Source organism: Lissotriton helveticus, chromosome 2_1, assembly GCF_964261635.1.
Source record: "Lissotriton helveticus chromosome 2_1, aLisHel1.1, whole genome shotgun sequence".
Lineage (NCBI taxonomy): Eukaryota > Metazoa > Chordata > Amphibia > Caudata > Salamandridae > Lissotriton > Lissotriton helveticus.
This window is the reverse complement of record NC_136059.1, coordinates 488,946,835-489,018,923: the sequence shown is the minus strand read 5'-3', so window position 1 is coordinate 489,018,923 and position 72,089 is coordinate 488,946,835.

Genomic DNA, 72,089 nt, shown 5'->3' with positions numbered 1-72,089 from the left:
ACATAGGTGGAAAACATGAATATATATCACATCCTTTTCACCCTTGGCTCCCCTATGTCTGAGCTTGCCACACAGTCTATTTCTCCCTTGGATTCCGAACTCCTCATGCTAGAATTACCATCCCCTTCCAGAAGATTGAGAATGGCTGTACTGTTCTTTTCCCTAGGCAGTAGCTTGGGCCAGGACACACCACGAAGACTACCTCTGACGAAATAAGCCTCTCTTTCCATGTCCTTATCCATGCCTGGACTAGGCCTTCTTCTGCCCTCATTTCCTTGGCCATCACCAGTATTACAACCTTTATAGCATTTTGTTTCCAACAGCCCCCGATCTTTGGCATGAGCCTCATCAGCCATAAGTATGTCCTCCTGTTCCCTCTTGGGCTTGCCATAAAAGAACTTAGCTGTGTTTTCTGGACCATTACACTTCGGCTTCCTCCAGTGATCATTGAATGGACCCATCTTCCCTTCCATGCCTTTTAATGGAGATCCTTTTAGGTTTCTCTGCGTTTTCTTACTCTCACTCTCCATCATACCATAATCGAACCCTTGTATGTATAAATCTTTGTTCTCTCCTTTTGACTCAATGTAACTTGCACCCTTACTCTCACTCTCCATCATACCATAATCGAACCCTTGTATGTATAAATCTTTGTTCTCTCCTTTTGACTCAATGTAACTTGCACCCCTCTCTCTCTCCAGATCAAAGTTGTCTACATACTCCTCTGACATCTTGGTCCTGGACCCAGCCAACTTACTTCTTTGCCGCATCTCATTGCCATTGGTCTGGTTACTCTTATACATCTGCCATCCTGGTCCTTTGGCTGTGGTATTTAAACACTCCATCTCCCTTTCAAATTTTCCATCTGTCTCAATTTTTTGTTTCCTACTGTCCTTTCTCCCTAGTTTCTTACGTATTTCTCTTTCCTCCACCTGACTTTGATAAGTGTTTTGTTTCTTGTTATGTTCGTCCCTAATAGCTTCTTTTCCCCACTCTTTTTTACTTGCAGCTCTTTCAAATACTGTATAACTCTTAGATGGCTGCATGCGAACATTAACAGTTTCACCTCTAGTATCTTGTATGCTTTGAATCCGTGCCTGCTCATTCCTGTGTCCTTTTATTTTTTCCTCCAATGAAATCCTCAACTTCTGTTGATCTCTCCACCCTAGCATGTTGATACCACCTTCCGTTATGTATATAGTACTCCTCGTACTGTTTTCTTTATACACTACGTCCATGACTTTGTAGCCAATAGCCTGTATATCCTTCCCTGCATACGTTTTCAGGACTATGTTGGCCTCTTTCAATTCATTACCATATTTATTTGCAAATTTTCTGTCCCAATCACTCTTGCTTACTACACTATATCTTGAACCAGAGTCTGTGATCATTTCTGTCTCAATTTCACCTATAATAACGGTACATCTCTGAAATATCTTACTGGCATTAACTTCCTCTTTGCCATCCTATCTTTCCTTGAACTCTTCCTCCCTTTGTGCCTTTCCACATGTGGCTTGTATATAATATTCATCCCACTCATTCAAAATGTTCTCATAAATATTTCTATCAGTTCCTTTCATGAATACCTTCTCCATATTGTGATACATTTTCCTTCCTCCCGTACCCAAGCTGTGAAGTAAAATTTCCGCCTTTACTTCCGGTGAAAGAGATGCTACCTCTTCCTCCACGACGGTCAAATAGTTTTCAAAATACACTTTCCACTCCCTCCAATCTGCAATGTTATTATTAACCTCCTCCATGAACGGCACAGGTGGAGAGAGATTATGCATTCGGCCCCACTCCATGTTTAGTGTGCTGCACTACACCAGAATTACACAGGAAGATGCCAACCCCCAGAAATACAGCGCCACGGTACCCAAACTGGACACAGCGGAGCACCGAGCTAAAAAAAAAAAATTAACCACGTTGCCCACAGGTACCACTTAGGGATATTAAGCACTTGCGTTTGATAGATATGAGGATTCCGACAAGGCTTCTAGAAAGACTGCTAGGATATCCCTTCAGAAAAATGACATGAAGAAGTAAACCCTGGCTGGTTTGCTGGTGTGAGATGGTCTGGTTAGTGACAACGGAGGACAGAGGGGTGAAAGGTGCTATGGCGTACCCTTTACAAGAATACCGGCTCTCAGCCCCACCGCTTCCTCAGAGAGGTATGGTATTTACTGTGCTGTTCATACTGAGTAAGTATTGACCTAGGCTCGTGAAATGTGAGGAGACGTGACTGAAATGCGCGCTGCCTCGCGCTGAGGTACTCGCAGAGTGTAGAATTCCACTCACACTCACGCGCTGCAAGCTCCAAGTTCGTTAGCTGAATCCAGTAGTCAAACAGTGCGCAGCATGTGTCCCGATCTTTCACCAATTCAGCCGCCTGCCCTTAAAGCGATCGCCTTCCAAACGTCGTCCTCGCCTTCGCGCTCTTCACCTCTGCGCCACCTGTGCCCAGTCAGACACACAAACTAGGTCTGAAGCGCGCTGATCCTTAGAGTCGGACCGCAACTCCCTTCAAAGCTTAAAGGCTGGTCGGAAGCGAGGTGCCCGACACGACACCCGAATTTGATTTCCAACCTCCTTGACAGTTTTCCCTATGCCAATACTCGAGGATAGAGACAGGGTCGCTGCGTCAGAATACTCTACTATAGGCGCTTAGTTTTCCGCTTTCACAAATGATAGGTGGTCGCTTCTTCTGTCACCTACAACCACTGTCCCTGGCACAGTTTTCCTTTACTCCCTTCCTCAATAATCTCAGATAATTATGTCACTCAAGGTACTGCCACGGTTAAACTTCAGTCACTGGAACAAAAGCTCGATAAACTTTCTGTCCCTCAAATATTTTCTCATACAGCTACAATGCACTGCCACCGTACAGTTTCATAAGTCTTCAACACAATAAGTTCCGTTCAGCGCTCCTCTTAGTGTTTCGAAGGCTCAACGCAATTATGCAGTACAGCTTGGTCCCCTACGGTTAATCTTCCTCCCAAATCAATGTAAGAATAATTCCAGATTCTCTGAGACTTTTAATTGCTCGCCTCCATTAATTCTGGGAGTTAGGGGTTAGTGACTTCCCAAAGCTGTCACTCACTCATGCCTCGAACACTTGGCGCTCACCTCAAAACAGTTTCTTTCACGTTGTTATAAGAGTGACCTCATTCCTTGCTCCGCTTCCTTCTCCTCACGTAGCTTCAAGGGCTCACCTCATATACTTGTGCGACTCCCTCGGGAACCACAAGGATTACTTCCACCTTTGTTTCTTTTCTCCAAAATTCACACAGGAAGTAGTTTAGGCTACGAGGTCCTCCTTCTAATGCATGTTTACAGGACCGGAACTTCCCGTCGACAACTCTGCGTTTACTCGGAACAAGACCTGCTCCGTCTTCTCCTCACGAGAGTTCCCTGCTTTTCGCAGACAGCATGACAGTCCTCACAAACCACGGAGGGGACTAAGCATGTTACCAAGGGATGCCCCCTCAAAACCAGAAACGGAACACTGCTGCCATGAGTCGTCCGCGTCACATCGACTTCGACAGTTTCACTCCTTGTCTCACGCTCATTACCGGCAACTCGTCAGGCCGAATTATCATTCATAAACTGGGTGAGTCTTCCTTGTTAACTTTTCTCCGCTCAAGCATCAAATCTATCCAGGGGGGAGGCACCACACTGACCCTGGCTCAGCTCCACGTCCTCGTCGCCATAAATGTAGTAATAAATCACTACTCGATGAGGGTTCCAAGATACGATTTATTAGCAATAGATAAAACAGGTACTCCCAGCTTGGCGGCTTAATCGCTCTCCCGAACATTCTAACCCGCACTCCAAGGTGGAGCGCGGATCATACCAAGTGGGTAGAGAAAGGAAGGGGGAAACGGGGGGAAGGAAAAGAGTAAGGTTACAACAACATGTTTACGTTATAATCCATGGGTGGATGCATGGGAACACTCATACTCCACCAATGGCGTTGCATTGTGTTACTTTCTTTTTAAAAAGCCACACGAGGTGAACCAAATTTCCACTTGTGGGGCTTTGTAAATCTGGACTAGCATTTTTCATTGTGGATGCATCAAATAAGTGGCACAACCACAATGCAAAATCTTAGTAAATCTGTCTCTTAGTTTGAAGAAATAAATCCTGACTAGAAAAGGTGCTAAAAATTATAATTTTCCAGCTCCGAGCTTTTTCATCCAAAACCAGCAGCATCATTGGGACCTTAACCAACATCTATCCAACTTCAAGAGGACTTGGCTGGATGCAGCCTGCAATCTTGCCTCACTAGAGTGTTTCAACTTACATGTCAGAGACTAAGTCATTCGGTTAAATCTTTGAATGAGATACCCTCTGCTTCTTCGTGATTGACCTGAAATTGGTCTAAATGATAAATCCTGGTCAACTGTTAAGAGTGAATTCTGATTGAGGCTTTACTTTTCCTTTATGTTTTTTCTTTTTTCCCTAGAAATTCATATGTCCAGTTCCATTTATTGGGGTTCACTCATTTTGGTGTTATTTTCCTAAATGTTCTCTATTTTTAGAAATTGATTATGGCATATGTATTGTGCTCCATTTAGGCTTTTTTTCAATTGTGTTGGTACGGCTAAATCCTTTACACCTATTTCCTAAAGTTAAGCCTGCCTGCTCTGTGCCAAATATATCAAGGGTTATACTCGCATGTATTTACTGAACTGGGGCTGCATTACAAACAAGCTGCATTTTCACTGTTTGTACCAAGGTGCGCCCCGCAAAATCAATGGAAATGCACCCTATTGTGATGAATGCCCTGCTCCCAGGGCAGCGGTGAACTTGCGCTGCCCTGGGTAAAGTGGGCACTTTCTGTAATACAGCTGGTGTGTTAAGCCTGAAATCATTTTGGGCTTATTACTCAGGAAGGACTCTCACACTCCCCAAATATTAACTCCTTTTCTTTCATTTTTTTTTGTCAAATCTGTTTATTGGCATTTATATATTTCAACATTACAATAGGTGTGTCATTGCAAATAGTACAGCTCTTCAACTGTGCCTGGTTGACAAAGCACAAGCAATGTGGCATGGCCATGAGGCGCTATAGCATTACACATAAATAGCAAGTAGGTTAACCTTGGGCGCCTGGGCATGCCCGTAGCATAAAAGAGTCAATGCGCCCTAGGCTGTGTGGAGAGACTAGACTTATATGTGTATAACAACTGCAAAAAGTAATTTGCAACAAAACAGGAACAACAAACTGCGGCACTGTCACAGAGATACATTACAATTCGACCCCGCTCCCATCCCCAAGCCCACCCCCCTCCCTTTCCTACTCTCTCCCCCCAATCGCGCATGTCTCTATTTCTACATCTTTCTTGCCGCATTTTATGTGTGTTGTGCACCAGTCTATGTGTCAGACGTGCTGTCCGCTACGTACTACACCCATCACCTGCTGCGTCTGCCTAGTCCCCTGTCGCCCCCCCGCGCCCGCGGCCTTGTCTGCTGCCTGTAGAGCGTTGAGCATGCATTCCCAGTGCTCCACCATAGGTTCCCAGCGAAGACCCACTATTTCCTCCCTCCGTATGGCAGTCCATACTGCCCGGGCCCACGTCTTAAGGGACAGAATCCATGCCTGTACGCTAGGTGAGTCACTCACCTTCCATCTCCTAGTGAGGAGGCGTGGTGCTGCTACCATCCCCAAATCCAGGAAGCGGGACGATGCCTTGTCCCTAGGTCACCGCTTGAAATGATGTAAGAGATACTCAGGCCAGTCACAAGGGATGTTGTGGCCAGTGCACTGCTTAAGCAGTACACTAATGTCCCTCCAGTAAGTACCTAGCCCTGGGCAGTGCCACAAGAGATAAAGAAGATCTCCATTCACCTCACCACATCTAGGGCAAGACGCGTCAGCCCTGTGAAAGTATTTATTTATTAAATCGGGAGTGAGATAGGCCGTTTGAACTATATATACTTGGATTTGGCGGAAGCGCATATTTCTGGGGATGCGCACCGGGTTTTTAAGAATCCTCTCCCATTCTTTGTCTGCCAGCGCTCGCCCCATATCCAGCTCCCACTTTCCGCGGAGTGGGGCCAGATCTAGTTCTTTGTGCGTCCTCAGGGATGCAGCAAACCACTTAATCAGATGCCTGCCCCTACCCATGACATGCAGATATTGCACGGTCAAGTGCTGCGCTGGCTCCTCGCAATATCGCCCCACCTAGCCGCCATGCGAGCCGTGAGGGAGCGGTGTATTAGGAACCCCCCAGGGGGAAGCCCAATGTCCGTGACCAGCGTCTCGTAGGGTATCAGTGCTCCATCTTGATACGAGCCACCTAGGGTCTGGAAGTCTACTTCCTGCCATTGCTCCAGCATGGAGTGCATGAGGACCCCCTCCCCCCCCGCCGAGCCTTCCAGCAGCACCGCAGATGCATATGGGAGCATCATTCTCGTAAGTTGCAGTGCCCTGCGGAAGCATTTGAATGCCCCCGCCAGCAACAGTGGGGTGGGGCGCGCCGGCGCCACTAGCGGATGAAATAGCGCAGTGATCTGCTCCAGGGTAAAGGGCGGCTCATTCATGGCAGTGTCTTCTCTCCCCCTGTCCGCTAGCCAGCGGGCGATCCACTGTAGCTGCGCCGCCAGATAATAATGCTCAAAGCAGGGAGCGGCTAATCCACTTCTGTCTGTGGGTAGGAACAGTTTCCCGAGACTCGCCCCAAATGAAATCATGCAGGACCTTGTTAAGTTTGGAGAAAAAGGAAGCGGGGATGAACAAGGGCAGATTTGCGAAATAGTACAAAAGACGAGGGAGCATCACCATTTTGGCAAGGGCCACTCTGCCTGTGGGCGTCAGGTGGAGCGTGGACCTGGAGCCAATCTGAGTTTTTTCCCAGATTTCCGTCTAGCAGGTATGCAGGCTGGCGGTAGATCTGGATCCCCAGATACTTAAACGTGTCTGCCTTCCATTGGACTCGTGTGCCATGAAGGCTATACTCCGGATCGGCTACCTCACTGCTAAATGCATAGAGGCATGACTTGCCTGCGTTTACTCGGAGCCCCGATAGACCGGCGAAGTGACTCAACAGTTGGGTCAGCGGCTCCGGTATACGGCCTACGTCCCGGACGAAGACCAATAGGTCGTCAGCGTATAAAGACACCTGGTGAACACCGTTGCCCAGTCGAATACCATCAGCCAGGGTATGTCTCATGGCCGCAGCTAAGGGCTCCATGGCCAGCACAAAGAGCAGTGGCCACAGAGGACACCCCTGACGAGTGCCCCTGCCCACCACCACTGCCTCTGAAATATATGGCCCCAGTCAGACGCGGACCACAGGGTTCCTGTACAAGAGTCCCACCATCTGTAGGAAGTTTGCTTCCAGCTCGTACTTCTCCAGCACTGCCGACAAGTAGCCCCACTCAAGGCAATCAAAGGCCTTTTCTAAGTCCAGCACAAGTCACCCCGCTCTGGGCCAGGCCTTCGTCGCTTCCACCGCTACCCTGAAATACCTCCTGAGGTTCAGGGACGTGGACCTCGCCGGGACGAACCCGTTTTGATCCGAGTGGACAAAGTGCGAGACCGCTGGCGCCAGACGCTCTGCAAGAATTTTGCCGAATACCTTGTAGTCGGTGTTAAGCATTGCCAGGGGGCGATAAGAGCCTAAGGACATGAGGTCTCTGTCGGGCTTAGGCAGGGAAATTAAAAACGTTTCCCGCATAGATGGTGGGAGGTGGCCCTCGTCAACCGATGCCCTGTACACCTGAAGGAGCTGGGGCGCTAGAATGTCCCCATTTGCTTTATAGTATTCGGCTGGCAGGCCGTCGGGCCCCGGTGTTTTCCTGGTCGCCAGTGCTTGGATCGCATCTCCCACTTCTTCTAGTGTGAGCGGGGCACCGAGCTCTGCTTTCTGGCTCTCTGTAACTGTAGGAAGCGCAACCGACTCCAGGAAGTCAGCCAACACATGTGCATGGCCTGTGCCTCGGGCTCTGTAGAGGTCCCAGTAGTGGTCAGTGGGCACCCTGTAGATCTTGCGCTGCGTATATACCACTGTCCCTTCCATTGTGCGAATGGCACCAATCGGGGTATTGCATTCTGTTGTTTGCACTAGCCAAGCCAATAGGCGGGCAGCTCTATCTGCCTTGGCATGCGTCTTGGCAGTATGCGCTGCATAATTGTGACATCTCAGACGTTCGATAAGGACCGCGTGCTCTCCACGAAGTTCTCCAAGTGTGTTCACATGCCTACCAGTCCCCTCCCCTTCCCTCTCATATCTTAGGAGCTTGGACTCCATGCGGGCCAGGGAAGTGGACACCTGTGCGCGGATGTTCCATGTGGCACCTATGCAATGCCCACGGATAGTCACCTTGTGGGCATCCCATTCCACCATGGGATCACTAGCCGATTCCTCGTTCTCTTCAAAATAGGTTAGAATGGCCGTGCCCAGCGAAGATCTGAACTCGGCGTCCTCCAACGCGGCTGGCTGTAGCCGCCACGTGGGTACCGGGGGTCGATCCACCTCCCAGCTAAGCTGGAACCATAGGGGGTTGTGATCGGAGTGCGTTCTACCTAGGTATTCCGACTTAGTCAGGAGCGGGAGCAGGGACTAGGAGCCTACTATTCGGTCCAGGTAGACATGTAAGTCGTGTACTGACGAGTAGTATGAGTATGTTTTGTCCGTAGGGTACTGTGCGCACCAAAGATCATGTATGCCCCAGTGCAACAACCTGTCCCTAAGAGCCTGCGCTGTCGATGTCGCTGTCACCGCACGGAGGGGTGGGAAGGAATGGTCTAATTGCGTGTCAAGCACCATTTTGAAGTCTCCGCCCAGTAGCCAAGGGAGGTCCATGTACCGCTGAAGGATATGGTTTAAAGACGCCAGGAAGGCGGGTTGATCCGTATTCGGGGCATAAATGGAACCCAACAGTACCTCCTGTCCATTGAGTGTCCCCCTTGCAAAGGAGTACCTCCCTTCTGGGTCTACCTGAGTGTCAGCGCATGTAAATGGGACGCCTGCCCTTAGGCAAATCAAGGTGCCGCGCGCTTGCGCTGAGTAAGTCGTACCATGAATCTGCCCTCTCCAGAGTCTACGGAGTCGATCCAATTCCACTCGGGACATGTGGGTCTCCTGTAAAAGCGCGATCCCCACTTTGTGGCGCTGCATATAGGCGAATACAGAATACCTGCGCGACGGGGTGTGCATGCTGCGGATGTTCCAGGTCATGATGTTGGTGCACGCCATATTCTGAGTCGTAAAGCAGCCACCCGGGGGGCCAGGGGGGGTGCCATGTTGGGCCAAGGGACAGACTCTCGGATGGAAGGCTCTAAGTGCAACTTCTGAAACATGTAAACCAGAACTAACAGTGTAACATTATGGGCGAGTTCCCAACGGGGCATGCGTCCAAACTAGGCAATGGGGCTTCCTCTTAATGTGACGTGTCCGCAATGCAAGTGTATGCGGTGAAGCGCGCAGCCAGCAGTTACATCAGGGTGCTCCCTTACCTAGGGCCATTAGAGCTTCTGAGAGGTGTTTGTTAAAACTGATCAGTGAAACGCACCGAGCTGGCATGGGCCACCTGCGGAGGCCACCCCGTGCGTCAGACGCAAAACCTCCCCAAGCTAAGGTGCGGTGGTGCATCTGTGGTGCGCTAGCAATTCTCAATGCCAGGCCTGCGCGAGCCACTAGAGCCGGCAACTAATCATAACAGCGTGCTGCAGCGGGCACATAAAGGATACAGTTAAAATTTTTCTAAACACAGGAACTATATCAGTCCAACTCAAGTCTGCCACCAGTCACATTATGAAGTCAGCTGTCTGGGCCGTCACCACAGGTAGAGTAGTTTCATCCGACATCACAGTGGATGGTGAGGACGATCCACTTGCGTATATTTCCCTGTGTTGCCTGTAGTCCGGGCCACCATTAGCGTTTGCTACTCCCAGTTTCGCAACCGCATTGAGTGCCTCCTGTCGTTCCTGACGCATCTTCTCTGGACTGGGCGCGGCCTGTCCCAGGCCTGCGCCTCGCCGGGTCCCCCTCTTCCTCCTCCGCCTCCTGGAGCGCTATTCTTGCCATCCGCCCTCTTCCAGGCCCACTGGCCTCGTTCCCGACCACTGCCCTGCCTCCAGCCAGTCCCAGACTTCCGATGGATCCTCGAAGAAGCAAGTGCCCTCCCTGGTAACCACCCGCAGACGGGAGGGGAACAACAACGAATAGGGCAGTTCCAGATCCCGCAGCTGTTTCTTCACTGCTAGGAATGAGCCTCGTCTCTTCTGCACTGTTGCTGTGTAGTCCAGAAAAAACATCACATGGCTGTTACCCACTTTGAGGTCACTCATCTTCCGAGTTTCGCGGCGTACCGTATCTCGGTCCCGATAGTTGAGGAGCTTGAAGAGAAACGGGCGAGGCCGAGCTCCAGGTCTCAGAGCCTGCGCCGGGACCCTGTGCGCCCTCTCCACCACAAAGTGTGGGGACATTGTTCCAGCCGGCAGGAGTGTCCGCAGCCAAGTCTCTGTATATTGTTCAGGGTCCTTCCCTTCTTCTCCCTCCAGCAGGCCGACCATCCAGACTTTATTGCGTCAAGGGAGCCCTTCCGCATCCTCAGCTTGGTCCTCCAGTGTGTGGACTCTGTCAATCAGGTCTTGTAGAGCTGAGGCATGGCTGTGCACCACAGGCTGCAGTTCCTGGACCGTTTGGCGCTGCGCGGCGACTGCCTCCGACAATTTACAGTGGTCCGCATGTAGTAGCGTGAAGTCAGATGTGACTTTATCTATCCGTGCTTCCAGAGAGGTCTTGTTTTGCCCTAAGGTAGTTCCAACGCGTTCCACCGCCGCCAGAACAGTGTCCATTTTGGCCGCCAGGGTGGCTGTGGGCTCCATGGCTGCTCGCCTCTGTTCCTGCGTGGGGACAGGGCCGCTCGCTTCCTGCTGCTTTGCCTGAGATTTGTCCCGAAGCCTGCCCATTGCAAGCTGCTGCGCCGTGGGCATCAACGCGTTTGGCTGTATGTCCAGTAATGACTGGGGGGGGGACCTTCCGCTCAGATAGACAATGTTGTGCGCTGGCTAAGGGGAAATCAGCTGGGTTAGGCCTCCACCGCCAGGTGCCACTGCCAAAAAGTTCAGGGGCAGTCCGTCATCCAGATCGACTCTCAGTCTCCTGTGCATGTATCTTCCCACTCGGATGTGTGGGTACGGACAGCGACCCTCTCCCAGATGCACCCCAGCTCCAGCTGCACAGGGCCCCCCCGACTTCCTGCTTCTAGCGTGGCCCCAGCGCCAGTAGTGTCAGCGAAAGGGGAGTGACTAATACGGCCCAGGGGTGGAGGCTGCTCGGCGCAGGAATGACCAAATTGGCGCCCGGGATAAAATGGCGCCCATGTATTGAATGCCTTGGCTGTCACACCCTGCTTGCCTCACAGTCCACGGCCTCCACTGCCCTCCTGCGCCTCTCTGTCCCAGTTCCAATGTCCGGTGCCGCTGCAGTCGTGAAGCGGCTTAGTGAATGGTGGGCATGCAGTGTCCCCCTTCTAGGTGACCCACCAGATGGCGGCAAGCAACACCAGTGGTGCCGCACGGCGGCTTTCCGTGCCAGCTAACAGGCACACACCAGGGCCAAGGCTCGCCCTTGTAGCTCGGTGCTGGACCATTGCAGTGCTCCGCGGGGGTTCTGCTAGGCCGCCGCTTCATTCCAGATCTCGCCGTGTGCCCCCAGGCCTTACTGACGCCAAGATGGGTGCACTGCGGGTTGCGTCGCAACTTCCCTCCGCACTGCCGTCTGGGTTGGGGCCGGCCAGTAGCTGGATCCCCACCTCCGTCACCCTCTCTGTCCGTGGAGCATTCCTGAAGGTGCGCTGAATGGGGGCCCCCTCGCCTTACCACAGCGTAGATCTGTCTCGGCTCACCTCCGCTTGTTTCAGGCACCTTGGGGTCCGCCGCCGTGATACCAGCCGCGCCGGGTTCTTTTCCGGGCCCCCTCTCGGCCTCCCCGGGCATCACCTGTCAACTTCCCACTCACTCTGGGGCCGCCGCTGCTTGTCCCAGCACGTCGCAAAAGTCCGAGGCTCTGGTCGGGGCTCGGCTCCCTCAGTCTTCTCCTCCTCCGTTCCGACACCGAGATTCCTCCTCTGTACCAAGGCCCCGGGCGAGTTTTGCACCTTCCGGCTTCTCCACGCCGCCTCAGCCCGATGGCCACTCCTGCACCACCGCCGCCTCGTTTCTCGCCGTATTTCGCACCGGCAGTCTCCCCAGCCGTTCCCACATCAGTTCCGCCCGGTATGGGGAAAAGTAAAACACTCTCTTAGGATAAATGCAGGGGAATTCAGGGCCCTAACGGATGGAGCTTTAGAAAGTCGCGTCCGCCATGTTGCCTGGCTGGCCACGCCTTCTCAACTCCTTTTCTTTCATATAGTAATATCCACAGATGGTTAATTGTTCTGTATCGAACATCTTGCAGTAGGTGTAGCACTATTTGTAGATCATGCAGGCCCTAATGGGCAGCATTGCAGTTCCATTTGGGTTGTTGTGGCATGGTTATATTCCTTTAGTCTCTGATTTGACAGGCAAGACAATGTAAACACACTTTGAAGGAGCTAGACTAGAGTTGGAGATGCTGCTCAGTGGAGTATTGCAATCAGCCATATGAGAGTGCAGCAGTGATAGGCTGGTCATTCTATAGTAGAACCTGAAAGATAAGATGTTAGATCTGTAGAAGATAATCTGTACAATTCTTTTGTGGTATAGAATTACAGAAGAGGATAAAAATGAATACAAACGAGTTCTATTTGTACATTGTATATGCTTATTTATCCTTATGTGTATGATTCTTTTGTAGAGTACTTGGACCACACAAGTGTTTTTATCTCTGAGAAAGGGAACAAATGGGTGGTCACAATATTTACAACTTACAGGTCAAATAATTTAGCCCTTCCACAATCAATCAATCAATCAATCAATCAATCAGAGTACGTGTAAAGCGCGCTACTTACCCGTGAGGCGCTGGGGGGCCGCTACTGCTCAAAGAGCCAGGTCTTGAGGAGTCTTCTGAAGGCGAGTACGTCTTGGGTCTGCCCTAGGTGGGTAGGGAGGGTGTTCCAGGTCTTGGCGGTGAGGTAGGAGAAGGATCTGCCCCCGGAGGTTGTTCGTTGGATTCGGGGGACAGCGGCAAGGGCGAGGCTGGTAGAGCGGAGCTGGCGGTTGGGGGTGTAGAAGCTGAATCTGCTGCTCAGGTAGGCTGGTCCGGCGTTGTGGAGTGCTTTGTGTGCGTGGGTGAGGAGCTTGATGGTGATCCTCTTGTCAACGGGAGCCAGTGTAGGACTCTCAATTGGGTGGTGATGTGGCTGCGACAGGGACGTTGACGATCAGTCGGGTGGAGTCGGATCAGTCGGGTGGATGCATTGTAGTTGTTGTAGGTGTTTGGCTGGGATTCCTGCATAGAGTGCGCTGCCATAGTCCAGTCTGCTGCTGACGAGGGCCTGTGTAACCGTTCTTCTTGTTTCAGTCGTGATCCACTTGTAGATCCTGCGGAGCATGCGGAGGGTGTTGTAGCAGGAGGAGGAGATGGCTATGACCTGTTTAGACATGGAGAGGAAGGAGTCGAGGATGAATCCTAGGTTGCGTGCATGGTCGGTGGGTGTTGGTGCTGTTCCCACTGTGTTCGGCCACCAGGAGTCGTCCCAGGCTGAGGAAGTGGGTTCGAGGATGAGGACCTCCGTCTTGTCCGAGTTTAGTTTCAGACGGCTGCTCCTCATCCAGTCGGCAACGGACTTGATTCCCTCGTGGAGATTGGTTTTGGCGGTGTGTGGGTCCTTGGTGAGGGAGAGGATGAGCTGGGTGTCGTCGGCGTAGGAGATGATGTTGAGGTCGTGATGGTGGGCCACTTGTGTGAGGGGGGCCATGTAGACGTTGACCATGGTCGGGCTGAGGGATGAGCCCTGTGGGACGCCGCAGATGACGTGGGTGGCTTTGGATCGGAAGGGCAGGAGGCAGATGCTCTGGGTTCTGCCGGAGAGGAAGGACGTGGTCCAGTCAAGAGCCTTCTCTTGGATTCCGGCTTCTAGGAGGCGTGTCTTTAGAGTGCGATGGTAGACTGTGTCGAAGGCGGCTGACAGGTCCAGGACGAAGAGGTCTGATGTTTCGCCGTTGTCTAGTTGGCACCTGATGTCGTCTGTGGCGGCGATGAGGGCTGTCTCGGTGCTGTGGTGTCGTCTGAACCCGGACTGGGACGGGTCCAAGATGTTGTTGTCTTCCAGGTGGCAGGCCAGTTGCATGTTGGCGATTTTCTCGATGACCTTCGCCGGGAACGGGAGCAGGGAGATGAGCCGGAAGTTTTTGAGGTCCTTGGGGTCCGCCTTGGGCTTCTTGATGAGGGAGTTGATTTCGGCGTGCTTCCAGCTTTCCGGAAATGTTGCTGTTTCGAAGGAGATGTTGATGACCTTCCGTAGTTGGGGTGCGATGGCTGTGTCTGCTTTGTTGAATACGTGGTGTGGGCACATGTCTGACGGAGATCCTGAGTGGATGGAGTTCATGACCTTGCATGTCTCGTAGTCATTGACGGTGGACCAGGAGGTCAGGCGGTTGGCGCTGGTAGTGTTCACAGGGGAGGTGGAGTCTGGCGAGGTTGGCGCTGTCATGGTGTTGAAGCTGTCATGGATGTCAGCGATCTTGTGGAAGAAGATGGCTAGTGAGTCGCACAGTTCTTGTGAGGGCAGTATGTCGTTTGCGCTGGGGTTGGAGAGTTCATTTACAATGCTGAAGAGCTCCTTGCTGTCGTGTGCGTTGTTATCCAGGCAGTCTTTGAAGGAGGATCTCTTGGCTAATCTGATGAGTCGGGAATATCTGCAGGTGGCGTCCTTGTGGGCTGCGTGGTTGTCCGGTGTGCGTTGGTGGAGCCATGTCTTCTCCAGTTTCCGGCATGCACGTTTGGAGTTCTGAAGCTCGTCGGTGAACCAGGTGGCTCTCTTGCTGGCGTGGCTGTTGGAGGGTTTCTTGAGCGGGGCGAGGGTGTTGGCGCAGTCGTCGATCCACTGTCTGAGGTTGCGGGCTGCAGTGTCTGGGTTGTTGGGGTCAGTGGGTGGGTTCTAGGTGAGGGTGGTGATCAGCTGGTCTTCGGTGAAATTAATGCAGCGGTGGTCGGTCCAGTGGAGTTCGGTGGTGTGGTCGAAGGCGACGTGGGTGCCTGTGGAGAAGACGGGGTCCAGCGTGTGGCCGGCGGCAAACAAATCCCCGACGGCTTGGAGTTTGGCTGGTCAGTTGTTTCATATGAAACAGGCCTTATAAGGAAATGTACACCCACTAAAAGTGTTGTATGTATGCACAGCAATCAGATTAGCAGAACACTATAATGTTCCATAAGAACAATGGCCAACACATTGTGAAGGTATGAGCCCTATTTTTATTTACTATTCTATGCAATATGCAGAGGATGTGGAAATATGTATGTTTAGAGACTAGGAGACAGTGCAATTGAATGATATTAAAGGAAACTTAGGGATGCAACGAAGCATCTGACAGTAGACCGTGTGCATTTTTCAGCCTCTGGAGCCTCTGAGTTTCTGATTCAGGTAAGCTTGTAGCCTCAGACATTCACCATTAATAGAATCCATTCTGGATAGCCTCACCAGAATTTGGTGGAACAATTCAAGTAGACAAATACAGTTTTAAGGGAGAGAAGATAGCGTGCCAAGCTCAAACCAGCATCACACGTACCACTGAGGCTTCAAACTGAAGTGAAATGTTTTCTGTATTTATCCTTAATACAGTCTGAGCTGGAGGCCTCATAAATCCTTTGTTAGAAAGTACTTACTGAATTGTACCAATCCTGAGACAGACTATTACCTGCCCTCAAACTTCCTGCACACTAAATACTGATGGTGAATTCTGGGTAATGATTAGCCCTGTGAGACTCACAGAGGTGCTATTAGTTAATAGGTTCCAAGCCTTAACCCTTTTTTCCCTATGAATAGACACAGTCAAGAATACACACTAAGGATATACCTTTCTAATTTTTATTTAAAATGACAAGATCTTACCTTAGACCATAAAAAAATTCCTACCTTTTAAAAAAAGATATCTTTATCTACCCTATAATTTTAACCTTCACTCGCCAATATGGGGCTAGGCTTTCGATTTGGAGGGTTGCCAAGCCAACACTCACACTAACATGAGACTGCTGCCCTTTGGCGTGCACTCTGTGCTTTGACATATGCTGTCACTCAGCTGGCAGGGGCTCTACATGCCGACCGTCACGGATACAGCTGCCATACACCTCCAGGTTTGACCACACGCATAGAGTCTTGCGGTTGCATTCATTGCTAAATGCCGAAGGAGGTAAGGCATGCGAGCTCACAGCTGGGCGCTGCTTCATTGTTGGTCTAAGTTCCAAAATAGTTGCTAATAAAATACACATATGTCTTGTTGCTTAGAATATTACCGGATGGTGGATCTAAACAATTCAATACGGAGTCCTTCATCATTTTTAAACAAGGTTCAAATGGCAATCCTGAGGTGCAGGTAAGACGCGCGCTGTGTTGGCGATGTGTTTGTCTTAAAGAACCCCCTTTTCAAAGACCTTATACATCTTCTCACTATGTTCATTTTTAGATTCCAAACGGACGGTGGAATCGACTAATACCAAAGTAGTCTTTTGAATAGAAACAAGAACTACCGTGCCAGGGTTAATTTCAAGGTCCCACAAGGAGATCCTTACAATTAAATGAGAGGTGACAAAAGATACGTATCAGAGCTGACAATACATCACACCAAATCAATACACCCTTTTTATGAAAATATATATAATTTATTGGTTATTTGTTAGGTTTGAGTTCATTTAGAGAATCCATATAGGTGCTTTGAAAAAATCTATATACATTGTGCATATCATAGTTCGAGTTAAGCAGAATGCATTCTTTCAGGTCCCACACACTCCCAAAGTCATTCACTAAGATTACACTCACTCTCAACCTCACTCACTACAATAATTATACAATCACACATATAAAATTATAAAGGTACATGAAGGCCTGCAGGGAAAATATCTTGTGGCTGCTAGGGCTGTAGTTACAACATGGAGGCAAGACAATGTGGACAGGGTGGTTAGACAAAGACTACACTGGGGCCATCCATGTAGGTCACGCCAACGCGCGTTTCGATGCAGGGGCTATTTTGGCTGCACCTTCATCAGGGCGAGGAGGACCAGGGGGCGGGGACACACACACTGTGAATGAAAAAAGTTTTTTGTTCTATTAAAATAATAAGTAACAATACATATCCGATACAAGCATGCAGATAGTCTTAAAACATTTAACATAGTTGATATTCCTTCTAGGTAAGGAGACATATATACAATAAGTGGTTTCAAATTGTTTATGCAGCGAGCTAACTCAAAGTGTGTGTCAGAGCTCTGATAACGTAAGGTCACTCAATACGAATAAGTTCTTCCTCGATGGGAAAAACAATTAGGTCAGACAAGGACGGACCAAGGGATATACTGACCAGGCAAGAGACCAGTGTACTCACATACATTCATTCAAATAGGCACCTAAATATCTAAGGCTTAAGGGCAGGGAGCTGTTTCAGAGCAGTCCATGGGCAGAGGGGAACAAATTCCTTCTGACAGAGTCCCGGGGGGGGGGGGAAGTGGGGGCATAGTGAGGCATGGTACATTGAAGCAGGCTTGCCGGTGTTATAATAAAAGAAGGCTTACCACTTTTCACGCTATATAAGGGAAGAGTGGTAGAAGTTTGATCAGCATAGGAGGGGGTTTCCTGCGTCGGTATTAAGGATTTCTCTGAGGAAAGAAAAAATGGGGTGTATCCCAACAGTAGACTAGGGACAAGCGATGAAAAGGGTAGGAGACAGAGCAATAGATTCCTGTTAATGAAGTAAATATACCTAGGAGAGACGGTGTAGGTTTTCACGGGTGTGAGAAGTTGGTCTGGTATATGATGCTCACTAGTTCTAGTGATCACCTTGTACCATGCCAAGCAACCCTTATGATGATTGGTTGTAAGTCAACTTTATAGACCAGCTACCCTAATGGTAGCATGGACAAAGCAGTCTTAGGCTAAACTCTGTAAAGGCATGTGAAGCAAGCTGTTTTACCATATACACTCTCCTTGAATACCAAATGAAAAGACACCACACATATATATATTGAAAATATATATATATTTGTTTACCACAAGTACCCCCTATACTCTTTATGAGCACAGAAGCAAATGCGTTAAAACAAAACAGGGTTTAAATACACGAAAGTTGCAAAATATGGATAGGCCCTGGTGGCCCCTAAAACCATATACTAAAATAGTGGTTTAAGAACCACGTATCGAAAAGGGAGAAGGCCTAGGGCCTTGGGAATCGCTGGGACTTTGAAGAGCTAACAATAGTTAGTGACCAGGAGGCCCACGGGTGCAGTGCTTGAAGTTACACGCGGGCGCCCATAGACTTTCAATGGGTGCGTAAAAAGTACAAAGTTACTGCAAAGGGAACCTTCCGGATGGACCAGAACCTAACAACTTAAAACCTAGACACTAGAGATGTTTCTCTCAACAGGAGCACCGGAGTGCCAGTGTTACCTCACCCACAGGAAGCGGGTGCATAGGGTTCAAAGTGCGTCGGGTTTCGTCGTGCTGTTCAATGGGGCCTGAAGATGAAGATGCTGCAGGCGGCCAGTCGAGAAGAGTTCCGGTGGATCCAAGGGTGGATCTGAAGGTGCTGCTCGGTGGTGGGGCTTCTCAAACCCCAAAGCACAGCATTGAGGATGCCTCGGGTGCTGCGCAGTCAGCGTCTCGGGGGTCTTTCAAGATGGCCGGTCCCACGTCTCTCGATGCCTCCACGGGTCTCTTCTTTTCAGGGACTGTGGATCGGGCTTGGAGATGTCTGGGAATCCAGGTCTTGTCGGGCTCTGGGCTCGGGCTCCAGCGGGAGGCGGCGGCAAAGCAGACGCCGAGTTGCTGGATGGTGCCTGTGTTAACAGGGTGGTCACTCCTTGGCCACAAGGGAGATTCTCTTCAGTCTTCTGTGCAGCAGAATGTCGAAGTCCAGTTTTCTTCTTAGTTGCAAGTTGAGTTCAGGATGATCTGAAGTCTTGGAACACAGCTCCTACTCTTAAACCAAATCTAGGGGCCGGATTACCTGCTAGGTCCCTCCTCTGGGTGGGAACAGGAAGGGGGGTGGTTACACCCCCTTTCCTTTGTCCAGCTTCACGCCAGGACTGGGGCTGGAGAGCCCCAGGACCGGTTTGAACTGGCATATGCACATTGACACCTTGTGTGCCCCAGGCATGTCTCATTCTATTCAGCCCTCCCTAACCCACTACACAAAATCCTGTCCGGAGTGGTGCAAGCACCTCCCCTGACAGGAAACCCTTTGTCCAAGCCTCCCAAGCTGGAAGGACTCCCAGCAGCAGGAGGTCAGACTTGTGTCTGTGGTGGCAGCATCCATTTTGTGATGCTGAGGCTCGTGTTAAACTTTACCCGGGATTCAGGTTAGGTACATGTCGTGTCCCTCTAGAAGGGTGGAATGCTACCCCCGTCGCCCGAATTGGCGAGAGGGTAGTATTCCAATTTGCATGACACCTTACTCGACATGTTTTGATAAAGCCAATCCAAAGATAGCATTTAACCGCGAGGTTCAGAATGCACTTAAGAGTATATGGTATGGCAATATCATGAAACAGCTGAAGGACATTGTTCCGAAAGCTGTAGACAGGCTCAGCTCATGCCAGAGCACCATCTCACATGAAGCCAAGCACTCTGCCTCCAGGATTGTCGAGGCCTTCCATAGGAGTGACTCATAGGTTAACATGTATCTATATAGCGTAGCTATAGATATACTATACCTAAGTAAGAGGTGATTACACCAACTTACCCCAGCTGAGTGATCAGCCAGTTGTGTCAAATAGCTAGGCCAGTCCAGGGGTGGCACAATACATGCTGCAGCTCCTGGTAGGCCTTGGATACACCTATGCCCTGGATACCTAGGGTACACTGTTACAGGGGCCTATAAGGTGAACCAGTTCCAATTGGTAATGCACCTAGAGTGCATTGGCATTAATTTAGAGAAAGAACAGCAGGCTGTGGGTCTGATTAGCAGGCCCACAGCCACATTAAGTCAGAAACCAGTGAAGCAAAAGCAAAAATTTGGGGTGACCATAGGATAGCAGACCCTACTCTCCTACACAACCCCCCCCAAACGCAGGGACATTAGACTAACCTTGACCAGTTGTGTCTTCATGTTCTAAGTGGAAGTACCTGGAGAGACCATCTGCATTACCATGGTCAGTCCCTGGGCGGTGCTCCACTGTAAAGTCCATCCCCTGTAGGGAAATGGACCACCTGAGTAGTTTGGGGTTTTCACCCTTCATCTGATTAAGCCATAAGAGGGGCTTATGGTCGGTCTGAATCTTGAAGTGAGTCCCAAATAAGTATGGTCTCAACTTCTTCAGGGCCCACACCACAGCAAAGGCCTCCCTCTCAATGGCTGACCAACGTTTCTCTCTAGGGGTCAGCCTTCTGCTAATAAAAGCGATGGGCTGGTCTTGACCATCTACATTAAGTTGTGAAAGCACAGCTCCCACTCCCAACTCAGAAGCATCTGTTTGGACAATAAACTCTCTTGAGTAGTCATGACTCTTCAGGATAGGTGCAGAGCACATGGCCTTCTTCAGGTCATCAAATGCCTTCTGACAGCTTACTGTCCACTGAACTTTTTTGGGCATCTTCTTGGATGTCAAGTCATTAAGAGGAGTCACAATGGACCCATAGTTCTTAACAAACTTCCTGTAGTACCCAGTCAGGCCCAAGAAAGCTCTGACCTGAGTCTGGGTAGTTGGAGGGGACCAGTCCTTGATGATCTGGATCTTACTCTACAGTGGTTGAACCTGGCCTCCACCTACAAAGTGGCCCAAGTACACAACCTTACTCTGCCCTATCTGGCACTTTGTGGCATTGATAGTGAGGCCTGCCTTTTGCAGAACCTCTAGCACTTCCTTCAGGTGCACCAGGTGATCCTCCCAGGTGGAGCTGACGACAGCAATATCGTCAAGATAAGCTGCACAAAAGTCATCCAACCCAGGAAGGACTTGATTCACCAAACTTTGGAAGGTGGCAGGTGCATTTTTCAAACCAAAGGGCATCACCACAAACTGGTAATGACCTCCTGGGGTAGAAAAAGCAGTTTTGGGATTGGATTCCTCAGCTAACCTGATTTGCCAATAGCCAGCTGTCAAATCAAATGTGCTCAAATATTTGGCAGAAGCCAATTTGTCTAAGAGCTCATCTGCCCTTGGAATAGGATGTGCATCTGTCCTGGTGACAGCATTGAGTCCTCTGTAGTCCACACAGAACCTCATTTCTCTATTTCCATCTTTGGTATGAGGTTTGGGGACCAGAACCACTGGGCTAGCCCAGGGGCTCTCTGAAGGCTCAATAACACCTAATTCCAGCATCTTTTGCACCTCAGTCTTTATACAGTCCCTGACATGGTCAGGTTGCCTGTAAATCTTGTTCTTCACAGGAAGACTGTCATTAGTGTCCACCACATGGGTACACCAATTAGTCTGACTGGGTGTCAAGGAGAACATATGTCTATATGACTGTAAAACTTGTCTGCAGTCATTTTGCTGATGTTCAGTGAGGCTGCCATCCAAGGCCACACCATCAACTGGGCCATCTTCAGGGTTCTGAGTCAGCAGGTCTGGGAGAGGGTCACTCTCTTCCTCCTGCCCCTCATGTATAGCCATGAGCAACCCCATGTCTGCCCTGTCAACATATGCCTTCAATCTGTTGACATGGAGCACCCTGTGGGGGCTCCTGGGAGTTCCTAGGTCCACCAAGTAGGTAACCTCTCCCTTCTTTTCAACAATGGTATGGGGTCCAGACCATTTGTCCTGGAGTGCTGCTGGGGCCTCTGGCTCCAACACCCATACTTTCTGTCCAGGCTGGTACTCAGTCAAGACAGCCTTTTGGTCATGCCAAGCTTTTTGTAATTCTTGGCTGGCCTCAAGGTTTTTGGATGCCTTCTCCATATACTCAGCCATCCTGGAGGGGAGACCAAGTACATAGTCCACTATGTCTTGCTTGGGCTTTCTGAGAGGTAACTCCCATCCTTCCCTCACTAGACATAGGGGTCCTCTTACAGGGTGCCCAAACAACAATTCAAAGGGGCTGAAGCCAACCCCCTTTTGTGGGACCTCTCTGTAAGCAAACAGAAGGCAGGGTAGAAGGATGTCCCATCTCCGCCTGAGCTTCTCAGGTAATCCTTTGATCATACCCTTTAGGGTCTTGTTGAATCTTTCAACAAGCCCATTACTTTGTGGATGATAAGGAGTGGTGAACTTGTAGTTGACACCACATTCCTTCCACATAGCTGTCATGTATCCTGACATGAAGTTTGCATCTCTATCAGATACTACCTCCTTAGGAAACCCCACTCTGGAGAAAACTCCAAGTAAGGCCCTGGCCACAACAGGAGCTGTTGTGGTCCTAAGGGGAATTGCCTCTGGGTACCTGGTGGCATGGTCCACCAACACCAGTATGAATCTGTGCCCAGATGCTGTCGGGGGATCCATTGGACCTACAATATCAATCCCCACTCTTTCAAAGGGAACCCCGACCACCGGTAGTGGTATCAGGGGGGCCTTTGTTGTGCCACCTGCTTTGTCACTGGCTTGGCAGGTTACACAGGAGCGACAAAACTCCTTGGTATCTTCAGACATGTGAGGCCAGTGAAAGTGAGGGACAAGCCTGTCCCAAGTCTTGTTCTGGCCTAGGTGTCCTGCTAAAGGAATATCATGGGCCAAGGTTGGAAGGAAGCCCCTAAATTGCAGAGGTATAACCAACCTCCTGGTTGTACCAGGCTTGGGGTCTCTACCCTCTGAATAAAGGAGCCCATCATCCCAATACACTTTATGGGTACCTTGAGCATTCCCAGCAGCCTCAGCAGCAGCCTGCTGTCTGAGGGGTTCAAGAGAAGGACAGGTTAACTGAGCCTGCCCCAAGACTGCCCTAGAAGGTCCCCCTGTCCCCAGAAACTCAACCTGGTCAGGTTCAAGTTCTTCAGGGACAGTTCCTTCAGGGGTCTCAAGATCAACTTCCTGGGAAGACTGATCCTCACATGTAGGCAGGTGCAAGGCACAGCATTAACCTTCCTGTTCTTCTTCTTGGTAGGTGCTTGGTCCATTGTTCCAGGATCCAAGACCTGAGGTTCAGAGAGGCACTTTTTGGCCTGTGACCTGGTGCCAGCAAGGACATGTGATGATATCCCTTACATCTCTGCATGAGTCCTGTACTCTACTTCTGACCATAGAGAGCTCTCCAGGTCATTGCCCAACAAACATTCAACTGGGAGGTCAGCACTAACCACAACTCTTTTTAGGCCAGTTACCCCTCCCCAGGAGAAATTAACAATTGCCACACTATGTGTAGTAGTGACATTGCTGGCATTGGTCACCAGGTAATTATCACCTGGTATGTATTGTCCAGGGTCCACAAAGCTAGGCGTCACCATAGTGACACTGGCACATGTGTCCCTGTGTGCTCGAGCCACTTTTTCATTAATCAAAGGTGTCTGTCTGTACTTGCCCAGATTACTGGGGCTCACAGTAGTGAAAAAATCTATGTTCACATCACAAATCAGAACAGCCTGTGTAGGGGTTCTGACTAGGCCAGACTCTCCCTCAGTTCCCAAGGTGATACCCACTACCCCCTTAGTTTGTGGACCAACACTGCTGACTGTACTAGTGGGTGCAGGTGCCTTAGGGGCTGCAGTGTTGGGGGCTCCACCCTTTTTACACTCACTGGTCCAGTGAGAGGTGTTTTTACAGATACTACACCAGGGTTTCCTTTGACCTTCTTTCTTCTTCTTCTTGGAAATTTGGGACCCACCCTCAGTATTAGATTGGGGCCCTGTTGAAGACTTCTGGGGCCTTATTTATGAAGGCCTTGCGCCGCCGGTGCGTCACTTTTAACATGGGAAAAAGTGACGCACCGGTGGCGCAAGGCTTTCATAAATGAGGCCGCTGGTCTTTAGCTTTCTGCTCCCCACCCTTCTGGTCTGCCTTCTTTTGGTCACCACCCTGGTTCTGGTTCTGGTTCTGGTTCTTTTGCTTAACCCTGGTTCTAACCCATTTGTCTGCCCTCTTTCCCAATTCTTGGGGAGAGGTCAGATCTGAGTCAATCAGGTGTTGTTGCAACTGCTGGTTCTGACAATTATTTAAAATTTGTTCTCTCATAAGTAAATTGTACAATCCTTCATAGTCTGTAACCTTACTTCCCAGCAACCAGCCCTCCAGAGCCTTAGTGGCACATAAAACAAATTCAGACCAGTCCTGAGTCTGTGTCTTCTGGGTCTCTCTGAACATTAACCTGTACTGTTCAGTGGTTAAGCCTCACCCATCAACCAGAACATTCTTCAGGACTAGGTAGTTCCTAGAATCCTCATCACTAACTGTGAGGAGTCTGTCTCTGCCTCTACCTTCAAAGGAGAGCCACAAGATTGCTGCCCACTGCTCCTGAGGGATCCGCTGTACTCTGCAGGCCCTCTCAAGTGCAGTTATCCATTTGTGGATGTCATCCCCAGCTTTGTAGGGGGGCACAATCTTACTCAGGTTTCTATTGTCATAGGACCTGTCTTTATCCTTAGGGATAGTGCTGCCACCAGTGGGTCCTAATCCACTCTCTCTAGGCTGTCTTGCTTTAGCAAGCTTCTCTTGGATCAGGGCTACTTCTAGCTCTCTCTTCTGGATCCTAAGCTCAGCCTCTCTCATGTTGGCCTCATGTTCCTTCCTCTGAGTGGTTGTCATTCTCCTTCTGGAGTGACCATGAGAACCTCTAGAAGCCTGGGAAGTGTTAGATTCACCTGAGTGATTCCTTCTCCTCCTAGTCTCCTGGTTAAGTCCAGATGGGGGTCTGAGTGGGTTTGACCCTGTCTCAGTCCCAAATAGGCTTAAGTTAGCCTGGCTAAGTCTCCTGACTGGCACCTGACTAATTCTCATCATCAGAATCACTTTCTTCTTCCTCCTCTTCCTCCTCCTCATCCTCAAGCTGAGTATCTCCAGTGTTCTGGTTTTCCTCATCTATCTGGACAACAGGGACAGGGGCACCAGTGTTATCATCTTCAGAGGGAGAGACTCCTTCTCTAGACCCTTTGGGGTCAGGATTGGAGGTCTTTAGAGCTTCAGACTGGTCTAAAAGCTCTCTGAGGTGTGCTGTGGTAGGGTTCTGACCCGTCTTAAGACCTATTCAGGTACACAGCTGCCTCATCTCTTTAAAGTTATACATTGCAAATTTGGATGGTGCCTTTGGAGGGTCACTCTCAACAGGGATAGGTCCAGTGGACCCCTCTGCTCCAGACATTGCTCTAGTGTGGGTGGATGTGTTGCAATCTACCTACACTGGTGTTTACCTACTAAACCTATCTAGTAGTTGTAGTCAGGGTGTGCTACTCCCTATCCTCTACAACAACTAAGTTCAGTAGAACTTAAGTATGCTAGTCTTGTTTTATATGTACCTAGCAGGTACCTGTATGATCTTTCAAATGATATTTTCAAAGATTGTAATGGTAAAACAACAGCAAGCTCAAATCCCAACCGCTGCTTACCAATGTGAGAAGTTGGCCTGGTATATGATGCTCACTAGTTCTAGTGATCACCTTGTACCATGCCAAGCAACCCTTATGATGATTGGTTGTAAGTCAACCTCATAGACCAGCTATCCTAATGGTAGCATGGACAAAGCAGTCTTAGGCTAAACTCTGTAAAGGCATGTGAAGTAAGCTGTTTTACCATATACACTCTCCTTGAATACCAAATGAAAGGACACCACACAGATATATATTGAAAATATATATATATTTATTTACTACAAGTACCCCCTATACTCTTTATGAGCACAGAAGCAAATGCGTTAAAACAAAACAGGGTTTAAATACACAAAAGTTGCAGAATATGGATAGGCCCTGGTGGCCCCTAAAACCATATACTAAAATAGCGGTATAAGAACCTCGTATCTAAAAGGGAGAAGGCCTAGGGCCTTGGGAATCGCTGGGACTTCGAGGAGCTAACAATAGTTAGTGACCAGGAGGCCCACGGGATGCGTGTGCAGTGCTTGAAGTGATACGCGGGCGCCCATAGGCTTTCAATGGGTGCGTAAAAAAAGTACAAAGTTACTGCAAAGGGAACCTTCCGGATGGACCAGAACCTAACAACTTAAAACCTAGACACTAGAGATGTTTCTCTCAACAGGAGCACCGGAGTGCCAGTGTTACCTCACCCACAGGAAGCGGGTGCATAGGGTTCAAAGTGCGTCGGGTTTCGTCGTGCGGTTCAAAGGGGCCTGAATATGAAGATGCTGCAGGCGGCCAGTCGAGAAGAGTTCCGGTGGATCCAAGGGTGGATCTGAAGATGTGAAGACCTGAAAGCAGAGGGGACAATGTTCAAAGTCACCAGCCAGTGACTACCGTGGAACCAGGAGGGAACCAGGCGATGTCGGGTGCCAACAGGTGAAGAAGGGAAGCTTGTCTCGGCAGCCACGTGGACACGAAGAGGTCAGCGATGTCCAGGAGTCGATCACGAGCTGTCCCACGCAGGCTCTCGCTGATGGCGGTGTCGGCAACTTGATTGAAGCAAACAGGCCTTGGCAATAGCAAGCCATGCAGGAAGTGAAGAAAGCTTGTTACTCTGACCAGCAAGGTCAGAGGGGCTGTTCCTTTTTACAGGAGTGAGAGCCAGTCTGGAGCAACCAGACCAGTGGTGTTGATTATAGATTTCGTCGCCAAGATGGCCACTAGCCAACGGGCCAATAACTGGGATGATGCGTTGAGTGGCAAAATGCAAAAGGGCCCCACGCAGATCATGGAGATGCTGGGGGGCTGATCTTCAGTGCAGATGCTGCTAGTTGGTGGGGCTTTTCAAACCCCAAAGCACAGCATTGAGGATGCCTTGGGTGCTGCGCAGTCAGCGTCTTGGGGTTCATTCAAGATGGCCGGTCCCACGTCTCTCGATGCCTCCACGGGTCTCTTCTTTTCAAGGACTGTGGATCGGGCTTGGAAATGTCTGGGAATCCAGGTCTTGTTGGGCTCTGGGCTCCGGCTCCGGCGGGAGGCAGCGGCAAAGCAGATGTCGAGTTGCTGGATGGTGCCTGTGTTAACAGGGTGGTCACTCCTTGGCCACAAGGGAGATTCTCTTCAGTCTTCTGTGCAGCAGAATGTCAAAGTCCAGTTTTCTTCTTAGTTGCAAGTCGAGTTCAGGATGATCTGAAGTCTTAGGACACAGCTCCTACTCTTAAACCAAATCTAGGGGCCGGATTACCTGCTAGGTCCCTCCTCTGGGTGGGACCAGGAAGGGGGGTGGTTACACCCCCTTTCCTTTGTCCAGCTTCGTGCCAGGACTGGGGCTGGAGAGCCCCAGGACCGGTTTGAACTGCCATATGCACAGTGACACCTTGTGTGCCCCAGGCATGTCTCATTCTATTCAGCCCTCCCTAACTCACTACACAAAATCCTGTCTGGATTGGTGCAAGCACCTCCCCTGACAGGAAACCCTTTTTCCAAGCCTCCCAAGCTGGAAGGACTCCCAGCAGCAGGAGGTCAGACTTGTGTCTGTGGTGGCAGCATCCATTTTGTAATGCTGAGGCTCGTGTTAAACTTTTCCCGGGTTTCAGGTTAGGTACATGTCGTGTCCCTCTAGAAGGGTGGAATTCTACCCCCGTCGCCAGAATTGGCGAGGGGGTAGTATTCCAATTTGAATGACACCTTACTCGACATGTTTTGATAAAGCCAAACCAAAGATAGCATTTAACCGCGAGGTTCATAATGCACTTAAGAGTATATGGTATGGCAATATCATGAAACAGCTGAAGGAAATTGTTCCGAAAGCTGCCGACAGCCTCAGCTCATGCCAGAGCACCATCTCACATGAAACCAAGCACTCTGCCTCCAGGATTGTCGAGGCCTTCCATAGGAGTGACTCATAGGTTAACATGTATCCATATAGGGTAGATATAGATATACTATACCTAAGTAAGAGGTGATTACACCAACTTACCCCAGCTGAGTGATCAGCCAGTTGTGTCAAATAGCTAGGCCAGGGGTGGCACAATACATGTTGCAGCCCCTGGTATGCTTTGGATACACCTATGCCCTGGGTACCTAGGGTACACTGTTACAGGGGCCTGTAAGGTGAACCAGTTCCAATTGGTAATGCACCTAGAGTGCATTGGCATTAATTTAGAGAGAGAACAGCAGGCTGTGGGTCTGATTAGCAGGCCCACAGCCACATTAAGTCAGAAACCAGTGAAGCAAAAGCAAAAATTTGGGGTGACCATAGGATAGCAGACCCTACTCTCCTACAGCGGGTCCGGCTGCTGGGTTTCTAAACGGCTCAGGATTCAAGAGTCAGATATGCGATGAGGGGTCCTACATACAGCAGGGTAAAGAAGCGGGTCTCGGGTCAAAACAGTTTTTAGAGCAGCAAGAGAGACATAAGAGGCGTCTAGTCGTCCTATTTAATAAAAGATACTGGCTCTGGAAGTTCTAGTTTCCTAACCGATTATAGAACATAAAAGGCCCAGGGGGGGAGAAATTACCTGGTAGGACATGAAAAACAATATCTCAGGGATTAAACTACATGGGGGTCCTTTTTTCGTGTTGGACGCTCGTCCAGTCAGATGGAATCTTTCAGGAATGCAAACAGTGCCCTGCAAAAAAGATTAATGGGCACATTAGACGGGTATTAGAGGACAGAGCTAGTTCGGGGTTTGTCAAAGTTTCAAGTCTGAAGGTGGCCCGTCAGGCTCGTGCTGGGGCATACACCAAAGTAGCTATCTACAACTCTAGAGGGCAATGAGAGGGGTCTGGGAAAAGAAGGGGAATGACAGAAAAATTACCTTGAGTGTGCAGATCAGAGGCCGTAGGGCTCATAGGATCTGGATAAGATGGATCTCTTGTCCCAGGGGTTCAGTATTGATGGTGCCTCGAGTGGATCAGATCTTCTAAGATTCCACGCCGGATTTGTTCCCCGTCAGGTGCGGGATATATATAAGAGCAAGGGGGGACAAGGGATGACCCTGCGGGGGATAAGTATATTTTAGGTTGAAGGGGACAGATAGCGAAGTCCGGCGGTACAGAGCAGTAGTAGTAGTAGTAGCAAAAGTAGTGACCACATGGTTGTTGAATTATGAAGGTATGTCACACGCTTTTTTGAGCTAAGTGCTCTAAGATGGAACGATAAGTCTTTAAAGGTTCTTTAATCATGCCCCTGCCTTTTTCTACAGGTTCTACCAAAACAATTGTCTCCCCAGCAAAGGTAGACCATGTGCTCAGCAATCTGCGTGTTTTAATATTTAATGCCTTGAGGTTTAAGATGTCTGAATTTCACCTCACCCTCTTTTCAGAGTCCAACCGAATGCTTGATTCCTCACAGGTATTACTGCAAAACTGTTGCTGTTTGCCGTTACCTCAGCTTTTCTAAAGAATTACTGTGTGGATTTCAATACCACTGCCTCACTTGCCTTCACTACTTACTGTGATCACCCTTTATAATCCCCTTTTTAAAGATAGAAACACACATCATTCATTTTATTAATTATTCTGTCCTTTATAGGTTATCTACTTCCATTTTTACTGTTCTGAGGAAGACCCACCGTGACGCTGGTCTGATAGCGCATACCTCTGGGTCAAAACATCGATATTCTATATCAAGTTCATGTCCTACAGCCTCCTCCTCCCAAAGCCAGAAATAGGAATTGCATTAGGGTGTTTGTGAGTACATGAGATATAAACTGTAAAAGGACAGACGCCTATTGATTTACATAATTACATGTTTGTAACCCTTCTATGTTGTATATATTTCACTCACACAATCTTGTCACTCTTTTTCACTTATGCATGAAAGTCCCTTTCTTGTTTATTTGTTGTTAAATAATGCTCATGTGACAACCATATAAAAAACAATAATATGCTACATTTGAACTGCGGAATATCACCCTTGGTGTGTTTCTTTCTGCATATTAACTGTGGAATGCTAAGAAATTGCTTTATTCGACCGAACCATCTGTTGATTATAGTATCAATACCCAGGTTCTGAGGGACACAGGGTCACCCTAGTACTGTTAATCATAAATATGCATAGCAGTAAGTATAAGAACATACAAAATCGTGGCAATACCAGTGGCTACCAGGCTCAATAATAGGAAAAATTGCAACATCATAAAGATAATATTGCGTGGCGTGGCTTGGACGCATGGCGGCATAGTCACATTTGCCCGAGCTCCCTCCGGTGAATAATTATCCAGCATTTATCCATAATATTTCAGGAGCACAAAACACTCCACGAGGAAGAACGAGATCGCTGCTGTCCTCAGGCATACATAGAAGGAGCAGAATTGGCTTCCACATCAGTAACAGCCGCTGGGAAATCTGAGTCGGCAGGAGCTGCGGGCACCATCTCGCTGAGGCCCCAGGCAGAGCGCTATGATTCTGAGGCTCTGGCCTCCCGGCAGGGGGTCGCACCTGGTGCCTAAAAGATTAACAACGGCGTGAAGATCCCAAAGTGCAACGAACAACCAGTATCAAGGTTGGGCCCCCGAACACATGGAGGGTGGCCACAGCGGGAGAACGGAACGGAGCCCCAGTACGCCCTGGTGAGAGCCCGCCCGGCAGCACAGTGAGTCAGGGGGCTGGTGAGAAGGGAAGGAGTCTAGCTGGCGGTGCTGGAGTGCCCCCCCGTTGGTGGCTTAGAGGTGAGAGGGTTGATAACAGCGGCCGTTGCCCACACACCTGGGAGGAGAGAACAGTGTATGGCTGGAGCCACAACGGCGCTGTCACAGAGGCACGGGCCCGGAGGACTAGACGGACGGATCGCCAAAGTGTAAGCAAGTCGGCAGGCCTTACAGGAGATGCTGAGGGACAGGGATGTACCCCAACATCGGGCGCCAGAACACGTCAAGTGCTGGGAGACTCACTTGACCATACAAGACCAGGAGAGGGGCGCTGCAGCAAGTTACAAATCAGGGAAGAGCTGGCTGGGCAGGGACATCTTGTGAAGATTCTACATGTCTGGAAATTGAAGGCAATGAGACAAGCGGACACCCGGGAGCTGGGGCTGAGTCGCAGGCTGGCCGGGTATAGAGGTCGTGGACTACACCTGAAAAGTGAGGGTGCAGGCGCCCCGCCCAGGAGAAGCTATTAGAGGGTGCGAGAGCTGAAAACTGTCCAACCACTGTGGTCCTGTGTCTATTGGGTACGATGGTGAAGGACAAGACCACAAAAGTCCAAACTAACAAAATCTCTAACTAGGCGTAGCCGTGCCTCACGGAATCACCCGGAGTGGCAGCGAACCCAGACCAACAGCGGGATGGACCAAGTCGGCTACCAGACACGTCCCCATCATTTCCGGAAATTATGGCGGCTATCCACTCGTCCAAGGCAGAGGTGGTGCAAAGGATCGACGCAGTTGCAATAGAGGTAAATCTATTACGATGCAATCTTCTCACAGTGTCAGACAGGTTAACAGCCACAGAGGAAAATATGCTACACGAGGTCCGAGAACTCAGAGACTCTATGTTGTTGCGGCTGCAGAAAAGGGTGGTGCAGCTAGATGAGCGGACGGAGGACGCAGAAGGTAGATCGAGGAGAAATAAATTGCGCTTCATTGGCTTCCCGGAAAAGGCGGAAGGGCCTGCTGTGGACCTATTCTTGGAGAACTGGATTGTCAGCGAGTTGGCCCCAAACAAACTATCCAAATTCTTCAGTATTAAGAGAGTACACAGAGCGCTGGGCCCGTCGCCCCACCCTTGAGCTCCACCCCGAGAGTGATTATAGTGCGGTTCTTTAATTTTAGAGACCGGGTCAGTATTCTCCAGGCCACCAGAACGAAAAAGGCCAAATTCGGTATCAAGGACGCTGCATCGCGATCTTCCCGGACTATACGGGTCCAGGAGCAAAGGCAGACATTTCTGGCGGTAAAACGCCGGATGCGAGAAACGGGGCTGAACTACAGTTTGCTCTACCCGGCCAAACTGCAGGTGGAGCACAAGGGAAGAGTGTGCTTCTTTCAGACGCCGGAGGCAGCGACGTCCTGGCTTGATGAGGTGGGAGCGTCAGATATGAGTCTGGGACTTAGACATGGTGCGAATAGATCCTGGCGTGGTTCCCGCCATGCAAGAGGTGGTACCCAGTCGGCCCAGAAGGCACAAGAGGAATGTGAGAACACTCTAGGCGGAATCCGAGTACACCCAGACGGAACGCTCCAGATGGAAGCAGGTCAAGAATCAGACCGAGGGTTGCAGGATGTAGTCCCAGACACCCTCCTGGCGACGGGGGGCACAAGTTGAACTGGGACACTAAGAATCACAAGTCAAACAACAAGCGTGGGGGACTCAACAGAAAGAAAATCAAAGGGGAAAGAAACAAAAAAGAATGCAAAGGGAAGAGAACAAGCTAACAAAAAAGAAAAGAAGCGGAAGGACTAACAGTAGCAGATAAGTGAATGTACTGTGGACATTGTAAACCATTGGATAAAACAAGATGGGGTGGAATGTTAAAGTGATGGTAACTGGCGGGAGGCTCTGAGCATGCCCCCTTAGGGACCGGACTGTGGGCCGGGAGCTTGAGGCTAGCCTCGCACCTGACTGTCTGTCTGTTCACTTCTTGGAGCATTGGGGTGACATACTGATACTTAAAGTTAACACGTTTATGGTGGCTTGGGGTGGTGATACGAAACCGCTAGAGCTATAGCCATTGTTCGGTTGTAAGTTGTTTGTAGGGGGTATGGGGTGACTCCATCGAGCCCTGGCTTGCCACACCGAGGTAGTGGGGGAAGCAGCCGGGTAGCCCAGGGGTTGGTGGGAAGGGGAGAGTTCTTTAAGTTCAGGGATGGGGGAAAGTCGTTGTTCATGCAGCTATAGAGGTCTCTGCTTAGGTATGAGAGAAGGTGTGTCCGAGTATACACACGGTTGGAAAAAGGGGGGGTGGGGTTCCCGGGAGGAAGTGGGGGTAAAGCTGTTATGTGGAAATGGCATCTTCAACTTTGAAGGTTCTCACATGGAATGTTCGGGGGCTGGCCGCATTTGAGAAACGTAGATGGGCGTACGCTTATTTGAAAAGATACAGGGTGTCAATAGCTTGCTTGCAGGAGTCTCATGTATGGGGGAATGAACTACCGTGTTTGAAACGCAGCTGGAAAGGCCAATTATATGCCACTTTGTATTCAGGTTTTGCCTGGGGCACTTTGATATGTGTGGCGCCAGGAGAACCCTTTAAATGCTTGAACCAGATAGTGGACCCGGAGGGTCGGTATGTAATTTTGCATGGCACACTAGAGGGGAAGGATTTATGCATCATTAATGTGAAAGCCCCGAATGACGATTGCCCAACTTTCCTCCCATCTGTCGGAGTAGCTGCCACACCATTTATAGGTGAGGCAACCATTATGGTTGGGGACGTAAATTGTGTCATTGATGGCAACATTGACCGGGAGCCACCAAGGCTTCGTACAAAACCGTGCATGACTAGCTCACTTTTATGTTGACTTGCTGAGGGACATGCAGCTTATGGATATATCGAGCGAACGCAATCCCACACACAAAACGTTCTCATGCCATACGTCCGCCACGAACACACACAGCCGCCTAGATTACTGCTTCGTCTCATCATCACTAGCCCAAGAAGTACAGGGGGTGGCATACCAAGCACGATATCTCTTGGACCACTTTCCCCTTTTACTCTGCCTTGAGGGCAGTAGACTACGACAGGCTATTCCTACATGGTGCCTTAGGGCAGAAGCTTTGCTGAATCCCCCGTTCAAAAAGGTTGTGGAAAAGGTGCTTGACACATATTTCACAGAAAACTGGGGGTCGGCATCGAATAGAGCCTATGAATGGGATGCTATGAAAGTGGTCCTCCGGGAGGTGTGTATGCACACAATGCATGGGGTAAAGCGGCAACTAATAAAAGACGTAGAGGAGCAGGAACGTATACAGGCCGTCCTGTACACGAGATCTTGCTGAGAAGGAAGGAGTGGTGTGAGACCAGGGTTGTATTGATGGAGGCATGACGGCGGCTGAAAAAGCATGACTATACGGTGTACCGTCAGCGGCTGCGCCGGGAGAGAGATAAATCAGGAGCCCTGTTAGCGAGACTATTAAAAAGGGAAAGGTCGCCATAACCGATATTGTCACTTGCGGAGGGGGTTGGGAAACTAGTGTATATGCAAGCGGGGATGGCAGATCTCTTTGCGGAACATCTGGCTCAAATATATGGCAGGGTGATGGGCCTGAATCTGCAGAAATAGTGGATTTTTTAGCGCAAGTGGAGTTACCCCAACTGGCAGAGGGGGAGGAGGAATCGCTTGTTGGGCCGATCACAAGAGAGGAAATTCTGGGAGCTATTAAACAGCTAAAATCTGGGAAAGCGCTGGGAAATGATGGTTTCCCGGCAGAATTCTATCAGAAATTCACACCACTTTTAGTGGACCGGCTAGCGGCAGTGTACAACAAGGTCTTGCAGGAGAAGAGGCTGCTAAACTCTATGCGTGAAGAGCGGAATTTTGTCGAGCAGACTCCTTCCCCATATGCCGCATTTGATCCATCCATATCAGGCGGTATTCATCCCAAGATGCAACACGATGTTTAACCTGAGACGCTCAGCCCATGTATGGCTGACCCTACTTTGATACAAGGGGAGCATGCCTTAGCTCTACTAGATATCGAACAAGCGTTCCATTCAGTGGCACAGCCCTTTATATGGGCAGTATTGGAAAAAATGGGAATGGGCCAGGGGTTCAGAAACTGGGTACAGCTGCTCTACGCTAGGCCCAGTGCGAGGGTAAAGACCGGAGGAAGGATCTCCAAATCGTTTCATCTGGAGAGGGGCACAAGGCAGGGTGCCCACTCTCCCATTTAATATTGTCGATGGTTATGGAACCATTAGCAGAGCTACTCAGAAAGCGTCTAGAGAAATGGGGCACTAAGGTAGGGAACACTCGAAACAATACTACCCATTCTTGTAAGTTGATTTTGAATCGTGTGGTCATATTGTATAACTTCTTATATAAAGTTTATGCTCATTTTATAAAAACTCAATTGGAGTCTATTTGTGGTGACATCATTAGGTTACTGTTAGCGTGGTTGCACATACTGTACACTCGTGCCTTGGAGATAAGCCTGGCTGCTCGTGCCAAGCTACTAAGGTGGTGAGCAGGGCTATCTAAGACGGGGTCCTTACTTAGCCTAATGTTAAAGCAAGGGGTCGGGCAGTCCCGCGTCCAGCATTTGGTGGCGATGGTAAGCAATAAGGATCCCCACTTCCAACACTAGTTTTGTAAAAAAAATTTGAACGTTTGTATAGATTCAGTATTAATGAGGATCAACATGCAATATATTATTGAGATCCTGGTTTCAATGAGGGTGAGGTAGTCTTTAAGATGAAGTATGTTGTTCTTGATTGGGGACACTTTCAGGTCAAGTACCCTCAATGCACATTAGAATTTTAATGTAATGATTGGTGAAGACACAAATGGGAAAATTGTAGATGTTTTGAGTGAGGATTGATCATTCAATCATTATACAAGTCAACTGTATCTGTTATGATATGAATAAGCATATTGAAGAATATATAACTGCAACTATTTCCAAATGGCATAAATTACCATGACTGACCCATTTTGTTGCTATAATGGGCACATTTCAATCACATTTAATTGCAGTTGAAAAAGTGCCAACATAAAGGAAAAGAAAAAAGCAGAAGGAAAACTCTTGGATGGTGGTTTATTAGTAGGTGTAGGTTGGTACTGAAGGGGCTAAGCTGAGCCTCAAGTCGATGGTACTTTTTCTCAGCATGTAAGCGTGGAGGGAAGACAAATCGTTAGCAATATCAATCAATTAAATTTCAGTTGCTCTAGACGCATAGGGGCAGATTTATGAGGCCCTTGCGCCACGTTTACGCCGCTGTTGCGTCACGCAAGGCGGCGTAAACGTGGCGCATCCCTACGAACGATTTACAACGTGATGCATCTAGGCAGATGCGTCACGTTGTAAAGCCCTGCGCCGCTTGTGGGCGTTCCGGCGCAGGGTGGGCATTCCGGGGCAGGTGCGCCTCGCAAAAGTGGCTGAGTGAAATCTATAAGATTTCACTCAGTCACTTTCAGGCCAATGCTGCGTCAAAAGCCTGCGCCTGCTTGAAGCAGGCGTAGGTCTTGCTGCAGCATTGGTCAAATAGGGCACCCCCCGAGCCTTGCTGGAGCTGCGTCGCGCTTGCGACGCAACTCCAGCAATGCGCCGCCTTTACAGCACAGATGCGTCACGCATCTGTGCCGTTTTTGCCCCATGGTGCGCCGCATTGTAAATGCGGCGCACCATGGGTGGCGGAGCTGTGGCGCACTGTGGCGCACATTAACTGGCGCATCCCTGGGGATGCGCCAGTTAACATAAATCTGCCCCACAGTAACCAAAGACTCCTAAGTAAGGTTAGTTTTTTTATTACAAAGCCAAACATAACAGAATATACAGACGCCTCAAGATGAGGGTGTAGAAATACATTAAAGCTACTGAAGCAGAGCTTCTTCTGAGATGCTCTCTCTCCAAAGGCAAAGAAGAAGTGGGTCTCTCTCCCTTAACTACAACATTCCAATATCACAGGTGTCTTCCCAGGATTCCTTTCAGTTCACGAAACCTGATGAGACCACATTATCATAGGTAATTTTCCACAGGACGTCGATGCTCCCAAACAGTAACAAGATGACCTTGATTTATTTATTCATTTATTTAAAGAGTTTTATATAGCGCTGGCTAGACCCGTGGATATCAGAACACTTTACATTAGATAACACAATGTTACAGAAAAAGATAACAATTTCACATTACATCAAAAATAAGCAACACACTGAGAGAGTAAAGAAAGGTGAGACAAATAGAGTGGAGGGGGGATGTGTGAAGGGGAAGGATGAGGGAAAAGACGGCAGGAGAGGTGAAAGGAAGTCTGCCCAAAGACTAACTGGGTAGGTGACGTCCGAAGAGGGAATCCACAACCCGTCAACCATGTAGCTAAACAAGGTAGCTCCATCGGGCATCAGTCAAATAGCTAGGTCTCAACTGACTGAGGGAAAGTTCACAGAAGGAAATCCAGTGGATAAACTGGGTGGAAACTATGAGCAAGGACGGTTGAGGGCTGTTGGAGGTCGGAGTCCCAGTCCACATCTCTGTCACCAAATGTCCTCACTCAACGTTAGGCCAAGTAAGGACACCTTTTAAGATCGCCCTGCTCACCCCCTTAGTAGCATGGCACGAGCATACAGGCCTATCTCCAAGGCACAAGTGTACAGTATGTGCAACCACACTCCCAGCAACCCACTGGTGACACCACAAATAGACTCCACACGAGTTTGATAAAATATACGATCAGACTACACAATACAAAAGCCAAAATATAATAAAGGGTAATATTCATTCCGGCGGGCTGGTAGGTTGACATCCCAACCACCGCTTTCAAAATGCTATGCTGGTCGTAATGCTAGAATAACACACGTTGCAATGGACAAACAATAGTGCGCTGCGTAAAGATACAATCCGGTGCTGGACACAGGAGAATTAATATAATGCGTGACAATACTCCCTGGTACCTTGCAAAGGGAGAACTAATGCAATGCATACTGCTACAATCATGTACTGCGCAATGAAGGAATAATGCAATGCGTCACACCCAAATCACGTACTTTGCAATGAAGAAATAATCCAATGCGAGCTGCAACAATCCTGTACTTTGCAATGGAGAAATAAGGCAATGCATAGCGCTACAATCGTGTACTTCGTTATGCAGAAATAATGTCAGGCATCACAAGACAGTCTGGCAGTTCGTTAGCAGCAATTTTGCCAATGTGTATACGACAGTCAGCCCTTCGATAACAGTTGCCCCCACACGTATAAATGATGACATAAAGTACAGCTTGAAATTAAAGTATGGATCCTGTGTCACAAGATACATTTCAACCTTGCACTCTTGTTTAGTTCATCGGGGATTACTCAACACATTTAAATAATTTCAATAATTTCATAGTCTCATACTTCATTTATTGGTAACGAAGATTTTTTTGATTTCTTCAAATCTTTCTCATGAGTTGCGGAAGACAGAGCGTCGCACGCCGACGGTAGCGAGGAAAGGACGTATCTAGGCGAATTGCCACGCACAGAGATCATAGACAAAGATTAAAGATATAAGAAGTCCCCTGATGAAGGGCTATATGCTTGAAATGCATTGGGCAAAGAAACAATTGTTGAATATGAAGTGAAATATTCATGAGAAAGATTTGAAGAAATCAAAAAATCTTCGTTACCAATAAATGAAATATGAGACTATGAAATTATTGAAATTATTTAAATGTGTTGAGTAATCACCGATGAACTAAACAAGAGTGCAAGGTTGGAATGTATCTTGTGACACAGGATCCATACTTTAATTTCATTATGACACCAATCCAGCAGCTCAGTAGGATTGCCATCCTATGCACCATCGAAATATAAGAAAATTTATGTAACCACAAAATTAACCAAGTACACACTTAGAGTGCGGAATCAAATCCCAATTGGTTTACTAATAAAGTACAGCTTCCCACTCTGACCCAGTACTGTCGCTCCTTTGTTCAGTACCAGCCCCAATCTAAGCAAAAGCAAAAGCTCACGTCGAGAGAAGGACTGAGAGGCTGAGAGAGTATCCCTCCAAGCCGGCACCCTTCCCAGGCAGTGATCCACGTTACCTGGGGGCGCAACCCCACTTTCCTCTCCTCCTTCAGCGGATTGGGCCTTCCGTGCAGAACTGTCTCAATGGGCCTCAGCAGCTTGCCTGGCAGCTCAGCTCCTCCGGGGCTGCCGGGCCGCGACTGTTAGGAAGGTCTCAGGTGACTGCAGGGCACACGTACCACACGCCTCTGAGATTACATTACTCCGGGTGCACGTTCAACACAGCACCCTCCGGGTCTCCCCTGGCACGAAGTCGCACACACAATGCTGATGGGACTTCACGTAGACTCCAAGTGCACGTTCACCAGACACTCCTTCCTGCGGTCTCAGTTGGCACGAAGACACGCACACCGCGCTGCAGAGACTCACGTTCTTCTGGTGCACAAGATGATCAGCCAATCACCTCCACAGTCCCAGGTAGCACCAAAGCACCAACACGCTTAACTGAGACTTACTCCAATTCCAGTGCCCCGATCTGCAGGGGCTCTTCACCAATGCCTTCTGCCGCACCCCGACACACTCACCGTGTCCGAGCCACACTTCTCCTCCGGTGCACTTGTGTACCAGGCGCTCTTCACCAGCCCCTACGGTGCACCCCGACATGCATCCTGCGCATCCAAGACTCTCTCCACTTCCGATGCACATGTTGACCAGGCACTCCTCACCAACCCCTCCTGTACACCACGACATGCACCATGCACGTCCGAGACTCCCTTCACCTCCGATGCACACGTTGACCAGGCGCTCTTCACCAGCCCATGTGGTGCACCATGACACACACCCTGCACGTCCGATTCTCACTTCATCTCCGATGCACATGCCGACCAGGCGCTCTTCACCAATGCCTGCGGTGCACCACGACACGCACCCAGCGCGTCCGAGACTCATTTCACCTTCGATGCATACTTTGACCAGACGCTCCTCACCAATGCCTCCTGTGCACCATGACCCACACCCAGTCTCACTTCTCCTCCTTGTGTCCAAGATCACAAGGCACACCTTCCGAGGATCTGAAGCTGCCACAACACACGCCCACCACGTTGCTTGAAACTTCACTGGAAACTTTTATGTTCCTGTGTGTGACTCTTTAGGCTCCTGTGTTGTTCAGTCTATCTTAACACAATCGTTGTTCATGGGGCTATTTTGCACTAAAACCATGTGATCACCTAATCATACTTTTTCATGACCATGGGCAACGAACCATGAGTTACAGGATCCCTCTCTGGCTCACCAGCAGGCCAAGCAAAAGCGATTTTGAATGCAGACCATAGATCACTAGGAACCCCAATTTCAAACAGTGTATTCAGGTTAATCCACAACACTTTCGAGATTTCAACAAAGCGATTGACTTGCTTGTACCACTCAGCAGGCTTCTCCCTCAACCTAGGAAAATAATTTGGGAATGCAGCTAAGTCACCTCTACTCCAAGGAACATGTACATACCCTCCATCTGGCACTTCTCGCAATGGATGCACCTCAACTCCTGGTGTTCCCCCTCCTGGAGGTGGCATTTTCTCTGTGACTCTTTTAACACTTTTCTTCTTATACCACCTTTTTACCCACTTATCATGCTCACCCCAGGGGGCGTGGCCAAGAGCCGTACATGGCGGACGTGTAGTACTACAGCTCCGTCCGTAGCCCTTTAATACTCGCTAATAATCCTATCTACCCTCTGTGCAACCACCTCAAACCTTACCCCGGACCTGCTCCAGACGAGCGGCGGGCAGTGACGACGAGCTGCTCTCCTCGGACGCCGGCTGCCGCTTTGGTGAGCTGCGGCGACCACTGGGGCCTCCTGTGCTGAGAGAAGCCGCGGCCTCGATTGGACCTGAGGCCTGCCTGCCGCTGACTGCCGACGGGCCGCCGGCGAGACATCGGGAGTGCGGTAGGGCGCGGAGCTGAATGCATCGCGGCCGGAAGCCCGGCGAATCACCCTGCAGTCGCCGGATCGGCTCGCCGATTGCCGGTAGACCACCGGGGCCCGCCCTGCCCTGATTGCCCGGTTTGCGGCCGGGGGCACACCGAACCGCGCTGTACCCCCTGAACTGCTGTGGGGGCGCCTGCGTCCGGCGGGGAAGATGCTGGGTGTGCTGAGAGAGAGACACTGGAGCCCTATGAACTACTGTGACTACGTGGGACGTCCGGCGGTAACTCGGCCGGCCTTGATACCGAGTGGACGACGTGGGCGCCATTTTGCCTCCACTTTGAACATTAGCAGACTGGGGAGAGACGCAGTAGGTGCCGGCATTACCAGCTGCTACTGAGGACAAGGGGGGAAACACTGATCTGGGGAAGAGGCGTTGCGCCAACACTACCCCCGCAGTCACATTACCTCTGTGGACCCAGGACAGCTTCGAGGAGTCCGGCTGCGTGGGGGCTCACGCGGCAATCCACTGACTGCAAGGCCACCTTCGCTGGGACGGGTGAGAAGCGCCACTCTGCTGTTCTGCCTCTGGCGGTTCCCCCCCCCTCCTACGGCCGCTTGCCCATACCTGCCATCGCGCTGAAGTCACTGTGGCAGCTACGTGGAGATTCCCCCCACGGGTTACCACCCCACAGAACGGGCATACCGCCTCCACTCCATTGCTATTGACCCTATCTATCACCAGGGGGACGACGCTCCTATAGCCTTCCCAGCTGATACCAGTGGCCGCGTGGAGACCCACGACGTACATAGCGGTGCCCCGAGGGCTTTATCACCGACAGACGGCACGCGGCCGCATAGACGCCGATCTGAATACTAGGTCGATGGGACGGCACAGGGGCAGGGCCCAGGACCCTGGTGCATCGACGGACGTGCAATCTACCGGTTCGGAGGACCCTCTCTCCTCCTTGAATATGGACGCTATCCCGCCGACTGGAAAGGGGTCACAGGACGCCAAACTAGACCTTATCCTCAACGAAATACGAGCCACACGGGAGGCGTTGGAAACGCGTATCGACAGCATGGCGACGGGACTCTCGTTACTTAGAGCGGATCACAATAAACTTGCAGAGAGGGTCTCCGAACAGAAACTTGCTCTGAATGACCTCATACCCCAACAAACGGAGCATTCATCAAAACTGGAGGGTGTGGAAAACAGCTCAGGCAGTTATGGGACAAGGTGGACGATGCAGAAGGACGTGCCTGCCGCAACAACGTCCACATCTTTGGCATTCCAGAGCGAAGTGAGGGGAGGAACCCTATCCAATTTGTAGAAGACTGGCTCCGTCAACTGGTGGCTCCAGAAGATCTTATGGCCCTGTACAGCGTCGAGAGAGCGCATAGAATACCGTCCAAACCGCCACAGACGGGTGCGCCCCCACGTCCCTTAATCGCACGCCTCCTCCACTACAAGGACCGCAATACAGTGCTCCGTGTGGCTCGTGAGAAGGCCCCGATTCGCTATGAAGACAAGAATATCTCCGTGTATCCTGACTTCACGCCCACGGTACAGCGTGCCAGATCCACCTTCCTGGGGGTGAAGCGCAAGTTGCGTGAAAGAGACTTAAAGTATGCCCTTCTGTTCCCTGCCCGCCTTAAGATAATGCACAACAACAAGTCATATTTCTTTGACTCGCCAGAAGAAGCGGCAGAGTGGATGGAGGTGACGTTATCCCCGCCAACCTTGCAGGACCCTTTTCTGGCCGATTGGGGAAAAGGCCGTCGGAATCAATCGGATCGGCGGAGTACCACGTCGGACGCAGGACGACCCCCGCCGCGGAGGACAACCCCAATGGATGAAGTCGCTACGAACCATCCAGCGGGCCCTGCCCCGGTGATGCAATTGACAGAGGAGGCACTTGCCGCCCATGACGCGGGCACAGCTCGAGACCTGATTTGCAACTCCGACACGCACACAGAAATGTCAGGATCGGCGGACAGCATACAACTCTTCCCTAAGATCACGGCGCAAACTGCGGAAGAATATTAACATCACCATCGTGTCTGCACTCCGGGTGGTAATGTATTACCTGACTGTATTATTAATCGCACATAGGTGGGTTGCTTGAGGGATTGATTTGCTAAGGGCCGCCATGTCATCGCAGGCCAGTGAAAGTAAGGCGCTAGTAGTCTGCGCCCCCCACCGAAGGCACATGGAACTGTTTGACTTCTGCCCCTGTTGGGCATCATGGTTTGGACCTCGAGCCCGTTGGCCTGGGGACCTTCGTATTCGGGGATTGACTGTTTGTTTGACACTCCTTTTTCGCAATAAGAAGTACCCGGCGTGTGCGCCCACGCACTCATTTATGTCGCGCTACACGACCAGTCATGGGGCCACTTAGGGGCAGATTTACGAGTCCCTTGCGACACTTTTACGCCACCGTTGCGTCACTTTTGTGACGCAGCGGTGGCGTAAACAATGCGCCATGTTGCGACATATTTACAACGTGACGCATCTAGGCAGATGCGTCACGTTGTAAAGCCCTACGCTACATGAATCCTGCGTCAGGTTTCATGAGGGCGTTCTGTCGCAGGGTGGGCGTTCCCTCGTAGGAAAGGCCCATAAAACTGACGCAGTGAAATCTACAAGATTTCACTGAGTCAGTTTTACGACGCTGCTGCCTCAAATCCTTACGCCTGCTTGAAGCAGGCGTAAGGAGTGTTATGTATGGGTGGCCCCTGTGCATTGCAGGAGTTGCGTCGCGCTTGCGACGGGACTCCAACAATGCGCCGCCCGTACACCACATGATGCGTCACGCATCTGCCCTTCCTTGCACCATGGTGCGCCGCATTGTCTGTGGTGGCGCAAGGAGGGAATTGCATGACGCATCGGTTCTGGCGCATCCCTGCTGATTTGCAGAGATGCGCCAGAAGACGTAAATATGCCCCAAAATGTTTATAGTTTGTGCACCTGGAATGTGCGGGGAATGGGCTCGATCCATAAACGGCACAGGATACTCGCCCAGCTGAACCGTAGGGGCATTATGATGGCCTGCTTACAAGAGACACACCTGAACTGTGCCGAAAGACTGAAACTACATAAGAAGTGGAAGGGCCAATTTTTCGCTACATCCTATTCTGCATTCTATAGGGGAGCCGCTATTTGGCTCCGTAATTCTGTCCCCTTTAAACCACTAGAGCAAAGAATTGATAAGGAGGGTAGATATGTATTTGTGAAGGGCTTACTGGATGGGGCTTCTATTGTGCTTGGCTGTGTATACTCTCCAAACTCAGGACAATCTGATTTTTTGATCAATGTGAACGGGGTCCTTGCGGATTGGGCGGAACACCACTGGGTGGTTGGAGGGGACTTCAATGCTGTGTTGGATGTTGCTCTGGACAGATCCCACCCCCCATTACACGCCACGGAAAGCAGGTGACAGGCGGATGCGCTGGCACAATGGGCGGAGGGATGGGACCTAGCAGATGCATGGCGCAGTACACATCTACGGGACAGGGAATATACCTTTTTCTCCCCTCCGCACAGGCTCCACACCAGGATAGACCGAATTTTTTGCTCCCGTTCCTTACTAGGATCGGCTATTCAGGCCCAGCCCATGGGAAAGACCCTATCTGATCACAATCCAGTTGAACTGTCTTGGCAATGGGGCCGGCAGACGACCCCAATCCCGACTTGGAGATTGCCCACGGAGTTGTTGGAAGATGCCGTCTTCAAGTCCACTATGGTGGATGCCATAGAGGGTTATTTTGATACGAACACTAACACTGCCAGCTCCCGACAATTAGAATGGGACGCCTTTAAAGTTTTCATCAGAGGGGAGGCGATGGCTACTAGAGTGGGCATGAGAAGGGCAGTCATAGCAGATCTGAAAGACGTGGAGGGTAGGCTGGCATCACTGGAATGGGAGGCTGCGGGCACGGACACGCATTTCACACCACTGCAAAACGCACACATACGACACGCTGAACTCCTCGAAGACTTGAGATTGTTGGACTACAGGGAATACACAGCGAGACAACACACACAGGCAGATAGGGCGGGCGCCCTGCTGGCCCGTATCATACGTGACTCCCCAGTACACTATCCCATCTTAGAAGTACTAGACCAAGATGACATACTAATTTCGACTCAAATTGGAATCAATGCCGCGTTCGAGGCCTATTACACTACGCTTTATAGCCCACAGAACTGCCTCTCACAGACTGCATTCGAGGGATTCATGCGGGATTTAGAACTGCCCAAACTCACCGACAGGCAGAGCGATGATCTGAAGCGTAAAATTTCTATCGCGGAGATTAGACTGGCAATGCGAGCACTCCCCGGGAATAAAACCCCTGGAACGGACGGCTTACCGGCCGAGTTCTATACCACATTTATGGACCTGTTAGCCCCACGCCTCCATGCCGTTTATTTGGAAGCGCTACGGACCGACTGCTTACCGCAGTCCTCCCTTCAGGCTTTGATAACCTCCCTCTTGAAGCCGGGTAAGGATGGGCTGCACCTTTCCAGCTACAGACCCTTATCTCTACTTAACACCGATTACAAGATTCTGAGTAAGGTGCTAGCGACAAGACTGGCGCAATATATCCCGCACCTGATCCATCCTGACCAGTGCGGATTTGTGCCGGGCAGGAGCACGGCCATGAATCTTAGACGCTTGGCCCAGCTGATGCTACGTGACCCAACTGCCCTAGATTCAGAAGGTTGCATCTCATTGGACCTGAAGCAGGCTTTTGATTCCCTCAGATGGGATTTCATGTTTGCTGTGTTCGCGAGGTTCGGTATCCCTCAGGAGTATATAGCGTGGGTCAAACTGCTCTACACACACCCTACAGCTCGGGTACACACGTCCAGACATATCTCAAGCCCCATAGATATAGCAAGGGGTACAAGGCAGGGTTGCCCCCTCTCCCCGCTCCTCTTCATACTAGCGCTCAAACCACTGCTCTGTAAACTCCGGACTGTGGCCCCCCACCGTGGAATTAGGAGGGGTGAGACGGCAAATATAGTATCCGCCTATGCCGATGATATTATCCTGTACCTGAATGACTTACGAGGCGACCTAGACCCTATCCCTTCTATATTTGAGGACTTTAGATTGTTATCTGGCCTCACCATAAGCGAACCTAAGTCCTACGGGTTTACCTTTGCCGCCGCAGACTCGGTGGCGCCACTACCCTTTGCGCCACATGCGTTTCAGATGGCAGATGCTACCTTCCGTTACCTCGGGATACAGGTTTACAGGGATGCCGAAATGATGAGTGACGGCAACCTTGGAAGGGCTATGAGGACACTCAAGTCTCAAATACAATTCTGGTTGTCACTCCCTCTCTCGGTGGCCGGCAGGATCGCCATTTCCAAGATGGTGATGCTTCCCCGTCTCATTTACTACTTTACAAATGTACCGTTCCTGATCCCTGCCACGACGTTCAAAACACTGGACATGCTCCTCACGGAACTCATATGGGGACAGGGGCGGAGGCGCATAGGCCTCGCTAAGTTGCAGCTCACAACCAACGCGGGAGGTATGGGAGTCCCGGACTTCAGGGCCTACAACTTTGCATGTCAACTGCAATGGCTGGCCTACTGGCTTGCTGGCAGTAACCTCCATGAGATTGACATGGTGGAAGACGATAGAAATAAGGGGAGGATCCATGCCCTACTGCTGCCCCAATCGGAACTGTCGAGCGTCGCCTCACCGCTTCTCCGGCTTGCAATACTATACTGGCGGAAGGCGGTGAGGTACACGACTCCGCTGTCATCTTATGCCCCCACGGTTCCGCTACTGGGTATACCCTTGGGGTCGGGACCGCTCACGACACGAAAACTGGTGCCATGGCACGACGCAGGTGTGACACACGTAGGAGACCTTTTTGCTGACGGGCGGATGCTGTCATTTACAGACTTCAGGACTGCGCATGGTATACCTGGGGGATCATTCCTTATGCATGCTGGCGTCCGCCGCTATGTACTGGGGAAATGGGGAAATGGGCGCCTGGGGGAGTGGAACCGCCCGCGAACCCCTTACTGACGATGCAATACCTCATGGGAACGGGAAGTCATCTGACAAGATGGCTCACTGCTAGCATCAGAACGGGACGGGCGGTTTCACTGTCTCCTCTACGAACCAAGTGGGAGGGCGATATAGGGAGGCCATTATGAGACAAGGAATGGGAGCGGATCCTGCAATTCCCTAGAAAAGTAGCTAGGAACCCCAAATTTAAGTTCATCCAACTAATGGTCCTGCATAGAGCATACCTAACACCACACCGTTTACATGCAATGTTCCCCACTGTCACCGACACCTGCCCCAGATGCGCTATAGATGATGCATCATTGACACATATGTTGTGGAGCTGCCCCAAACTGGGTTATTTCTGGACTACTATTAATGACTCGCTTACGGACGCAGGTGCGTTGACACAGATGCTCACACTGGAATACACACTTCTAGGGTTGGGTCCAGCAGCGCGTAGGAGAAGCGTAGCAACACGTTTTGCTGATATAGCCATGTTACTGGCGAAACGTGCTATCACAATGAGGTGGAAGTCTCCCAAACCACCTGACCCCGAATTATGGAAAACAGAAATGATACGCTGGGGCAAAGCGGAAGGTGAGACGCTACAGCGTGAAGAACGCAGAGGCCTCAGGAAAACACCGATCGCATTAAACTGGTTTACTATACTAGGGAGGTTTGAGACAGGGGGTGATGAGGAGTCTGATATTTCAGTACCGTAATTTGTACTATGTATTGCTGTTGATGGACTTCCGTGTGCCGTGCATAACCATGTTTGCACTAGATTATGATGCGGGATACCCCGTGATACTATTGCATATGCCACTGACTGATTGTGTAATAATGCATATTGGAATGGATCTACTTGCTGGGTGCAATCTGGTACTAACTACTGTTTATATACGTACAATAGGAGTGTATAGGGTGGGACCTTTTCTGTGGGTGGCGGGAGGGATTTCTGTACTTCTTCAGGGGTTGTCTACCTGCTTGAAAACACAACAAAAGTTAAAATGTATAATGTTCCCACTATTACTGAGCCCGTTAGAGCTCACTTGATTCTGAATGTGACCTGTGCTATGGATACTGTACAACTGCTTTGATTACCCTGCTAATAAACAGATTTAAAAAAAATATATATCATGCTCACCCCAAGCCTGTAATCCTATAACACCTCCTGGATATGTGTTTTCAATCCTGTCACTCTCTTCTCCTCTAGCTCCTAAGCACTATAGTTAAGCCTATGATTTCCCTGCAGCATTTTCATTCGAATAAAGGTCTACATCATTTCTCTGAGCCACTTCAGACAGCTTCTCATCTGCTTGTCTTGCCTTTCGGATGACATACTTTGCTACAAATAACAGTTCTTCCAACTCATAGGTCTCTATACTTCCCAAAGGCAAATTCCCACTGATTATTTAATCTAACTCAGCCTTGAATCTCACCACATCCAATAATTTCGCCTTTACTGCAACCTTGATCATTCCCTGACTTGGTGTACTGTTCTGTCCTTCCTTACAGTTACTATGATCTCTCAGTCAAGTCTCTAAATTTGTAGCATCTAAGACATGTTGGTGTAGGAGAGTAGGATCTGCTTACTATGGTTACCCCCACTTTTTGCTGATGTTTCACTGTTTCTCGACTTGAGTCTGGCTGGGGCCCTGCTATCCAGGACCCCAGCCTAGCTGCTTCCTCTCTAAATTGATTGCAAGTACTTTAGGTACACTCCAGTTTGGTTACTTGGGTACCCTTGTGAGTCCCTAGTATATTGTACACCAGGTATTAAGGGCATAGGTACCCCAGAGGCCTACCAGTGGCTGAAGCATGCATTATGCCACCCCTGCGTAGCCTTCCAAAGTGACACCACAAGACTGCTACTGCAGCCTGGGTAAGGTGGTGCATGCACCCCTAAGATATAGGTTACCTATATCTACCTTTAATCACTGCACATAGAAACCTATCATTCACCCCTATGGCAGGCCTTATCAGTACCGGAGGCAGAGTGCTTGGTTTCGTGTGAGAGGGTGCCCATGCACGAGCAGGACCCCTCTGCATCCTTCGGAACCTATTCTCTGGGGCTGTTCAGTGATGCAGCCAGGCCATATACTCTTAAGTGCATTATAACCTCACTGTAAATGCTAACTTTGGCATGGCTGCCTGGAAACATCTTGTGTTTGGTGTCAAACTCTTTGGAATGCTACTTCCTGCCAGTCCCTGCGGCGGGGGTGGAATTCCCTTCTAGAGGGAGAGACATGTACTCACCGGTATACCCGGTACCATTTAAAAGAGCCCCGGCATCACAAAATGGATGCTGCAGCCACAGACACAGCCTCCTGCTGCTGATCGAAACTCTGGCAAAGGAGGCCTGAACAATAGGTTTCCTGTTGCAGGCAGTTGTAACCACCTCCCAGACAGGCTTTAGTGTATTGAGGCTGGGTGGGTGCACTCTGAGAGTGCTTTGAAGTCTGCACTGGGGGCACATTTGGTGTCCCTGTGCATAGTCCAGTTCAAACCGGTTGCAGGGGCTACCAGCCCCTGCTCTGGCATGAAACTTGACAAAGGAAATGGGTGTAGCCACCCCTCTTTTCAATCCCTCCCATAGGTGGGTCCCCAGAGTATGTCCAACTCCTTTCTTAGGTATAAGTAAGGAAACCCTGGCAACCAGACTTTAGATTACACCGGGACAAAACTCTGAAACTGAATCCTGGAACTTCGACACTCTACTCAAGATTAGAGGACGGAAGAATCTCCCTTGGGGTCAAGGAGTGACTCCCCTGCTTGGCAGGCACAAACAAAGCATTTGCCAGTCTGCATCTCCGAAGCTCCCACCAGACTCCGAAGTATCTGCAGCCCATGAAGAGGATTTCCAGACTACCCAGAGGCCGACCCAAGTCCCCAGCAAAGCTGAGACCCACAGCCCTTGTGACTGACGTGGAACCGGAACTCCTGGACACCGTGTACATTTGCAAGTGTATTGACTTCTTGACATCGCTTGAAGCTGTGCTTTGAGTTACTTGTAACCCAAGCCCCAAGCACCTTTCACACTGAATATTGTGGGCCTTTACTCCACGAGTGTTCCGTGAGCCCGCTTCTTACATTTCAGCTTGAGGTCTAGTTCCGGATCCCTGGTCCATCGACTGGTGGTTCCCTACGAAGGCAACTCTGATTTTCCTTGGGCTTCTCTGGTTGCTCCAAATGTGTCCTGACTCCCCACCATGTGGTGAGCCCCTCAGACCTTGCTGGTCTGCACTGAAGCATCTTTCTCCTTTCTGCGTGGGTTGCTGGTGCTAGGCTTGTTGGGTCCAATCTGGGCACCGACACCGCAGCACCTGACATCCTTCGAGGGACAGCGCGAATTCAGCTCCTGGTCATTGTTGACGCCTCCTGGTCCTCGTGGCTGAAGAGTCAAGCTTCACCTCCTTCACCTGAAATCCCCCAACATTGGTGGTCATTGGTCTATCGTGCCCCTGGTCACTGGCTAGTGACCCAGACTCTGTCCCCTCTGCTTTCAGGATCTTCTCATCTTTGATCCAGGCTTGAATCACATCGGACACTTTTCACTTCTACGGCAGCAGCACTTTGTAGCAGATCGCCATTGAAAAGGACAACGATTCCCGACACCAAAAGACACCAAAAGACACCTATGCACCCGGCTTCCCTGGGTGAGGTAACTCGAGTACTCCCATGCTCCCATGGGTGTTGGTCCTAGAACCCCTTAAGTCAAAAGGGGTTTGCTCAAAGTCCTCTTCCAAGTGTCCTTTATCTTTAAATTTCCAACCACGACTTTCCCCATAGAAGCTAGCGGTGTTCTCACACTGCACGCATCCCCATGGGTCCCCTGTGTCACTACCTTGGGTGGTTCCTTGTGGGCCCAGCGATTCTACAGGCTCTGGGCCTTGTGTCTAGTCAAGTCGTGGTTCTTATACCACTTTCTGAATATATGGTTTGGTACGCCCCTAGGGCTCAACGTATATTGTGCTAATTTACTATGTGCTATTGAGTGTAACTTATGTGCTTTTACCTCTAGCCTCATAAAGAGACTAGTAGGGTGTGTTTAGAATAAATACATATATTTTATATATAGACCTGGAGTGTTTCTTCCTTCATTTGGTCATTCAAGAGATTATAGACAGGTAAAACAACTGCTTTACATTCCGTCAAGACATAGCCTGAAGGCTGCTCTCCATAGCTACCACTAATATAGCTTTCAATAAAGGTTGTCTTTAACCTATCTAAGGGGTTGTTTGGACTGGTGCAAGGTGCCCACTATAACTAGTGGACAGCATATGCCAGGCCAACTTCTCACAGTTGGCTTTCAGTGGTTCCCTGGCTTGCACTTGCTTCTGACACCATCACCTCACTGGAGTTTCCCACATCCTTAAGTCTTAGCTTGTGCTCACCATTAGTATAGGCCTTATAGTACAGGAACCAATATGTACTCCCGAAGGATCACCAGTAGCTGGTAAAGGGGTACTAGACTCTGCAGACACTAGGGACAGACCATTTCTGTTTGTGCTCCCTGTTCCTCCCCGTCCAATTCCCTATGCCAGCACCGGCTGTCGCTGAATAAGGTTTCCCAATGAGCTTGGGTCGTACAGAGAGACAACAGGATAAAAAGACCAGTACTTTAAGAGCTTCCTGTAACCATGAAGCAACTTCGACTCCACTTAGTTCTGCACCTTCCAAGGTGGACTATTCTCTCCCCCCTAATCCTGAGAAAATTCTTCCCACAACTCTGCACTAGGACCTGTCTGAGATGCTGACACACTCTCCATGTTCCCTGTATTCGCCAACTCTCTCCTTCTCTCCTCTGAGTGTGGATTGTAAGGTGGAGGACGGTCCAATAGCAACCCATCCAACAAGCTGTCATTCATATCACTCCCATCATTTCCATTTTCCCCTCTGTTCCTATTCTGAGATCTCCCTCTCTAACCGGCATTGGATATAACCTTTCTCTCTCAATGGTGTCTATTTTACATCTCTTAAACTGTGCATCGCCTTGTTCTTCCTGACATGCCCTCAAAGCTTTTTTCATCATTCCTTGGTATCTCACCCTGTTCTTTGCATGTGCTGTCTGCATCCATGCATCTAGAGCCTCAAACCGTGTTGGTCTAGGTAAAGGTTGCAACACAAACATCACTCCCCTCAACTGGTGCAGCACATCCAATCAAAGTGAACCATAATGCGGGAAGGCCAGTTCCCCCTCTTTCTCAGAGATTTTATGTCACTTTTGAAGCAAAATTATAGTATGGAGTCCTACTTTTGTCTCCATGTAATGTGCTGGAGTATCCTCGGGTGGCACTTCTTGTCCCACTCAAGTAAAATTCCCTGATCACCCTTGAACAAACCAGGCAATGCCATAAAACATTGCATGATTCAATCACAAGTTATTCAAACTTTTCAACATACAACATCTTTTTAACCACAACTTACAGATGACTTTCAACTTATCATATCGCTGCATTACACCAACCACAGTACAGCACACTATGATGTCACCTTTACTCCTTGCAGTGGATCACCCTCCTTCACAATTTCTCTGTATACATTCACTCACAAAATCATCTTAAACTCCATAATTGTTAGCCATCTACAAGATCGATAGAATTCACAGCAACCCTCGACCTGGGCTGGTCACCCGAATTAGTATAGTTCACCTCTGTACAGAAGGTTTACCAAACGATTTGCATTCACACAAAGTTCCCTGTTTTAGGTGGAACTGTCGGTGACATCTCATGACAATTTCTCAAATCTGGTGTCAGACTATCACAATAATCTTAGCCCACTTTGGGACCTGAAACTCAAATCTCAATCTTTGGACCATGTCTGATCTGAAGCCACATTCACTCAACTCTCACACCAACTCCGCTAGACATCACACAATCACTTAGTTCCCACAATTTATCAAACAACACATCCCTATTGATACTCCTCGGTTCCCCGCTGTTCTCGCCACAACATCAAGCTCTGTTGGTCTCCGTCAAATTCCGTCTCTCTCTGTTCTCGATCATTGGGTCTATTTTTGGGCTCTGGGTTTCAAGGTCTCTTTTCTAGAATGTTCTAGAGTCTCCCCTTGCTTCATGTGAGGACCATGCTACACTGCTACCAACTGAAGGGGACGGGCCCGTGCATTCTTGATCTGCTCTAGAACATCAAGTCGATGGTACTTTTTCTCAGCGTGAAAGCAGGGAGCTGAGAGGAATCGTTAGCAATATCAATCAATTCAATTTCAGTTTCTCTAGACTCATAGTAACCACAGACTACTAAGTAAGGTTAGTTGATTGATTACAAAGTCAAAAATAACTGAACATACAGACACCTCAAGACGAGGGTGAAGAAATACATTGGAACCAACATAAACCCAAATCTGTGAATAAGGTTGAGGTGGTGCAATATGCACAAAACAAATAATTCAAGAATTAGGATTCAGAAAATCAGAAGACATGAGTCCAAGTTCTCCTGCATTGAGAGTTGATGGAAATAAAGCAATAATATGTCCCTACACTAGCACTAGCATGGCATCCCTACTCAAGTAATTCTATGGGGCAGGGTAGATAAAGTTGTCAGCGTGTGGAGTCTTCCTTAGACGTCTCTCCACCTCAATGGGTCCAGTAGCATGAAGCTGCTAAAACAGAGCTTGTTCTAAGATGCTCTCTCACCAAAGGCAAAGTAGAAGTGGGGCTCTCTCCCTAATCGCAATGTTCCAATATCACAGGTGTTTTCCCAGGATGCCTTTCGGGTCACACCATCCGATTGGACCACATTCTAATAGGTACTTTTCGACACAACAGTATTGCTTCCGAACAGTAACAAGATGACCTTGATACCCAGCCCTTCTCCAGTGGGAAAATCCAACAGTTCTCCTCATCTGCATTAACTCCCAATGTATCCTCTTCTCTCTATATCGACGTTCATATGGGAGCGGGACGGATATGGATACCCCCACAAATATCACAAAGTGCTAAGAGTGCACGAGTTAGGGGGTGCAATACTTGCCTTGCACGTGGTGCTGGCAACCCATGCTACATTGCTGATTATACATGACATTTTTCTAAACCTTCATAAAGGTATACATTGAGAATCTAGATCACGAGAAAATTTGGATACATCTGATGAGCTCATTTCTTGTCCCAGTTCAAGGGAAATGCATGCAGTTTCATTTTGATCACTTTCCTATAGTGTTGCTATTGGTTAAAGGGTAGGTTGCAAGGTTGAATACGAGATAAAGATGCTGGTTTCATATACTCTTGGTGAAGACATGAGAAAATATTAGAATAACCTGTTGCTTCTTCGGTCTCATATTGAAAACATAAGGGGGTCCATTTTATTATTAAAGAACCTCCTTGCAATTTAAAATATGCCTGAAAATTGTTCTATTGATTGAAAAATTGGGATTCATTTTTGGAACTGTGATATGAAGGTTAATAATTGTACATTTCCGTACTGTTTTAGGTTGGTGATGGGATAGGTTTATTTTGTCTCTATAAACCAGTATTATTATGTAAAACTGGGAATTTGCTTTAAGCTACAGAAGGCAACACATTATCTTGATGTCGAATAACCATCTATTACCAGGATTTGACGCAAAAAATTGGTCTCTCAGCAATATACACAAAATATCAGTCATAATGTACATGCCAAGATTATTTATGACATGGCACTAAAAAACTGCAGGCTAATCTTCCAAGAAGGACTGAAGGAATTTTTCACTGGACACAAATTAATCAAAGCTTGCAACGTGCTCTTGCTTGCGAGTGATCATTCACCGGAAGGAAAAACGACTATAGTGTCAACAAGAAATAGGGGAAATCAGTTCTATTCTTAGAGAGTTGTTTTATTTTAAGTGTCTAAACGAATGAAGAGAAACCAACTGCATACTCCTTACAGGCACACTCGCGCATAAAAAGATCAGCCACGGATGGGCAAGCATCTGTTATTCAAATGTAGCCCCCATGTGCATGAAACACCATTTATTTACGGCTGCACAGTGCAAAATGTGAAATCAACTGTTTCCTAAACCTTGTTGGTGATGCCTGTTCCATAGGAACGCATTCCGCATCACTTTACATTCAAAATCATTGCATACAATAAGAACATCCTTTGTTCAAAATGTGAAACATATTTGCGTAAGATAATCATGAGATGGATTCAAGCCAGCTTAAAAAGAGTCATCCAACGCAACGAAATCCAATTTATATTTTACTTTTGATGTTATCGATAGCATCAAAGATCGAAATTAATTTGCATTAAACTATGGTTTGTCAAATTTCAATAGCAACAGAATCAAGCAGGAACGCAACATTTCACCGCATTTTCTCCTAACAAATGAATTTCTATTCTAATCTGATCAACAAAGACCTACCTTTGAGGTCATTTCAAGGACTGCTGTGTGAAATTCTTTTAAAGTTATTCGCGGGCATACTCATATCTCTGAAGGAGATGTGGTGGTCCGAGACAACTGAGAAACATTCATGTTTCATGAAGTTATGAAGGCAATAAATAGGATAGTTGATTTCATAGAACGAGTTTTGCAATATTAGTTACCAACAATGTCGAAGCTTAAAATTCTATCTGGCCAAAACATACAACAGGAGCACGAGGTAAAAGGAGTTGCCAAAATTCAGGCAAGAGTTTATAATGTCCTCCATCAGGAAGGAGGGAGAAGAGGTCAGATTGTCCATAGCATATTTGTGTAATTAAATACATCAATGCGTCTCCATTATTCTGGACTGTGAGGAAGAGATTGAACTAAAACGAACCCAAGATTATGCCCCCACAATGCTGATTTGTGATTTGTGTATTCTTCATTAAAACAACTTAAGTTCAGTATTGCAATCTGCACCAAATACAACACCAGTCCGTGTGACAAAGCCACTTAAACATCTTGGAACAGGGGGCAATGGATTCGCTTATTAAGAGAATACAACTTAGGGACAGTTTCACACAGTACCGAGGTAGAGAATATCACCCTTTTGCACTCAGGTACGAGACACACTAGGCAGAAAGAAGGAGAATTCACTTATTACAGTGTAGATCCTGATTTTGATAGACCATAACTAGTACATAAACAGGACTAATGATCGCAGAACATATCAGAGAAATCATAAGCACTTAGCACTATATTAATGGCCAAGTCACTCAGTGGAGCACAGAAAATTACCTTAGTGACAGGGAAAGGACAGGAGTGATCCATATTTAAGTCAATACGGTGCATTCCTGCCTTTTCGGATGCCCTGACGACCTTTGACTACCTAGTGCCAATGCAGACACCCTTGCACCATCTTGCAAGGGTGTCTGTGTCGTAAGGATGATTGTTTTCACGCAGGAAGGGGGACCATCCTGCACAAAAGCAATCCCCTGAGGTTTTGTCCTCTTTCTCTGCACACAGAGAAAGAGGACAAAATGGGGAGAGATAAATATATTTATTCTTGTTACGGCTCACCTGGGGAGGCATAGGTTTATGGCATGTTCCCAAGTCTATCACTTCTGGTAAATCTGGGAATACATCAAAATCCTCCCGCAACACCCATGGAAATGCCTACCTGGCGCAGAGAAATTCAGCGCAGTGGTTTGCACTGCATTGCATTACTTGAGATATAGGCCATGGAAGGTGGCCTTGTGTTGCTTCATAAATCTAATTTTAAAGTTGCGGCACTCCTGTGCCACATTGCGTGCTGAAAGAGGACGCAAAGGGGCTCATAAATATGCCCCTTAGTTTGCACGTTAGGACCCCTATGCCCCCTTTATTTCCAGGAAACATTAGGGGTAGTAATTTGTGCAGCATGGCCTTGATAGTTTTTTTTGTGTTACTTACAATACCGATCTACCTGTATGCTAACATTTTTCCTATTTCTACATTTAGGGAATCCTTTGGCGTTTGCTGCCTGTCGCTGCCTTCAACAGACACTCCTTCTGGTCCCTGTAACTACTCTACGACTTGCGGAACCCGCTTCGCGGGTCCCGCTGCGCCCCAGAGGGCAAGGGAAGATTGTGCTACACCTGCGTGGAAGGACCAGGGCTGCGAGCGAGCGGGGCAGGACTTCCAATCCCAGAAGTCCCTGCACACCGCGCCTCTGACCAGCTGGCCGCTCTCCCTGGCCATCACCGCGCCCCGCCTTTATTTCTTTAAAGGGCGGAATTAGATCTTCCGACGTGGGAATCCTTTGGCGTTTGCTGCCTGTCGCTGCCTTCAACAGACACTCCTTCTGGTCCCTGTAACTACTCTACGACTTGCGGAACCCGCTTCGCGGGTCCCGCTGCGCCCCAGAGGGCAAGGGAAGATTGTGCTACACCTGCGTGGAAGGACCAGGGCTGCGAGCGAGCGGGGCAGGACTTCCAATCCCAGAAGTCCCTGCACACCGCGCCTCTGACCAGCTGGCCGCTCTCCCTGGCCATCACCGCGCCCCGCCTTTATTTCTTTAAAGGGCGGAATTAGATCTTCCGACGTGGGAATCCTTTGGCGTTTGCTGCCTGTCGCTGCCTTCAACAGACACTCCTTCTGGTCCCTGTAACTACTCTACGACTTGCGGAACCCGCTTCGCGGGTCCCGCTGCGCCCCAGAGGGCAAGGGAAGATTGTGCTACACCTGCGTGGAAGGACCAGGGCTGCGAGCGAGCGGGGCAGGACTTCCAATCCCAGAAGTCCCTGCACACCGCGCCTCTGACCAGCTGGCCGCTCTCCCTGGCCATCACCGCGCCCCGCCTTTATTTCTTTAAAGGGCGGAATTAGATCTTCCGACGTGGGAATCCTTTGGCGTTTGCTGCCTGTCGCTGCCTTCAACAGACACTCCTTCTGGTCCCTGTAACTACTCTACGACTTGCGGAACCCGCTTCGCGGGTCCCGCTGCGCCCCAGAGGGCAAGGGAAGATTGTGCTACACCTGCGTGGAAGGACCAGGGCTGCGAGCGAGCGGGGCAGGACTTCCAATCCCAGAAGTCCCTGCACACCGCGCCTCTGACCAGCTGGCCGCTCTCCCTGGCCATCACCGCGCCCCGCCTTTATTTCTTTAAAGGGCGGAATTAGATCTTCCGACGTGGGAATCCTTTGGCGTTTGCTGCCTGTCGCTGCCTTCAACAGACACTCCTTCTGGTCCCTGTAACTACTCTACGACTTGCGGAACCCACTTCGCGGGTCCCGCTGCGCCCCAGAGGGCAAGGGAAGATTGTGCTACACCTGCGTGGAAGGACCAGGGCTGCGAGCGAGCGGGGCAGGACTTCCAATCCCAGAAGTCCCTGCACACCGCGCCTCTGACCAGCTGGCCGCTCTCCCTGGCCATCACCGCGCCCCGCCTTTATTTCTTTAAAGGGCGGAATTAGATCTTCCGACGTGGGAATCCTTTGGCGTTTGCTGCCTGTCGCTGCCTTCAACAGACACTCCTTCTGGTCCCTGTAACTACTCTACGACTTGCGGAACCCGCTTCGCGGGTCCCGCTGCGCCCCAGAGGGCAAGGGAAGATTGTGCTACACCTGCGTGGAAGGACCAGGGCTGCGAGCGAGCGGGGCAGGACTTCCAATCCCAGAAGTCCCTGCACACCGCGCCTCTGACCAGCTGGCCGCTCTCCCTGGCCATCACCGCGCCCCGCCTTTATTTCTTTAAAGGGCGGAATTAGATCTTCCGACGTGGGAATCCTTTGGCGTTTGCTGCCTGTCGCTGCCTTCAACAGACACTCCTTCTGGTCCCTGTAACTACTCTACGACTTGCGGAACCCGCTTCGCGGGTCCCGCTGCGCCCCAGAGGGCAAGGGAAGATTGTGCTACACCTGCGTGGAAGGACCAGGGCTGCGAGCGAGCGGGGCAGGACTTCCAATCCCAGAAGTCCCTGCACACCGCGCCTCTGACCAGCTGGCCGCTCTCCCTGGCCATCACCGCGCCCCGCCTTTATTTCTTTAAAGGGCGGAATTAGATCTTCCGACGTGGGAATCCTTTGGCGTTTGCTGCCTGTCGCTGCCTTCAACAGACACTCCTTCTGGTCCCTGTAACTACTCTACGACTTGCGGAACCCGCTTCGCGGGTCCCGCTGCGCCCCAGAGGGCAAGGGAAGATTTTGCTACACCTGCGTGGAAGGACCAGGGCTGCGAGCGAGCGGGGCAGGACTTCCAATCCCAGAAGTCCCTGCACACCGCGCCTCTGACCAGCTGGCCGCTCTCCCTGGCCATCACCGCGCCCCGCCTTTATTTCTTTAAAGGGCGGAATTAGATCTTCCGACGTGGGAATCCTTTGGCGTTTGCTGCCTGTCGCTGCCTTCAACAGACACTCCTTCTGGTCCCTGTAACTACTCTACGACTTGCGGAACCCGCTTCGCGGGTCCCGCTGCGCCCCAGAGGGCAAGGGAAGATTGTGCTACACCTGCGTGGAAGGACCAGGGCTGCGAGCGAGCGGGGCAGGACTTCCAATCCCAGAAGTCCCTGCACACCGCGCCTCTGACCAGCTGGCCGCTCTCCCTGGCCATCACCACGCCCTTCCCTCTAATTTGAGGGACTTCCTACTTAAGAGAAGGTAACTACCGACCACGCGGGAGCGCGCGGGAGCGTCCCGGGAGAAGCCCGGGACAAGGGCGGGACCGTCTGTGGCCGTCCGGGGCCGGAGGAGGCCGGGCTGGGCCTCCATCACTAACATTTTCCTTCCTGACTTCTTTTTTTATTTATATATTTAAATTGTACCTTGGTCATACTTATATAGTTATATTTTGTGTTAATAGTGTTGTTAAAGTCCCCTTATTTGGACAGATTAATTTTGTGCATTGAGTGGCTTTGCCACCTGTTTAGGTTGGTCATATTCTTGCCTGCCATACCCTAAAAAGATTAACAAAAATGACCCTTAGATCAGGCAAGGAGAGACAGGTTCAGGTCTCCACCTCTAATGGTACTTTTACTGGTACAATCGATCAATTTTTTAAACGTTCAACTGCCATATTAGAGAAGGAGATCGCCTTAGTTGAAAAACGCCTCTCATTTGATATCATTACTGGCAAGCGTTCTCCATTAGGTAAAATAAGCGAGGCTATCTCTCCTGTCCCACTCTCTACGTTGAATGCGGATAGCAATGTAGATGTAATGTTGGCACCTGTTTCTGAGATTCATATTGGGGAGATTATGAATTCTAACCAGGAAAATGTTTTTAATACTGCACATGAGAACTTACCCAATAGTGGGACCATTTGTTTAGATCAGTCCGGGGATAATTCTGGTCTTTCAGACTCTCCAAAACTTAATATTAGTAATGATCTTATGGACTCTCCCTCTTTATTAGAACAGACACCGACTCAGAATCCTGGGAAACGTAAGAGGGTAGCCTCACCAGACTTGGAGGAACAAACAGAGGGGGTGGTAAATGCTTCAGTTTCGCCCCCACAGTCACCTAACATTAATGCCTCGACCCAACAAGGGGGGGGTGAGACTATGACTATGATTAGCATCACAGAAGAAATATTTTTGGCTAAAATCGAGTTGCTATTTAAATCCATTCTTTTACCTCTTTTTGAAAGGGCAAGGTTGTTAAATGCAAAAATGGACACCTTAGATTTACTGGTGAAGGATAACATAGCGACTTCTGATAGAATTCTTTCTAGCCTAGCAAAAGCCGGTTTGTCCCCTTCTGTCCCGTCCAATCCGAAGCCCATGATTGTGATAAATAATAAAGCAGGGGGTATTAATACACAAGCAGGAGCTTCTAAACCAAAGGCCCCGCAAAAAACAGGACCCACTCACATGGAAATAGCCCCTACAGAGAATCCTACAAGGCCTAAGCCCACTAAAAACCAGCAGGTTCAGAATAACCCAACACTAGTCAGGGGCCCAAACACCACTCATCAACCTATTGCCAAACCCATCCGAAAGAAACAGTGTGTGAACCTTCCACCGGAGTCAGTGCCCTATACAATTGTTTTAACCGGAGTGGCTCCACTTGTACACGGCAAGAGGGAAACACACAAGGATCTTTATAATAAGGTCACATTTTGGCTTAATAAAAACCGGCCACTCCCTCCCAACTTAAACCCTGAAATACTCAATGTAAGGAGGGTGGATTGGATAGGTTATGGTAAGAAAGATCTTGAGGGGGATTGTGTGGTGGTTAGCTTCAGAGAGCCCTGGGTAGCCGAATACATCGGCAGGGAACCAAGATTTGGTAGAGTCGGGGACGTACAAACCTTACTATTGCACTATTTTTATCCAGCCTTACATGCTAATAGATCCCACACTCCGTTCCAACATTCGAGAAGGGACAGGCCCAGAGGGAGATTTCATTTCGATACCCCGCTCTATCCAATGTTCTATCCTCACCTTGCGAACCGGTTTGCTCCCCTCTCCGGCTTAGAAGGTGTGGATTGACTTGATGTAGAACAACTGAATACTGGGAGTACTAGCGCTGTACTAACTTGCTCTCCACAAACAGTGTGCGTTTCAGGGGTAGAAACTGTTTCTATACCTAGCACAAAAACTAAGAGGGTGGAAAAAAGGGAAACATTCTTGTCAGGTAACCCCAGACAGAAAATTACCAAGGCCACTGTTAACCCATCTGCCAATATGGCAGAGAAAACAACATATACCCTTGCAGTCTTGTCTTGGAATATAGCGGGATTGAAGGGGAAAATGTCAGAGGCCGCTTGGGGTCATTTTGTGGATCTGCATGATGTAATCATCCTGCAGGAAAGTTGGTCAACAGAAGCTATTTATCGGGTTGGCTATCTTAATTACTATAAACCAGCCAGCAAAGGACCGAAGGGCCGACCGTCAGGGGGTTTAGTCATTTGGATTAAACAATCCTTAGCTATCACCATTACTGAACTCCCTACTCTGGGTAATGATATCCTGGCACTGAAATTAACAGATAACAATAATCAGGTATTTTTTCTGTTTAATATATATGCTAGAGGGATACCAGGCGGGAAGCCGGCGGGAGTGGTAGCTGAACTTGACTTCTTATTGAATGACATTAGCAGTGATAGCTGTGTCATGGTGGCAGGCGATTTCAACTGTTGTTTCGAACCATTTCCCAACCTTGATAGTGGGGGATATGGGGAAATTGATCAGATCTGGAACATACCCCCCTTGTCTGTCGCCCCTATTAAAAAAGTCACGGAGGCAGTTATGCAATGGTTGGGTTTTTGTCTTGAATGGGACTTACGCGCAGTGAATGGTAGGACCAAATCAGACCCGATGGGAAAAGTTACATATGATAATTCCATAAACTCAAGTCGTATTGATTATTTTCTACTTAAGATAGAGTTCTGGAAAATGTTGGTGGATATGGAAGTAGTCAGTAGATCTGAGAGCGACCACAATCCCTTGGTGATATCGTTATTAGTATCTGAGGGTCTCTGTATGAACCCTGTTACAAACATTGAAACTGCAGATGCTGGTCTTACAAATGACTGCAGAAGGGTAAAATGGGCTGGGCTCCAAGACAACACTACTACTATTAGCAGCATTGCCATGGAGGTCTTAGCGGCCACAAAACAGATGGCACCCATACTAGAGGCTGGTACTCCACTTGACCAAATTGGTACAATTCACGAGACTCTTTTTAATAAAATTAAGTCTTTTTTTATCAAAACTGTTAAGGGAGGAAGTAACAAAGCTCAAGCACATCCTAGGCTGAAATGGTACGATAAGACCTGTAGTATTGCCCACAGCTCTCTGCTAAGTGCCATTAAATCCAAATTATGTGTGGATATAAGGATAGCTAGGGTGAATTATAGGAAGGCATTAAAAGAGGCAAAAAATAGATGGGATGACCAGCGTTGGTTGGATTTATACCAGGCAAGTACCTCATCCAACCAACAAAGATTTTGGGAGGTTGTGAAATGGGGAGAATCGGGGGAATTACATAGTCCGGTAAACTACGTTCCAGTAGAGCAATGGGTCAAACACTATGAGGCGCAGTTCAGCCACACGGAACGGATCTCCCTTACTACCATTAGGGAAGATGCCAGTGTGCAGCCTGAATTGTCCTCATTTGATCACGTCGTCTTCACCGAAACCGAAGCCATTTCTGCTCTCAAACAAGTGCAGAATGGCAAAGCCCCCGGTATAGATTGTATCCCCGCGGACCTCTTCAAATATGATCAAAAACACTGGGTCCCGTATATATTAATTTTAGCAAATGCTATAGCTAGGGGCACTAGGATCCCAAACTCCTGGAAAGGGGCAGAGATTTTGCCAGTGCATAAAAAAGGGGACAGATCTGATGTGGGAAATTATCGCCCCATCAGCCTCATCGACGCCCTTCAAAAAGTAATAGCCAGAATGTTGTTGGGGAAAATTCATTTGTGGATGATAGAAGTAGATATCCTGTCTCCAATGCAGGCTGGGTTTAGGGCACACATTAGCACAGTTGATCAGATTTTAAGATTTGTTATGATTTATTGGAAAACTGTGTTATTGAGAGATGGGAAGATCTTCGCTGCATTTGTCGATCTCAAATCAGCGTTTGATTTAGTTCCTAGAGGGAAGATGTGGGCTGCATTGAGAAGGATGGGGGTTCCTTCTGCACTTTTAGATCTTACCATTAGGATGCATGAGGGTAATTTCGCAAGAGTCAGATGGGGTCGTCAGGGCCAGGTCACTGAATCCTTCCCCGTGACTCGTGGTGTGAGGCAGGGTTGTGTCCTGGCCCCCACCCTATTTGTGCTCTTCATTAATCAGGTGGTTGAGTTCCTTTCAAACACCCCCACTGATGCTCCTTCACTGGGTGGGACAAAATTCCCCCTTTTAATTTTTGCAGACGATACCCTTATATTGGCCAAAACGCAGAAGGGTTTACAGGTTGCAATAAACAAATTCATGGATTTTTGTAATTTGAATGATCTCGAGATTAACATTAATAAAACCAAGTTTATGGTCTTGACCAAGAAAAAGCCATTTAGGGGCAATATTTTAATGAATGGGTCCAGATTGGAACAGGTTGATGTAATGACTTATCTCGGTGTTACTTTGGATTATAGGTTAAAATGGAAAGAGCAAGTAGAGGCACTCTGTCTGAAATTTGCCCGCTTGACTGGTTGTCTAGTAAAAGAGCAGCGGTGCTCCCTGACTAAAAGAGTATTGCCCGCGCTCAAAATCTACAGTGCAAAAATCAGCTCAGCGATATTGTATGGGGCAGATATCTGGGGTTGTGTGGACTTGACTGTCCTGGATAGGATACAGAATAAATTTCTTCGTAACCTAGTTAGTCTCCCCCCATCAACACCAGTCCTTCCACTTTTGATGGACATGGGCATGCACAGCATTAAACATCAGGCCCAGTACAGGATGGTGGCTCTATGGAGACGCATATGGTCCACCCCGGAACTGGCCATGTTTGCCCGTGAGCTTCATGATGTGAGACTGCAACAAGGGGCAGGCAACATACCTTGGCTAAAGCAAATTAAGAACACTCTTATTGAAATGGGCCTACCCTTGCTATGGTCAGAGCCGGGTTCCCAAACCTTTCCTACTAAGGATGAATTCAAACTTTTCTTCTGGTCCATGGTAAAAATGGAACATGTTGCACTTTCCGAGAAAATGAACTTGACAGGCAAGTTTTTGCTCCACAAAGTAATTCCTAATAAAGAAGTATATTGGGATGTAATCCTTAAAACATTAGACAGGAAACTGTATCATCAGTTCCGTGTGGGCTCGTTGCCCCTGAGGGCCTTTAGTAGCGGCTGGCAGAGGCCGGAGTCTAGCTCCTGTCCCTGTTGTGCCGCTTGTGAAGAAACACTAGGCCATTTTTTATTTGCCTGTACTGCCTATTGCGAACCTCGTAATAAGTGGCTGAGACCTGTATGTTCTAGACTAAACACCCGAGTGAGCAGCGAAGCATTGTACACCTTGAAAACGAATACTTCTGAATGGCTAACTATAGGATTGGCGAAATTCCTCGGGTGGGCTTGGCTGATAAGGTCTAAGTCAATCAGTTCATAAATCACGATCTAAACAACCTGTATACCATGTTCCCTGACTGTTTCCTTGGTCTATGAATTTAATAGTATTGATGAACTGCTAATTTTATATATGATCAAACGATTTTTACCTTCTTCCTTGACGTCTTTATATGCATGTTTAATTGAGATCTTAACTTTACATGTTTTTTTTCTTCAATGATTGGGTTTTGTTTCTTTTCTTTGTGATTTGGTTATTACATGTATTTAAATATTTATATCGTTATGACTCTGATGTATCCAGTGCAGATTATGTAAATTACTTGTATATATGTGTCTTTTATGATGAAAAATCGAAATAAAGACGTTAAAAACTGAAACTGACATTTAAAATGTTAGAGTTTGTGGTGAAAGTGCAGGGCCTCAAAACCGGCAAACGTCTGTGAGTTGTGCAGCTAATAAATGTGTGCTGTACTGTCAATATTTCTGTAAACTTTTTTTCTTAAAACTCATGCTAACAAAGCAGACAAGGAAAATTGCCATTCTATTATTCACATGCTGATAATGAACTCAGCAGCTGACAGATGGCTACTCGAAGAGATGGCAGTTAAACCTATCAGCCTGAGGGGGGCTCCCCCTCAAACATTCGGCCTTCCTTCCCAATTTTTGTTGATCTTGTTTTTGTTGGCCTTTGTACTCTGCACACTCTACCATTGCTAACCAGTACTAAAGTGCGTGTGCTCACTCCTTAAAATGTGGTAGCATTGGCCTATCTCCAATTGGCAGATTTAATTTACTTATAATTCCCCGGTAAAGAAGTACTAAATGCAAACAATACCTGTACATTAAATGCTACTAGTAGGTCTGCAGCACTGATTGTGCCACCCACAAGTATAAATGTGTCTCAGGCTTGCTATTGCAGCCTGTGTGTGGATTTTTAAACCGCCATTTCAACCTGGTTAAATAAACCTTTAGTCAGGCCTAAACCCTCATTTTTAGTTCATTTTGGACAGCCCAGAGGGCAGTGTTCAGTGACTTTAAAAAGTAGGCCATGTATGTTTAGATTTTGCATGTCCTGGTAGTGAAACACTCCTACATTTGTTTTTCACCTCTGCACGGCCTGTCTCTGCCATAAAATTCCATTGGGGTTACCTTATTACATTTAATACAGGTAACCCCAAGAGCAGGTAATCAGTTCATGTTTGGTATCTTTGGAATTGTATTGAAAAAGCCTAACTTATGATGAAGTCAGATTTTAAATTACAATTTTGAAAAGGCCACTTTTAGAAAGTTGACATTTTCCTGCCTTAGTCCTTTAGTGTCTGTAGACTGTCTCTAGGTCACATGGCTAGGTCTAGCTGGCATTTGGGCTTTGTGTATTCTTCCTAGACAGTCACACACAGTAGAGATCTTAGGTGTTCCTGGAGGGCCTGAGTAGGATGTGTCCTGCCTCCTCAGAAAGGGCTGCATACCCTCTGTAGTTAGTCTGGAGCCAGAACAGGGAAGGCAGGATGCCTGGGAAAGCCAAAGGGAATCCCCTAGAAGCTTCTCCTCCACTTCAAAGGAACAACTGGGTGTAAATGCTGGACTCCAGACACAAACTAATCCGTATGCTTCTGAATCTGTGGATATTCTGTCAGGAGGAAAGATTGCTGACCTACTGGTCTAACCTGCTGTCCTCTAGCATGGGTGAGAAAGACAGGACCTGCATCTCTTGAACCCAGATTCCTGTGAGACACCAAGGGCTAGTTAGATCGTCTCCTGAACTGAAGCCTCAGGGACACAACAGGCTTCCAATAACCTTGCACCTGCACCACCTGGACTCTCCCATCTATGAGTCTACACTGCGAAGTGGCAACATCCCAGTCCTGGACCCTTAGAATAGGCCGAAGGTTCTTGCATCTATCGCGGATCTAGTGGAACTGATGCTTCTCTTCTGCTGTGTAACCCCAACCAGAACCGCCGCATCGCTGCTGTTCAGTGGATCAGTACCATTGAAACCCATTGCCTCATCGGTACATTCGCTCTGCGATGAATCCTTGCTGCAGGCCCTCAGATCTCTCATTGATGGTGGCTTTAACTATGAAGACAGACTCCGCATCACAGCCTCACAGCTCCTTGGAACTGACACATCACCCCAACTGTGCGATGCTTCCTCTATATTAGACTTCAAATCGCAAGCCCTCATTGACAGGATCTTCGACGATTACGCAAGACCTCTCACTACAGGCTCACAGCATCTCAGAACTGACGCTCTGCTTCAGCTGCATGATGTATCTTCGACAAAGCTCCAGAAACCAGGATTTGAGGTACTCTGTTGTTCAGTGTCCCAGACTGGGACCCTGTAACCAGCCTGCAATCCATTGCAGTTAGACTGAACGTGTGGCTTTGTCCCTGTAAAACCAGATATCCACAGTTGGCGTTTTGTACTTATTGGCACTATTTTGATAAAATCTTCAACATTGAATATCTACAGCGCAACTGAAAGGATTTTGACATGTGGGCTTGTTTATTTATTAGAAAGTACTTATTAAACTGGTGGGGATACTTTTGGGATGTGTTTCAGTATGTTATTGTTTGAAATGTTGCACAAATACATTACACTTTGCCTCTGAGTTAAGCCTGAATTCTCTATGCCAAGCTACCTGAGAGTTCAGCACAGGTTAATTTAGGGTTTGCTTGTGATTTCACCCTGAGAAGACCTGTGGTTGCTGCTTCAGAAGGGTTTCACCCCCTCAAACAGTATCCCAATTTCTTACAATGACCTTGTGTAATCAGTCTTGTAGAGATAAAGAAAGCAGTAGCAGTAAGGTTCCATGTATAACTATATTTTGAACACTAAGCATTGTTCAAAGTCCTGTGCAATAAACAGGAGCCACACATGAGCTGATAACTCTTCATTCCACAGAGCACCATGTAAAAGGAGTGGTGTATGGGCAGGGTTAGACAAATGAACCGGTTGCCAGAAGGGATGCTGAAATACAGAGTTCTGGCTTCAGGGCTGATGGCACAAAGGGTATCAGGGGGGCTTTACAGAATGTGACATTCATAAACGAATACATCTGTGTTGGTAGGTCGTTCCAGGCATCAGGGTGTAGGCCCATGATGAGTACTTTGGTTTTGTCAGTGTTGAGTTGTAGGCAGCTGTTCTTCATCCACTTGGCGACTGCTTCCCTTCCTTCTTGAAAGTTGTGCTTGGAGACGTTGGGTTAGTTGGATAGGGAGAAGATAAGTTGGGTGTCTTCGGCGTAAGATATGATGGTGACTCTTTGTGATCTGATGATGGTTGTGAGCGGGACATGTAGACGTTGAATAGGATGGGGCTGATGGAGGATCCTTTCGGGACTCTGCAGGTGGTCGGTGTGGGTTCTGAGAGGAAAGGAGGAAGTATGACCGGCTGCGTTCTGCCGGAGAGGAATGAGTGGATCCAGTCAAGGGCCTTGTTCCGTATTCCTGCGTCATGGAGTCTCTGGGATAGGGTGCAGTGTGAGACTGTGATGAAGGTGGCGGAAAGGTCCAGTATGATGAGGGAAACAAAAGGGAGCTGATGTCGTCTCTAGTGGTGAGAAGGCTGGTTTCGGTGCTGAAGCCTAATTGGGAGGAGTCAAGGACGCTGTTGTCTTCTACGAAGGAGACAAGTTGACTTATGATGGCTTTTTCCATGACTTTTGGTGGGTACAGGAGTAAGGAGATTTGTCTGTAGTTCTTGAGGTCGGAGGTGTCCGCTTAGGTTTTATTCAGGAGAGGGTTGATCGTGGCCTGTTTCCAGTCATCAGGGAAGGAAGTGGTTTCGAGGGAGCGGTTGATGATTCTTCGAAGCTCAGGCAATGATGTCTGCTGCTCTGTGGTATATGTGGTGGGCGTAGAGGCCCATGGGAGCCCCAGAGTGGGTAGACTTCATAGTCTTCAGGGTGTCTTCAATGCTGAGGGCAGTCCAGCTGTCCAGTGTCGGCTGCGTGTTGTAGGGAACGGGGGATGTTCCAAGTGGAATTTGTTGTCATCAAAGTTGTCATAGATAGTCTTGATTTTGTGATGGAAGTAGGTGTTGAGTCTGTCGTAGAGGTCCTGGGAGGGTGAGATGTCGCTGGTCTCACTGTTGGGTTGGACAAGCTCTGATGATGCCAAAGAGTTCCTTGATGTTGTGTGCATGGGTGGAGATTCTGTCCTGGAGTGCTTCCTTCATTGAGTGTCTGATGAGTCTGTGGTGGGTGGTGGTGGCTGCTTTGAAGCTGTCGAAGTCTGCTGTGGTTTTGGAGTTCCTCCATAGCTTTTCAAGGCGTCTTTGTGTGAAGGGTTGAATGTTTTCTTGAGGGGGTGATAGTTTTGGCGCAGTCCATGATCAATTTTTGTCGGGTATGGCGGCGGTGGTAGGGTCGTCATCTGTAGCAGTGGAGAGGTTCTGCTGAGGGAGGCGGTGAGCTGGTCTTCTGAGATATTGTTCCAATTCCTGCGCTGGAGCTGGTGAGGACATTTGTGGGTGATGTTAGTTTTGAAGGTAAAGTGGACGCAATTATGGTCCATCCCTGGGAGATTGGGGGTGTGGCTGAAGATGATAGAGGTTCCTGCTGTGAAGATGGTGTTGAAGGTGTGTCCTGTTGACACACCTGATGTTGTGAAGGTTGGCCAGGAGGGAGGTATCCCAGCAGGATGTAGGCGGTGGAGGTGATGGCTTGTGGGGTGATAATGTTGGTGATGGTCAGAGAAAGGTGCAAGGGGTCTGGGGGGGTCGATAAATGAGGGTGCCTCAGAGGGTGGTGGACTGGTTGGTCTGCATCTTGAAGTGGAGGTGCTCCGTCAGGTCGGTGGGCCGTCGGTGTGGGTACTCAGGCGAAGGTTGGACTTCTGTGTGATGACGATGCCTCCTCCAGGGCATTTGGGGCGTTCCTTCCAGGTGATCGTGTAGCCTTCAGGGATGGCGATCGCAATGTCAGGTCCCGAAATGGCGTTCCTCCAGGTTTTGGTGAGGAAGGCAACATTGAGGGTGGCTCTGTTGAGGGGGTCCCAGATTTCCGTGGTGTGTCTGTGAAGGGACCAGACGTTGGGGAGTATGCATTGCAGGGGGTGGGTACGATGGGGTTGCTGCAGGAGGGGGGAGGACGATCCTGGGTCTCAGTGAAGTTGTAGGAGCGGCAGCAGTGTCAGCAGGTGAAGGGTCATGGGTATTGAGAGGTGCAGAGAGTTTGCAGTTGTTGTTCTTGTCGATGTTGTATGCAAAGCGAGCTGAGGAGCTGTAGCGCTGGTGGGTTGTAGGATCAGGGTTCCTGGGGCTGGTCGTGGTTGGGTTGTGGACGGGCGCAGATGGGCTTGCCTTTGTTGTGCCTTCAGTGCACCAGCAGCGTGGCTGTGCAGCAGGCTTCATTAAGTAGGGGCCGGGGGAGGGAGGTACAGCTGGGAGGTGGGAGCTGGATCTCGCGGAGTGGGAGGGGCCACGGGGCAGCAGTTGCAGGAAATCTACAGAAAGTAAATCGGGGAGAAAGAAATAAAAATAAAGCAGAAGGAAGAAATGATATAAAAAATTAAATTAAGGCAAAAGGAGAAAAAGCAGGGAAAAAGGAGAATGAAGTAAAAGGGGGGAAAGCACAGTAGAAGGCACTGTAGAAAATAGACAACACAACACAGACAGGAACCGGCAAACAGCAAAGAAGACAGTAATCTGCAGAAGACAAAGGTTCTGGAAAGAAAGTCACAGGGCCTCGAACCGAGGTCAGCAGCGGCGGAGTAGGCAGAGGCACCTACGTGGAGCTGTGCGCTGGGAGAGCAGTATCCCGACCAGAATGTCAGGGGTCTTGCTCAACTCAGCGCACAGAGGCTGGCATTAGGTAGGGGTCGGGGTAGGGCAGGACAGCTAGGAGGCGGGAGCGGGAACTCGCAGAGGTGGGAGGGGCTGCGGGGGCAGCAGCGGCAGAAAATCTACGGAAAGAAAAGTGGGGAGATAGAAATAAAAATAAAGCAGAAGGAGGAAATTAAACAAAAAGGCTTCCAACAGAAATGCTGCAACACTAAGAAAATAAAGCCTCTACAATTAGAATGTAATAACTGAAATATGATAACTTATCTACACATATATTTTATCTCTAGAACACAGATAACAAGACTGCAAAGCTCAACACCACAAGATGAAAACATGCAAAAAGAAGACATATTACAACAAAGACAACACCCCTAAAACAAATTAAAGACAAACATTTTTAAATGTAAAAACAACCTACAAAATGAAGAATAAAACATTAAATTAAACTTTAATAAATGAAACAGTACAATTAAAAAGAAAAATGAGAAATAAAGACCAACCAACATAAACACTGTGAAACCTGTAATTAGTGCAAACGTAATATTTAAGTAACATTTGATACACACAATGGGTTATGTATTATCAGTGCGTTACTCCCCCCACACAGCTCCATCTGGCAGCTGTTGCCCCTTGTGCTTCCAGGTCCAATGTAGCTGTTTCCCTTTGTGCTTCCAGGTCCAATGTTGGAGGCCCTACTCTGTCAGCAGGCACCCGCCTGCGCCTCATCCCTGGTGGTCCAGAGGTGAGTCTCTATGCTTTCTTATTTTCCTTCTGTTTCTGCTTTTTAGCTCTTTTTCTATGTTCCTTTTTGCTCTTTTCTATTTTCCTCTAACCTGTCACTTTCTGTGCCTCTGCTTACCTGCCATTGCCATTGATCCTACCCTGCAGCACTGGCTCCCTTCAGCACCGCTTCCCACCTCACAGATGCCATCCATCCCCCTTCGCCAACACTACTTATTGATGGCCACTGCGCAGTGAAGGAGCCTTGTCAGTACGTTGCTCTTCCCACTTCACAGCTTCACCTGGTAGCTGTTGCCCCTTTCACTACCAGGTTCCGGGTTCAAGACCCTCCTCCACCTGCAGGCAACCACCTGCGCCTCTTCCCTGGTGGTCCAGTGGTGAGTTTCTCTACTATGCTGTTTTTCTCCTGTTTCTTCTTTTTTGCTCTTTTTCTAATTTCCTGTTTGCTCTTTTTGTATTTTCCTCGTAATCGGTGCCTTTCTGTTCCTCTGCTTCCTACCCTTGCCACTACTCACCCCCAGCAGCCCGCCCTTCTCCAGTACCGCTTCCCGCATCTGAGCTGTCCTGCCCTCCCCAACACTACTTCATGGGGCCGAGCGTAGAGGGCATGCCATTGGCACTCCGAAGGTGTGCCAAAGACAAGCCCATCCGAACCCATAGCTGCCTGGTCGATGCCAGCACCCTCCACACCCTCAACACCAAATGTTCCATCGCCTGCCACCTCACATCTCCATATGAACGGGAGGAGGGATTGCCATCTACACAAAAGCACCCTCTGCCTCACAACTAGCTCAGACGACCACTCAACCAACATGAAGCACTTCCACTTCCAGGTCCAGACCAACCCAAGCACAACCCTCCATGGCACCCTCATTTAGAGACCTCCAGGGCCTTGTCCCCCGTTCAGCAAATTCATAATCAACTTCATCACACATCACGCTCTTGTCTCCATGGACTACTTCCTTCTCTGCGACCTTAATTTCCACCTGGACACCCTCTACGACTGCAATATCCCATCCCTACTGGAGAACCTCACCACCATCTCAAACAATTGGTCTCCTCTACACCCCACTCAGCAGGACACATGCTTGACCTCATCTTCTCAGCAAGCAATAACATCT